General features: G+C 42.1%; 1 protein-coding gene across 2 annotated transcripts; it reads right to left on the bottom strand.

Annotated features, from left to right (window-relative positions):
* Window positions 1–30055: 30055 nt before the first annotated feature.
* BDNF (brain derived neurotrophic factor) lies at window positions 30056–42062 on the bottom strand. Of its 2 annotated transcripts, XM_057695861.1 has the most exons (3): window positions 41838–41895; window positions 32349–32434; window positions 30056–31097 (listed from the first exon to the last, which is right to left on the bottom strand). In XM_057695861.1, exons 2-3 carry the CDS (start codon window positions 32376–32378, stop codon window positions 30330–30332), a joined length of 798 nt encoding a protein of 265 aa, XP_057551844.1. In that variant the 5' UTR covers window positions 32379–32434; window positions 41838–41895; the 3' UTR covers window positions 30056–30329. The 2 variants fall into 2 exon arrangements, with proteins under 2 accessions (XP_057551844.1, XP_057551843.1); XM_057695860.1 differs by lacking the exon at window positions 32349–32434 and having other exon boundaries at window positions 41838–42062.
* Window positions 42063–72089: the final 30027 nt, after the last annotated feature.

Below are 72089 nucleotides of genomic sequence, written 5' to 3'. Positions count from 1 at the left end.
TGTAAATCAACCATACTCCAATCAAATTTTATAAAAGGGGTGGTGATGGTGGGGGGGACCAGCTTGTACAAAGACCTAGAGATGGGACCCATGCCCTTGAGAGAATCCATGGAGGGCAACAGCCTGACAGTTGGGAGGCTGTGCCATGGAGAGCAGTGGGTACTGAGACTGGATGGATTGTTGGGACTCAAAGGCTGATGTGTAAAAAGGTGCCTCTTCCTCTTCTTCCATGCGGGGGCTTAGATGGAATGGCTGCATTTTTCACAATGGAGTGGGTTTTTTCTGTAGTACCCCGACAGCAGCATCTACTTCAGACTGTCTGCAGCCGTCCCTGGCCATCAACACATCCTCTCTCCTTCCTATCTACCCCTAAAGGCATTTTCTCTTCCTAAGTGGAAAGCCCTCTAGAGAAATTGTAAAAGAATCTCATCGAGGAAATCTGGAGAATGAGTGTGAAGGTAAATTCACAACTTGATGAACATTGAGGGGAATACTTGAGTCAGGAGATGGATGAAGAGGTAGTAGAGACAGGTTCCTTTTCAAGAGAGCAGAGAAAGTCATAGTGCTGGAGAACAAGAAATTCAGGACCCAGGAGAGTGAGCATTTCTGTTGGTGCAAAAGTCACAGACCATTTGAGCAAATGGCTCCTTCAAGTGATGTTTAAATGAATAAACAGGACCCATGTCTCAGGGTCAGAAATGATGCTTGTACAATTGACTCTGTCCCCCAGGAGAGGTTGCCACCAGCCTGAGAGGGTAGGATGACTTCATGAACACTAACAATGGGTTTATTAGAAAAATACTGGGTGTTGCAGGGGGCAAAAAGGAAAAATCAGAACTATCCATAGTTCTATTACTTGGAAATGATGATGTAAGAGGTGGAGGTCTCCCCTCTGAATCTCCAGCCCTGTTTCTTATCGTGAACATGAATTTATTTTATAAACTCAGATGTACAAGAAATAGCACTTTATTTCTTTTATATAAATTAAATTCAATTCTGACCCTACAGTCACTCTCCTTATCCTATCAGGTTATTAGGAATTTGATGTCAGCCATTATTGTCACCCTCATGGAGTGGACAAGGGTCTCAGGATTTTATGTAGCGCCAAGTCCTGGGGAGGTCTCTTTAGCCATTGGATTTCGTCTATGATATTTATAGCTGGGGCATCCATGGTCTCAGACCGCATGATCTCTTCCAGTGCTGGCTCCTCTGCTGCCTCTTTTAAAGCCAGGAAAATCTTTGGCGAGGCTTTAGAATTCCCAGCTCCTTCGGCCAGTCCATCTGAGGTCTTCCTCCTCCAGGGAGTACTCCAGGACTCTCAGGTTTCCATTCCATTTCCATTTCAAAGGCCTTCCCTTCTTTCTCCTTCTCCTCCAGGATGCCAAAAGTAATCTCCTCAATGGGTTTATGTTTTATAAAATTCCAGACCAAGATCAGAAGTGTCTGGCAGACAATGTTGGCTTCTGGCCCTGCGACAAAAGTCTCCCTTGTGGCAAGAGGCCACAAAAAGGCCTGACCATCTGCTTATGGTGCAGGAAAGGAAGAAACACAGGGTGGGACAAACACAAGTTAATATTCCAAAAACTAAACCATCACACACTGTTGACAGTTTGGTGAGTATCTTTCCAGAATTTTTTTGTGTGCTTACAAAGCAAAATATCTATCTACACATAACTTTTTTTTTTTTTAACAAAAGGGGTATGGGACTATACGCATGCAGTCACAACTTCCTTTTTTCATTAGTATAGCAGGGAGACCTTCCTAGATTAACCTTACTTTAGTCAATGACACTGGGTATTGCTCCACTGATGGATATTCAGGGTGCTTCTATTATTTTGTTCTTATAAACAATGCTGAATTATGCATATATATGCATGTCTTTGTTTTATTATTTTTCTGCCATTGCTTCCTAGGAGTGAACAGACTGGATTGACCAAGTGGTTAATGAACCTTAAAACACTCAGATTTACTTGCAAACTGCAGTAGAGCTCTCTGCTTCCTGCACCCTAGTTTGCTCTGGTGAGTTGTTTTGCCACAAGCCGGTTTTAGAGAGACAGAGCCCCAAAGATGAGTTTCTCAAGCTTCTAATTTTTGTAAGTCTGATAAAGATGGTGCCGTTGGTGCAAATATTATTCCAAATAGCTCCTCAGTTTGCCTCCATGAGTAGGATCTCAACATTTGTGTTTAGGCAACAAGAACCTGGGCTTTACCACAAATCCGCTACATGACACAGGCAAGTCACTTCTCACTCTAGGTCTCAGGTGTACTGTTTGCAAAATGGGGATGAGAAAAACAAACGTCTCCTAGGGACTTCCTGCCGTGATATCGTATGTATCGTATGTTCTCTGAGTCCATAAACGCACATGGTCCTAGGGCACTAACCAGCACCCCTTGGTGGATGTACGGCTGTTTGGATGATGCTGTGCCTCTTCAGTCTCTTACCTGATACTTTAACAATACGAAATTTGTATTAGCTTATGTTTCTCCAGAATTAGACCCTGGGACAAAGATTCAAGTTTATAGAGTTTATATTTGGGAAGTTCAGGAAATACCTCTAAAGGGATAGGAATTATGCAGTGAAGGAAAGTGGCCCACGTAGGGCGTGCTATCAAGCCAGCCGTCACTGTGGGTGTCTGGAGCTTAATCCTGAAAGGAAGTGCTGGGAAATGGTGTGAAACACATGCCTTAGAGTAATCTTACCTGAAGGGCAAGGGAGCTGGCCACCTCGCGCCAGCATATCCTAACGTGCTAATTAATTAGCGGCACATCTAGCCTACCATGCACAGCAGCACTGCCCGCCTTGGGTGAAAGAAGAGGCATCAACAGTGCAAGAAGAGGGGCTTCCCTGATGGCACAGTGTTTAAGAATCTGCCTGCCAATACAGGGGACACAGGTTCGAAATAAGCCTGTGTGCCACAACTACTGAGCCTGCACTCTGCAGCCCACGAGCCACAACTACTGAGCCCATGCGCCTAGAGCCCGTGCTCTGCAACAAGAGAAGCCACCGCAATAAGAAGACCACGCACCACGATGAAAAGTAGCCCCCGCTCACCGCAACTAGAGAAAGCCTGCGTGCAGCAACAAAGACCCAACACAGCCAATAAATAAATAAATAAATAAATAAATAAATAAATAAATTTATGTTAAAAAAAAAAAAAGAGTGCAAGAAGAGTTCTCTGGAACACAACCTCGGGATATGGGCACAGCACCAACAGTGTCTGCTACATAACTCTTCTCTGCCTTTCCTCATGTTCTCCTTTCTCCTTTCTTTTTCTGATTAACTTACAACCCTGAGACTTCTTAGGTTTGCGTTCTGCCTCTGCTCCTTACTGCCTGTGTAACATTGGGCAAGTTACTTAAGCTCTCTGGTCTTTAGTTTCCTCATTTGTGTGGTAGGCAGAGTGATAATCCTTATAAAACAGTTTTCAGGATTAAATGGTAATGGATGGAAAACACTGAGAGCAGTGGGTCATGTAATGCTTCTTCAGCGTCAGTTATCACTTTTATTACCCTTCAAAAGCCTCTTCAAGTGAAAGTTCCTTGAAGAAAGTATTCCTGAGACCCCAGACTGAGTTAAGGGCTCAGGCACCTTCTTAACGCATTATGGTGGCATTTTCCATATATGAGTTTGTCTTCTCCTATGGACAGAGAGTTCTAGGAGGACACCACAGTAGCTTCCTCAGGCCTGCATCCCCTGCAGCTAGAGCAGGGCTTAGCCTGTGTTTCTGTAAACAGGTAATCTGTGATTCACTTATTCACAGATAAACCCTTTGCTTTAAGAATCCCTCTGGGTAAAAGGAAAATTTCCTTAAATTATAGTAATATGTTTCCTTTATCCTAACACACACACTCCCACCACTGCCCCCTTGAAAACACACACACACACACACAGACACACACACACACATACACACGTTGACATGCAAAACACTTTTTTTTTTTTTTATTTTTTTGGGGGTACACCAGGTTCAATCATCTGTTTCTATACACATATCCCCGTATTCCCTCCCTTTCTTGACTCCCCGCCCTCGAGTCAAAACACTTTTTAACGTTTCTGAAATCAGTTTGAATTAGTCTTAACACTGAAATATTTTATCACTCCATATGCCTTTCTTTCAGAATATCAGCTATTATTAAAGAAATGGTGGGCTCTCCCATTAAAATTGACAGTATTTGTTTTAGGCCTCAAAATGAAAGTTAACTTGGAACTGTCCGTTCTTCTTCCAGAAGAGAGCAGTTTCTGGCGTGCCTCACCCAGGCTGTGACCCTCACACCCCCATCCTCCCCCCAGCACCGCACCGGGAGCTGATCCGCCGAGCTCCCTGAGTTTCAGTCTCACCCGGGTCAAGGATGGGCAGGGCAGGCTTGGGGGCAGGGGGTGGGGGGTGGGAGGTCCTAAGAGTGGAACAGGCCTTGCTGGAGCCACGGCGGACAGCAGTCTGAGGGTCACGATGGAGAAGACAAATCACATGTCAGGATGTAGGAGCAAGCAGCATGGCGGACGGGGACAACGTTCAGGAATGGAGAGAGAGTAGCAAGAAAGGGGAGAGGAAGAACCCCTGTTGAGGGGCAGACCCATCCAGGAAGTGGTCCTGTGTGAGGGACGGCTGCATGGTGTGGAACTGACCTGGCCTGGGATGGACACGCCAGAACCAAGACCCAGGGCACGGGGGACACTGACAGTAGAGGGCCTGGCCCCAGGCGCCCAGTGGGTGAAACTGTTTGGGGTGGGGGAGGGGAAGCCATCAATGATGAACCAAGGCCTTGGGAAGGTTTAGTCAGGTGCTAAATGTTGCCTCATTCCATTTTGGTTGAAGAGGAAAATAACTCTGGCTAGAAAATCTTAGCAAATTGGCTTGTAATATCCCCAAACCAGAAAAAGAACTTTGTAGAAAAGAATATCAAAAGCAAACCTGAGTGAGGTGAGAGATAAATTAGGAGTTTGGGATTAACAAATACATATCACTATGTATAAAATAGATAAATAACAAGGACCTATAGAATAAACAACAAGGACAAAACAAGTTTGGGATTAACATATACACATTTCAACATATGAAACAGATAAACAAGGACGGTATAGCACAGGGAACTATATTCACTATCTTGTAATAACCTATAATGGAAAAGAATCTGAAAAAGAATATATATATTTGTATAACTCAGTCAGTTTGCTATGCACCAGAAACACTGTAAATCAACTATACTTCAATTAAAAAAAGCAAACTCGAATTTCAATCTTGGCTCCTTGACTTATTAGCTAAAAGAATTGGAGCAGGCAATTCAGACACATAATCTCTGCGCACTTAAGTTTCCATCTTGAAATGCAAATAATATCCCTGGGCTGTTGTGAGGACTCACTGAAGTAATAAGATAAGGATAGTGATGATTTATTGAATTCTTAGTATGAACCAGGCCCAGTACCAGGGGTTTTCATATACTTTGCCTTATTTCCTATCATAATCAAGAATAATAGTGTATCATAATCCTACAAGATAGATACACTATTATTCTTGTTTTACAGATACAAATTGAGTCTCAGTGTGGTTAAGTAACTTGTGTCACGTCCCATAGCTAGAGAATAGATATAACCATCATGCATGGAGTACAGTAGATGTTTAACATGTGAGTTCTCATCTTTCATTCTGCATGCAATGCTAGCCATAGATGATTTAAAAATCATCTGATTATTAAAGATAAAATTCTTGGAAGAGTGCTCCCCTTCTGCTGGGCTAGGATTTGTTTAACAATCACCACGTTCTTTGTGAATTTGATAGCTTCTTAATTTACAGAGGCCACGACCTTACTGCAACATATCTAATTCCTCTGCTACCAGAGTCTCTCAAGGGACCTCCATCTGCATTTGTTTGTGGCTGACTCTCTCAGTGACATTTCCTCCTCCACCTGATTCCCAAGATGATTTGTTTCTCATTTGAGTTTGAGCAGCCTGAGAGAGAATGTCAAAATCCATCAGTCCCTGACAAGCTTTGTAACATCCAATCCCTCAGGTTTGCGTAAAGGATAATCTCGACCACCAAATTCTCGTGGGAGTGGTGAGGCCACCCAGAAGAGAACCTGGAGGTTGGAACACTTCCTAGAGAGTGGAATCTCATGCATGGGGGAACTTGAGTTTCATGACATTTGAGTCCCAGTGCAGCAAGATGGGAGCTGAGGAGGTGTCATCCCCTGGGACTTCTGAAAGCTACAGTGGAACATGGGAGCCCTTGATCCAACGTGGGTAACCAAGAGCCCCTCTAGAGAGCCCCAGGAACAATCCCTGCATCTAGTCTTCACTCCTTGCTCAGTTTGGCCTTCTGTTTGGGGAAAGCCAATGGTGCCTGGGGGCTTTGAACTGATTTCTGAGGAGAGATTAAGGCTGGGATCTCATGGTTCCCTCTTCTCTCAAGACAAGCCAGCAGCCACAGGCTGAGTACAGCCTGTTGTGGATTTGCCTTATAATGTGTTTGTTAAAAAAAATTGAATTAGTTGCGACATTTAAAATGAGAGACTGCATATGAAACTCCACATTTCTGGCATCTCTTGAAAAATCACATCTGATGATCCCAAGCTGGCATTTCCACAGCGAGAGTAGGCTGGATCTAAGGAAGCCTCTTCAGATGGGACAGGCGCTCTCCTACAAACCCTGCTTCAGTCCCCATGGGGCCCTACACACCCTTAGGTTATTTGCCTGGTCCCCTGGGCATCTGGATTTTGAAAGAGCAAAAGAAAGTAACAATGGAGTCAGTTTATAACAGGAAAAGTAAAAGGCACTTTTTAATTATTGCCTTCATATATTGTTCTCCCAGTTTTGCAGAAAGAGAAACTGGAGATAGGAGAAGTTAATTCACATGCTCAACGTTACATGGCTGGTAGGTGGTAGAACTGTAATTTGAGTTTGTGTGACCACAGAATCCCACTCTGTCTTTTGACTGCAATGACCTCACCGGGAATCTTCTTCCCCCTATGAATAGAATACCCACACATTCCTGAATTCCCAAGGCACCTGTCAGGCCCCTCAGAGTTAATATTACACCAATCACCATCCTCAATACCAAGTGGAGTATTACTTGCCTCCTGCCCTGGTTGGCATCCTCTCTGCTCTCTGAATCCCTGATGAGGATGTGTGTAGTGATATTCAAACAGGAGAGGAGAAATTGCTTTGTAAATCACCGAGGTTACTATTTGCATTAAGGTTAAAAGGCTAAGGTTAAGAAGTTGGATGACTCTCACAGTCCCACAGCTCATCAGGCAACTGCACGCCACATAACTGGCCTGAATTTTCAGCCTCATTAAATTCTTTCAGGTCATCTGGTCCCAATCTCTGTGGTTGCCTGAGTGCATATTTATGTTCCAGGAGTGATTGTCACTTCGAACCTGTGCTTACTGCGGCCCACCTTCCTACCAGCCTTAACTGCTCTTGCAGTACTTCTGGTATTATTTTTAAAAGTCTTCTCTCTGTTAATTATTTCCGAGAGCCCACAGGGGCTGCTGTGTGTATATCAGACATTTGTCCTTTGGGTTTCTACATGGCATCTGCCTTGTGCTGTCAAAGCTCCCGGGGAGCTACTTTGGCTGGACACCACAGACTTCCACCTGACGTCAAGGCCAAGAGGTGTCAAGGTCACATAGTGTTCTGTGCAGTGGTGGTAAAACAAATGCCTCTTCTCATGTTCGGTGTTTTGGCTTGGCTACCAAACTGCCGGTAGTCTCTATTCTTAGAGAGTTTGAGCTTGTTGGTTTTTATCACAGCATCCCTCTGTCTCCCTAATATACCCTCACATTGTCTAATAGGATCCAGAGGAGATGCTCTGGGACACTGGGCAGGGAGGCACGATACTGAGCTTGGGTCTGCCCCTCTGCTTTGCTGACTAAGACTGTGTTACTGCACCAAGACTGTCAGCCTAATGCTGTCTTCCCTTTGACTGAGCTTTGTTTTTTTGTGCAAACCCTTACTATTATCTTGCCCACACTAGACAGGACGTCAGTGATGAATGTGGCCCAGAGTTCCGTTGGAACCCCTGAAATCTTAGGTGGCAGTATTTTATATTATCTCATGTCCTTAAAGCCCAAATCATCTGAAATAGGCTTATCATACAGCCTCAATCCAGACAGAGCTTGACTTAAGTGTTCCTCTGGGTGCTTGAGTGTGCAGTTTCACTGTCCTCTTTCCTAAAGAAGAAAGCCTCATGACTCAAAGGAGATTTGGGGTTTGGACTCCCACACTATGTGGGCTGAGTAACAGGGCCACAGGGCCCTAGTTGCTGCTGTAGCAGGTGGGACTCCTTGATAGAGCTGACGTGACACGGAGGACATGGACACGGATCCCAAAGACAGGGTCAGAGCTGGGCCTTAGGAGGGGGCTGAGGCAGGAAACCCTCTCACTACTGCCTTCCTCTGCCGACTGGCTTCACTCCCTCTCTCTGCAGAAGTCCTCCTCAGCTCACGGGAAGATGTATGGCCATCCCAGAGCTCTCACGTTTGCATGTAATAGTTCCAGAAATAGGCAAAACTTGTCATGTCTTTCCCAATCCCACTTTCAAATTTCCAGAGAGGAGAACCTGACTGTTTCCACTTAAATCCGTGTTGACCTCTGATCTAATCAGCTCTGTTTGTGTCTATGAATCAAAGACCGTCCATCGAGAGGGTCGGTGTGAGCTGGACAGCTATAAACACATCCATTCTACCCGATCATATTTTTTCCATCTCTTACATTCACTTGTATCTTCCTGGAGTGGTATTAAGGAGGGAAGGGATGGTACTTAAGAGAAGCAGTGAGGTCTAGCAAATAATCTTGGTAGCTAATAGTTACTGAACATTTCCTATATGCCAGATACCATACTGAGTGTGTCACAAGAATTATTTCACCTAATACATAAAACAAGATCTTATCAATGGTTACGATGAGCTTCTTTTCATAACGAAGACACCAGGCTTAAGGAGCTGGTGGGAACAAGATTTTTGTGGAGAGCAGCCCTCAAACCAAAACATATGCTTCCAGCCATTTTATTTAGAGTCAGGCACACGTGGGTTCAAACCTTGAGGTTGCCACTAGCTATGTGATTTTGAACGAATCTCTCTGAGTCTAGTTTCCCGACCAATAAATGAACATAAAAATACCTTTCCAATTTAAAATGTTTAAGAAACTAACAACCATCATTCTTTTCCTCCATGTATTGGAGTGGCCAAAAAGTTCATTCTGGTTTTCCCGTAACATGGTACAGAAAAACTCGAAAGAACTTTTTGGCCAACCCAATATTTGGGCTTCCCTGCCTCATCCAAGCACACCTGTTACTCAACCTGATGGTAACCAAAACCTCCAGAGCTTTCCAGCCACCCCTTGTTCTCCATGAAACCTCAGATTAAAAAAAAACAGTGACAAGACTATTTACAATAGCCAAGACATGGAAACAACCTAAATGTCCATCGACAGATGAATGGATAAAGAAGATGTGGCAGATACATATATATATATACATATGTATATATATATATGTTAGATAGATAGATAGGTCAATGGTTACTATTAGCTTCTTTCCATAATGAAGACACCAGGCTTAGGGAGCTGTCTGGACCAAAATCTCTGTGGATCTCTATATCTATCTATCTATCTATCTATCTATCTATCTATCTATCTATCATCTATCTATCAATGATGGAATATTACTCAGCCATCAAAAAAGAATGAAATAATGTCATTTGTGGCAATGTGGTTGGACCTAGAGATTATCATACTAAGCGAAGTAAGTCAGAAAGAGAACGACAAATACCATATATCACTTATATGTGGAATCCAAAATACAACACAAATCAACATATCTACAAAAAAAAAACAGACTCACAGATGTAGAAAACAGACTTGTGGTTGTCAAGGGGAAGGGGAGGTAGGGGAGGTAAGGATTGGGAGTATAGGATTAGCAGAAGCAAACTATTATATTGTATATAGGATGGAAAAACAATAAGGTCCTATTGTATAGCACAGGGAACTATATTCAATATCTTGTGACAAATCATAGCAGAAAAGAATATGAAAAAATATATACGTGTGTGTGTGCGCGCATAACTGAGTCACTTTGCTGTATAGAAGAAATTAATGACATTATAAGTCAACTATACTTCAATAAAATTTTTAAAAAACAGTGACAAGAAAGCAGTATTTGGACTCAGAAGCTATGGATTTGAATCTTGTGTCAGCATTATACTAATTTCTTGCCTTAAGGCAGGTCTTTTTATAGTGCTGAATCACAGTTTCCTCATCTGTAAAATTAGGAGAATAGGATTCTGCAAAGATATGGAATTGGTGGCAGTGATGGTGTGTGTGTCTGTTCTAAGGATTAAATGAAGAAATGCATGTGCAATGTTCTGGAAACTCTAAGGCACCACACACTTGGAAGAGAGATTATTAAGGCAGAAAAATCCCAGAATGACCTTTTGGCCTGTTGCTTAGTTGCTGGGATGTTTTAGGCAGGCTGTTGTTTGCCCAATACTTTCATGCTCTTAATTTGTAGTTGGATGTGTTTGCACGTCTTACCTCTTAGGTGGCATGAGTCTTGACTCTAGGGTGTGTTTTTCAAGTTTCTTTACAGAACTTAGATATGATGGAGGCCTAATAAATGCTAGATATACAGATGGAATTCAGGCTTTCTATGCATCTTTCATGTTTTTGTTACAATGTTTTTCAATAGTCTGGAGATCTCTTAACAATGAGGGTGAAAGCCTTTGAAAAATCTCAAAAAGCCCTGTTCAAATGCAAAGGTATTATTAAACTTGCAAGAGGTGCTATTATTACTAATACCATGCAAATTTATGAGTAGTAATGGAAATAATAACTGTATAAGCAAAAATGCTTTTATTTCTGTTCTGTTCTTTGCACTTGGCAAAGACATCCTATATAGGTCAAATTTCTCCATTTCTATATCATGTGTGCCTTAAGGCACATATTGAGGTATCAAAAGAAGAGAGAAGTATATAACAACACAGAATCATAAAATTTTAGAGCTTCAAGATCATTACGTACACCCCATCACTTTACAGATGAGAAGACTACGTCTAAGAGACATGCAATGACTCGCCTAAGGTCACATGGTGAAACATAACCTTTTATGTCACTATTCTTCCTTGGAAACATTTGGATGTCTTCAGAATATTGACATTTCTTTGGAAAGAAAACAATTTTTAAAATGGAAACTTTTCTTCCAAGAGCCAATGCCATGTATCTTAGACTCACCAATGGAGACGGTAGAAATGAGGCAGCAGGTGGAACACAGAAAAGCCTGCAGGCTCACCACTTGTTTCTCAGCTCACCACAAATACACCACTCAAGTATCCAATCCCATTCTGGCCATCAGGCACCTAACCAGGTGACTTTCTGGGCTCTTTAAGGAAATAAATACTACAGACAAAAATTGGGAACGTTTCTAGAACAGAGGCAATACAGCACAATGGCCAAGAGCTTGGGCCGTGCGGCCAAATGAGCTACTTACTAGCTGTGTGTCTTGGAGCAGGATCCTTAAGCTCTTTGCGTCTCAGCTTCCTCATGTGTAAAGTGGGGCTTAAAAATAGCTACTGTGTGTTTCCTGAGTTTAATGCACATCAGGTACTTACAGTGCTTGACATACAGTAAGTGCTATATTAAGTGTTATTTCACATATACTATCTCATCGAGTCTTCAGGCAACACTACGAAGTAGATACCGTCTACATTTTATAGAGTAAGCTGGAGCTGAGAGGTCAAGTAACCCCTCCAAGGTCACCCACAAACTAGTGGCAGAGCCAGGATTCAAATCCAGGCCTGTCTAACAGCTGGTCTTGGTCTCATAATCACTGTGCTGTGTGCTTCCCTAAGAAGAAAATCTTGCTCTCAAGAAAGCTGTGTTCAGTTCATACAACTCAACAACAAAAAACAAAAACCCAATTGAAAAATGGGCAGAAGACCTAAAGAGACATTTCTCCACAGAAGACAAGCAAATGACCAATAGGCAAATGAAAAGATATTCAACATCACTAATTATTAGAGAAATGCAAATCAAAACTTCAAGGAGGTACCACCTCACAGCTTTCAGAATGGCCATCATCAAAAATTCTACAAATAACAAAATGCTGAAGAGTGTGTGGAGATAAGGGAACCCTCCTACACCATTGGTGGGAATGTAAGTTGGTACTTCCACTATGGAAAACAGTATAGAGGTTCCTCAGAAAACTAAAAATAGAGTGGCCATGTGATCCAGCAATCCCACTCCTGGGCATATATCCAGACAAAATTACAATTCAAAAAGGTACACCCACTCCTACGTTCATAGAAGCACCATTTACAATAGCCAAGACAAGGAAGCAACCTAAATGTTCATTGACGGAAGAATAGCTAAAGAAGATATAGTGTATATATATATATATATACACACACAATGGAATACCACTCAGCCATAAAAAAGAATGAAATAATGCCATTTGTAGCAACATGGATGGACCTAGAGATTATCATGCTAAGTGAAGTAAGTCAGACAGAGAAAGACAAATATCATATGATATCACTTATATGTGGAATTTAAAATATAACATAAATGAACTTATCTACAAAACAGAAATGGACTCACAGTCATAGTGAACAGACCTGTGGTTGCCAAGGGGGAGGCAGGGTGGGGGAGGAATGGAGTGGGAGTTTGGGATTAGGAGATGCAAACTACTATATAGAGAATGAATAAGCAACAAGGTGCTACTGTATAGCACAGGGAACTTTATTCAATATCCTGTAATAAACCATAATGGAAAAGAATATGAAAAAGAATGTCTGTGTGTGTGTGTGTATATATATATATATATATACACATATATATATATTACTGAATCACTTTGCTGTGCAGTAGGAATTAACACAACATTGTCAATCAACTATACCTCAATAAAATAAATTGTTTTAAAAAGAAAGCAAGTTGTTCTAGGAGTGTTATGGCAGGTCGGAAAACGCCAAGGGTCTACTGAGAACTAGAACTAAAGTGGGTTGGGGATTTCAGGACACGGCCTGTGGAGATGGTTTCTCGCTTGGGAAATCAGGATCAGTGTCAAGGAGGATGTGGCATTGGAGTTGAGTCTTGAAGGATTTATTTATCTAGAGACAGGAGTGAGAAAGGACAACCAAAGGGCCAGGGGTGGGAGGATGAGGTATTGATGGGAAATAGGCAGTGGATGTTTCAGGAAAAGTGGATCCTGAGGCCTGTGCAGGAGAGCAGGGAGGCACGGGGTCTGAAACCCTAAGTGAGGCCAGATCACCAGGGGCCTCAAGTGCGAAGCTAAAAAGTACGCATCTAAAATTGAAGGTCCCTAAAATGGTTCTTAAAAAGACCAAATGAAAAAACGAACAAAAACAAAAAAATAAGACCCAAGACTTTGAGACACAGTTATTATCTATCAGTAAGAATTGGCAAAATATGGGCTTATTTATCTAGATAGCTCTCTTCTGAAAAAGTCACATCAGTTTACAGGAAAAAAAAAAAAAAAAGCTTTTTTAACCACAAAGGGAGATGAGTTTGCAAACAAATAGTTGTTCATTTGAAGAGCTTTCTTTCTGAAACGTGATATACTTTCCATATTTAAATGAAAATGCTATCGTGGGTATTTTTCCTTGACTGGATAAAATATACCTAGAACTTAAATTTTATTTCTGACTTCTTTCCCTTCCTCCTTTCCTCCTTCTCTCTCTCCCTTCCTTTGGCTTGTATTTGAGCTCGGCTCACTCCTTTGTCCTGGACAACTGGTATCTTCTCCATCTTTAATTCTGATCTTTCCTTCATGTTTTGAATGTTGTCTTATGTTTAAATGTTGCATGCATTGTGACATGAACTCTCAGCCACTAGCACACTCAACATCCCTTGGCATGGCCAAGCTGAAAGGGACAGTCAAGAGGATGTAGTCTAACATCAGATTACAGAGGAGAAGACTAAGGCCTGGAGAGGGAGCATGTCTTTCTCAAGAACATGGTGCCAGTTCAAGGCGGAGCTGGACCCTGAGCTTGTCCTCTGTTTCCCATTCTGTGCTCATTTTAGTGCATCTATCTGAGCACATGTGTACGCAGGGCTCAGGGGGAGAATTTCGTTTCTTAGGTGTGGTTGGTTCACAGAGTTTCAACAGACTTCTCACACACCATTTCAAGACTTATGATCCATGGAGTATTAAAGCTGGAGGGAACTTTAAGATCATCAAATCCAGTGTCCTTCTTTTGCAGAGGAGAGGACCAAGGCTGAGAGAAGTGAAGGAAGACTTACCCAGATCATGCAGCTGGAGAAGGGCAGCGCAAGGTCAGGGATTCCAATCCGCTGACTCTGAGGCCCACGTTTTCTGTCTGTACATGCTCATCCTTATTTTTCAGAGTCTCCACGTCAAGAATCCATTTCTTTACAGTCACATACATTGAAAGGAATTCTGCTGCACAAGGCCTGGAAGAGCTTCAAGTGGCATGTTTCCAAACCAGGAGGAAGCCATTCCTTTGGTTTTCCTCTGATGGTCAGTTCGGTTGGTGTGTGGTGGGGGTGGAGGTGTGGAAAGCTGGCCAGTTCTGCGTTAGCAAGTTCTTCATCCTTTCCTACTCCCAAATGTATCACAGTTATTGACGGCTTCATGAAACCAGAACCCAAATGAGTGAAAGTGGAATTGGGAACCGGTGAATGCCCAACCCAGTCAAAGCCAAGATTTCATATTTGCATAGCACGTCTGCAGCCACCTGGTCCTCACACCATGAAGGGAACACATGACGAAGGCTCAATGGCTAGACTGTGTCGTGGGTATGGTATGCGTATGTGTGTCCTCGCCTGTGTGGACTATATGTGGACTATAGTTTTCACACATGTGTAAACTATAAAACACAGTGTATGGAAAAAAATGAGAAGAAACCCACAACTTCCCTTACACCCCATTCTCACTCCTTTGTTATGGATTAGACCCAAAACAGAATGTCAGTCCAAATCTCTAGCAACCACCCATCTTTTTCAACCTTGCCTGCCAAGTAAAATCACCTAGGAGCTTTGAAATCAATATAGAGCTCCACCCCCAAAGATTCTGATTCACTTATTTGGGATGGTGTCTAGACCTCATGATTTTTCACAAAACTCCTCAGATGTCTAACGTGCAACCAGGATGGAGAATCACTTAGTCGGACTATCCGGTAGCTTCCCCTGACTGCTGGGACCCATTCCTTGTGCTGCTGTTAACTTTTTGTAGCCACCTGGGGCTAAATGCACTTAAAATGTGGTATGATACTGCCTCATTCAATTTCATAGATACTTGTTGACTGCTTGATGGCTAGATGGACTGCAATGGGTACGTAGATGAATGAAAATGCCCATGGCCCAGAAAAGCATAGTGTAGAACAAGGGGCTCAGTCACCTAGACACATAACTACTGCCTGGGAAGGTAGCAATTACTTTTTCCTGGGAAAACCCTGAAGGCCTCATAAAATTGAACCTTGAAGATTCTATAACATGTGGGAACAATTTCTATCTTCTTAGTAGATGATTCCTTTGTAGGAAGAGGCTGAATAATGAATGGAAATGTTGCTTTGATAAGTCTACTGTCATGTTCAAAAGTGCCCTGGGCCAGTGCCTGGTTTGGAAGATGGAAGTTTCCCTCCGTAATAGAGAGTGGGAGCCGGGAAGCAGGGCTGAATGTTGTGTAGGAAAGAGGTCAAAAGAACACTTGGCAACTTTTTCACCAAGAACAGAGGCTCAGGAGGCCATTTTAATACGATTTTAAAAAATGAAATGATAACTATTATGGAATGTAAACCCTACCTTTCATATTTACTAAGAAACCTTCAGTAAAATATACATTGTTCCCCAGTGATTTGGTAAGAGTGAATTCTGTATGGAAAATACAAAGAAGTGCTGAATCCGACTTTGAGATGGGCTAAGTAAAAGCAGAGGATGCATGTGGGTAGGGCAACATCTTATGGGTAAGGAGGCTGGATTTAGCAAATAAAAGTCTAAGACACTGAGTTCAATTTGAATTTGAATAAGTAAATATTGCTTTAAGTATGTCCCATGCAGTAGTTGGACATACTTATACTACGTATTATTCATTGTCTATTTGAAATTCAAATTTAACTGGGAATCCTGAATTTTCTCTGGCAGTGGGTTATACTTGGGTGGGGTTTTTACACGCATGGAATTGGGAAGTGGACAAAGGCATGGAGGAGGGAGAGTGTTAAGTGTATTCGGGAATAGGGAGGGGGATGTTGGGAGTTTTCTGGGCAATACAGCAGGAAAATAATCTACAACCACATCCTGGAAGGCTGTGAATGCCAGTCTGGCTGATTTATGCTCTGTTAGCAATGGAAACCCCTTCAGTATGTCAAAGGAAGGGAAATCATATGCTTTATTCATCCGTCCATCCATCCATCCATCCATCATCTACATCAATGTATTTGTACCAATATGGCACATTGGAAGGCACATGTCCTCTAAATTTACATAAGATTCTGCTATGTGCTCACTGAGTGATGTCTGGCAAATCACCCAGCCTCTCTCAGCCTCCATTCCTTGAGAAATGGGCATAATTAGGTCTTCATCCTACACGTCTCATCAGGATTATCACACTATCATATAATTGCTGAGCAGACAAGGCCAACTTGAATGCCTTCTTGAGGACGTTTTTGGAGGTTCCAATACTGTGTGTACCAACTGATACCCTTGTTACCCTAAAACATTCCACTCAGTCTGTCTGTTTCATCCTTTTTCAAAAGCCCGGGACTTTATCCCTGTGTCCATACCAGTGAGTAAGGACAGCATCCCTGTCTCCTGCCAAGTCAGTATATGGGCATTGCTATTTGTATACTGTGTTACAAAGCATTTTCACATGGTTTCCATTGCATCTTCAGGGAGATCCTTCTGCTATCATGAGAGGGTAGATTGTGGTGCGGGTAATAGATTGGAGGTAGAGAAGCCACCAGAAGACTATTAGGAGAGTCCAGGCAAGAAGTAATAGAGACCTGAGCTAGAGTAGAGGAAAGGGTGAGCTGAAAATGGAAGGAACAGATGAGAAGAAATGACACAGAAATAAAAACAAAGGGAAGTTCTGACACAGGTATTTGGTCTCTCTGACATTGCTTCCGTTTCCTCTAGGGACGCGTCCCAGATAAGGGTGAAATCGGATATTCCTTGGCAGTTTCAGAAAGCACCACCCTAACTTTCCACTGGATGAGAGAGGGCCCAAAATAGCCTCTGGTCCCACAGGCTAGTGATTCCTGGGACTCAGATTCCTGTTCTGAAAAACGTGGGGAAGAAGCCAGGCATTTGCCCACTCACCCTTTCACCAGCTGACCCTGTTGCCTGCTGAACGCAGAGCATTTGCCGATTCTGAGGAGCCCCGTGGCCTGGCAAAGCTGGGCATGTCCTGCACTGCTGCTCAAAGCAGCCCTCCAGTAAGGAGCCAAGAGATGTCGAGGTGTTTTTCCTAGTCAGTGTCAATCAAACTGATTGCCTGGCAGTTTGAGATAGGGGTTGGCGGGTGGGGGGAAGACAGAAATATTAGAAGGGGCAGAAAACAAAGCCAAATGTTAATCTGATGGTCACTCTGAAAACAAGAGAAGACACTCAAACAATCAAAACTTCTCTTTGCTGGAATTTTATAAAGTCCTTTGGAGTCCAGCAGAATAAGCCAAGCTTTAGTGAAATGACATGTAGGAGCTGGTCTCTGGCTCAGAGAGGGCTGCTTGGAGGTGGGATAGGTGATGACCCGCCTGCCTTCTGGCCAGTGGAGCTTTGTTCTCCGCCTTGCTGCCACTTGATCCTCATCGACAGGCTCAGCCCTCCTGCAGAGTTTGTGCCTCTCCTGTTCCTGATCACAGAGAATTTGAAGGAATTTGAGGATCTTAGTTCAAGATTCAGTGTTTAATTGAGCTTTCTGATCCTCCAATCCTGACTCTGAATGTTGATTTTCATATCTAGAATTGTTTTTCTTTTTCCCATGGTAAGCCTTCTACTTTATTTGATTGCCTCCTGGTCTAGGGTCTAGCTGGTTAATCCCCAGACATTAAACTCCCAGAGCCAAGTCCTAGCCACCAGGTTAGGACCAGAATTCTCTGATATTTCTGACTCATGCTTACGCAGAGGAAGAGGAGTCTAGGGCAGTGGTTCTACCCTGACTGGTCAACAGAACCACTGGATAATTTTAATACAGATGCCTGGGCCCCACTCCCAGAGGTTCTGATTGAGCTCATGAGGCTGAGGCCTGGGCATAGGTAATTTTTTAAACATTCCCTAAGTGATTCAAATGCATAGATCATGGTCAAGAGTCACTGGTCTGGTGATTAAGATTGGGGGCCTTGGCATTTGCAACCACGTGGGTGGACCATGAGGGTATTATGCCAAGTGAAATAAGTCAGACAGAGAAAGACAAACACGGTATGATCTCATTTATATGTAGAATCTAAAAAAGCTGAACCTTAAATCATATCAATGTTTTCTTAGGTCAGTCTCCCAAGGTAATAGAAATAAAAACAAAAATAAACAAATGGGACCTAATCAAACCTACAAGCTTTTGCACAGCAAAAGAAACCATAAACAGAATGAAAAGACAACCTACAGAATGGGAGAAAATATTTGCAAACAATGCAACAGACAAGGGCTTAATTTCCAAAATACACAAACAGCTCATACAACTCACCAACAAAAAAAACAAACAACCCAATCAAAAAATGGGCAGAAGACCTAAAGAGACATTTCTCCACAGAAGACATACAGAACACATAGCCAATAGGCACATGAAAAGATGCTCAACAGCTTTAATTATTAGAGAAATGCAAATGAAAACTACAACGAGGTGTCACCTCACCCCAGTCAGAATGGCCATCATTAAAAAGTCTACAAATAAGAAATGCTGGAGAGGTTGTGGAGAAAAGAGAACCCTCCTAGGCTGTTGGTGAGAATGTAACTTGGTGCAGCCACTATGGAAAACAGTATGGAGGTTCCTCAGAAAACTAAAAATAGAATTACCATATGATCCAGTAATTCCACTCCTGGGCATATATCCAGACAAAATTATAATTCAAAAAGATACATGTACCCCTATGTTCATAGAAGCACTATTTACAACAAGCAAGACATGGAAGCAACCTAAATGTCCAACGACAGATGAATCGATAAAGAAGATGTGGTACATATATACAATGGAATACTACTTGGCCATAAAAAACAATGAAATAATGCCATTTGCAGCAACATGGACGCAACTAGAGATTATCACACTAAGTGAAGTAAGTCAGAAAGACAAATACTATATGATATCACTTATATGTGGAATCTAAAAAATGACACAAATGAACCTATCTATGAAACAGGAACAGACTCATGGACGTAGAGAACAGACTTGTGGTTGCCACGGGGTGGGGGGGGAGAGGGGAGGGATGGAGTGGCAGGTTGGGGTTACAGATATAAGCTTTTATATAGAATGGATAAACAAGGTCCTACTGTATAGCACAGGAAACTATATTTAATATCCTATGATAAACCATAATAGAAAAGAATATAAAAATGAATATATATTTTACGTATATATATATAACTGAATCACTTTGCTGTACAGCAGAAATGAGCACAACACTGTAAATCAACTATACTTCAATCAAAAATTTAAAAAAAACTGAACTTATAGAAATAGAGACTAGAATGATGGCTGTCAGGTGCTGGGGGTGGGGCAAATGGGGAGATATTGGTCAAAGGATACAAACTTCAACTATAAGACAAATATGTTCGGGGATGGTGATTACAGTTAACAATACTGTATTGTACACTTGAAAGTTGCTAAGAGAATAGATCTTTAATGGTCTCACCACAAAATAGAACAGTAATTATGTGATGTGATGCAGGTGTTAGCTAACAGTTATGGTGGTAATCATTTTGCAATATATATCAAAGCAACACACTGTACTTAAACTTACACAATGTTATATGTCAATTACATCTTAATAAAGCTGGAGGGGGAGAAGAATGCCAGGGTTACAGTGAGAATGCCAAGAGGTTATTAACAGAGAGGCAGCAGCAAACTTACCAAGAATTGTAGGTAACATATGAACAATGGAAGGAAATGAAAGAACACTGATTTGAAAAAAATTGGGGGCCTTGAGATTTTACAGATGTGGCTTCAAATCTGACTTTATCATTTATTAACTGTGTGACCTTGGGGCAAGTTGCTTAGGCTGTTGTCAGTTTCCTTGTCTATAAAGTTATATGTATCACACAGTTGACATGTATTTTGGATAGCTTGCAAAGGATCTAGCATGGCATCTGGTACGAAATAGGGATGTAATATTATTGCCTATGCAAACTCTTCCCCGTGTTCAATCAGTTCCTAGGGTAATCCTTCCTTACCGGGCTTCTCACAGTGGATCATCTGTCTGAAGCCCATGGAATTCATTCTCCATGTTCATGTGTCTGTAGAACATGCTTTGCCCTTCCACCCCCAAATTCTGCTTCAACCTGATGGGCACATGCGGTCCTCCGCACCTTGCCTTTGCTATGGGATCTGTTCTCGAGAAACTGGGGAAATCAGGACGGCAAACTGAGTTCATCTCCTCGGTGAGTTCTGTTCCACTGGCAGTGACCATACAGAGCACAACCTTACAAAGGATTGTGAGGCTGCAACTAAACTCAGCTAGGACTTGTTAGTAATGTCTGCCCTACGTGGGAGAGTGAGGGCGGATGGTACACGTGTTTCCTCTCTCCTGATGCAACCCAGCAGGGCCTGCATTACGGCCTTTTCCCCCACCAAGCCGAAACACAAAACAACTTTGTACATTTTTGACCTAGGGAGGACTGGGCATTCCTGAGGTTAGCAAGTGGTCCAGAACACTCTGCCTGTCTACCTAATCCTGGCCACTCACAGGAAGCCCTTCTGAGCTGCTGTGAGGTAGAATGGGTGACAGCTGCCTTATTTCCAGGTATTGGAAACAGCTGGCACAAAGCTCTAGAAACCCTGCCCTCAGATTGCTCAGCACTGAGCAGGGTTGCGTTCACTTTTGGAAGGGCCCCCATGCAATATGAGCCTCTTGGCATGTCAACCCTTAAAAGAGCAAGCCAGTGTTCTCTCGAAAGCTAAAAACTGTAAGCACCACTAGTGCTCTACCTTTTTGATGGAGGCCCAACTCTTCTTAGATACGTAGCTCTTTCCTTTTCTTTTGTGTCCATATTTTCCTGATGCCTTTACACTGTTTCTATTCTGCAGGGGTTAACAGAGTGGCTCCAGAGGCAGGCTGCCTGGACTCCAGGCCCTGCTCTGCTACTCACTAGTGATCTTTGACAACTTAATAGAACTCTCTGTGCCCTAGCGTCCTCATCTCTGAAATGGGAGTCCTAACCCGACCACCGAGTCTATGGACACCCGTGAGGACTGAGTACGTCTGCACAAGGTGCCTGACAGTGCCTGCTCACAGTAAGCACTAGTCATTCTTATCGTATAAAGGGTGGATGGCACGCAGCTCAACGGGGAGGTGGGATCTTCCCGAGGGGCCGTGGCTGTTTTTAGAAGTGTGGCTGTGGTGACTTGTTTTTCTTTCTGACTCTGTGAGTTCATCCATTTCACCCTGACTTCAGTCTTTTCCATTCAGCTGGGATGGACACTTAAAGGATAATGGGCTTCATTTGGATTGTACAATCTAGAACGATGCCTTTGATTGTAGTGTATCTCCTTCTCCATTTACCTAAGTGTGTGTATTGGCCACAGCTTAACTGCCAAGGAGTATTGCTAGGGGATACACAAGCGTTACCTCCCTGAGTCTTCCAGAAAAGACAAAGTGGCCTTGTATGCTAACAAAACACCAATGAAATAGGATCCCCTCGAGGAGGCAGAGAATGTTAGAGAACAGTCTCTGGTCCTGGCTCTAAGTGAGCCCGGCTCATCTGCAGTCAGTAGAGTAAGAGTTGGACACGTTTCCCCGGGACCATCATTTTTCTAAGTGATTTGTGTGTATTGACCCATTTGATTTTCACAAAATCCTATGAGGTACAGGGTAGTATTTTTACCTGTCCTTTACAAGTGAGGAAATTGGGGCCCAGAGAAATAAGTAACTTGCTCACGGATACACAGCTCTAGTCAGAGCTGAAACTCTGACCCCAACCCTCAGACTCCAAAATCTATGGTCCTGTGCTCTGAGGCGTGAGTTGGATCCCAGAATAAATAGAATCCTGAGGTCACCAGGAAGGGAAGATCAGCATGAACCGGGAGCAGACACAGATGGAACTAGAAAGAGACTATGTAGGTTTTCAGAGATTCAGGCCAGGAATAAGCCAAAGTTGGGTGGCTGGAACGAGGAATTCCAGACTCTGCCTAACCGGTGAGGTTTGTCTCCTAAGCTGGCCAAAGTTCTGCTCAGAATGACCTTCCCTGAAGGTTTGCTGTGAAGAAGTCTATTGGGTGTGGTGTTGCCATGATTTATCATGTGACACCCTTGTCTTCAAGGCCATTGTCTCTAGAAAGAGGCTACACCTAGAGTGCTGGGGGTAGCAGAGAAGCAGGCTGAGAGTTGCATGACCCCAGTGAAGCTATAAACCCAAAGGAACTGAGAGGCAAGTCCCTTCTGTTTCAGGGGGTTCTATAAACAGTGACTTTACAGGATGCAAATCCTGCAGTTTGATCGAAGATTTCCTGACCTTGACTCAGCAAAATACACCAGATCTCTCTCTGCTGGGCACCATTTCCATCATGGAATGACATAAAACATAGGCAAACATCATTGCCTGGCTTTGAAAGCAAGTGAAGAGCCGGGTAGAAAATGTTTGCACCTTGAAGAATATTTGGGCACCTTTTCCAAGGCATTTTCTGCCTGATTATTAAACAGTTGGTAACGTTTTCCTTTTACATGTGAAGTGAAAACCTTCCCTGAGGCATTTTTCCCCCTTCCTCCACTCCTGTTTTGATCCAAGTGCCTCCTGATTTCAATCTTGTGATAAGTGCCAAGCAGTAAGCGTATCAATGATGGAGGGACCCAGGAAATGGACAGTGAACTCTCAGAATGTTCCCCAACCTTTAAGTGCTTCAGAAACTGCTTTAATCTCTTTTTATCAAAAATGATGAAGTAGGAAGAATGGAATGATAGACTCTTAGGCCTGGAATTTACCTCCAAACCCATCCAATTCCGTCTCTCCCTAGGACAGAGGAGGACTTCGAGGTCCAGAGACCAGAAATGGCTTTGGTCATTCTAGTTAAAGACTGAATGACTAGGACTCCTGTCTCCTAAGCTAAGCTCGTCAGAATTCAGGTTTCCATGTTGCCTAATAGATGGGTAACATATCTGGACACCCTCCACCGCAGCCCGTAAACAGAGAATCTTCAAATGCAGTCTGCAGTATCTAAAATGTGCAGGAATAGCACGCGCGCACACGCACGCACACACACACATACACACACAGACGGGGTGGGGGTGTGAATAGTCTCCCTTCTCCTCTCCAGAAATAGTTCCTACAGTCAGGAAAAGGTTTGCCACCGAGACTGGAGAAGCCCTTTGCGTTTGTAATCTGGTCATTCTGGAGGGGTGAACCTGGGACTCCTCAGCTGGACGTGAATAGCTGATTAATTCAGGAAGCTTATTTAATTTGTGACCAATATAGCTCTGCTTCACAAAGAGGGGGCCGTGTTGGCAGATGCAGAGACCAGCTCCCCAGATGGAATAATCTTTTTCTTATTAATTTGCTGCATGTCGCTTCTCATTTCTCGCCGTCATTCCAAATGTGTTACAAACGACTACATGCTCTGGGTCCCGAATCCACTACTGCTATAGCTTTGAAAAAAAAGAAAAAAAAAATATTGACTATCAACGGCAGTGAGCTTTCCCAGCACACATTTTCACGCTTGCTTTTTGAATCATCATTGCCGTCTCCCCACACTGGGCACCGCTCCACCTGGGAGCACCCTTTGCTCTTGTGTTTTTTAGGAAATGAAAATCTAGAGGGTTTGAATGATGTTTTCAGGGCCCTGGAAAGAGGTAGTGGCACGGCTGGGATCGGAACTCACAGATCCAATTTCTCGGGCTGTGCCGTCTTCCTGTTGTCTAGGAGAACATGCGGCAGGCTGTTTACTCCCCTTAATCCAGGGCTTTACTCCCCTTAATCACCTGGAGGGCTTGTTAAAAACACTGATTGCTGGCCCCTCCTGCAGAGCATCTGATCCAGTAAGTCTAGGGTGGGGCCAGAGAGTGTGCATTTCTAACAAGTTCCTAGAGATGCTGCTGTTGCTGCTGATTGGAGAGCACACCTTGAGGACCACTGCTTAGTGCAATTAGAGGCGTGTATGGGTAGTACGATCTCCAAGTAAACGCTACTTGGTACCTTTTGGAGAAGGTCTCTCATGTTTCGAAGGTTTCTATTTTGTTTTGTGTCTTTTTCCTCTCCCCCCTCCCCTTGATATGTACCAAATTCGGGTTTAGAAATTATGATGATTATTTTTTAATGTTAAGGCTCAATGGAGAATGTAGACTAAATTAATTTGAATGTGTACCTCAGTACTTGATATGGATTTTTCCAAAATGTGAGCACTTAAGCTAGACAAAAATATTTCCCCTGGGTTCAGCCATTCTATGCAGACCAGCTCCTGGTTTCTAAGGAACCACTTGAACAGCACACAGTACCAAAGTGCAGTGCTGCAGAAGCATCCTTGTGATGATTTCTAAATGCAGAACATACACCCCAAGCTCAGTCTTTAAACCAACATTTTCTCTTGTCACTTATGATTGTTAATATCCTGTCATCAACTACAGTGTTCTGTGTGGGGTGTTTTAGGACAGAAGGGCTTATTTTTGCAAAGGAAAAATACTTTTGTTTTGCCACATATAAAAAATTAGCAGCTCACACTTAAGTATACAATGAATGCAAAGGTCCTATTTGTTTATTTTGCATGTGTATTAGGGGTGGGCTAAGATTTAATGAATTGGAAGGCCAGCTTTTACAAGTCCATGCTACTGACATTACCCAGCATACAGGGTTGTTGTCTTTCAGAAAAGCAAATCTCAGGCTGGGGAGCTCCTGATCTAGTATTTTGTGCCTAGCAAATAATTTGAGGGGTTGAAGTAAAGGCCTGTGGAAATTCTGTAGACAGTGCCACATACATGGCTCTTTTTCTTAATGAGGAATATCATGGGTAAGGCCACAATATTTTTCTAATGTTTAAACATATTCTTCAGGCAATTTACTGCATCTACTCACATATCAAAGAGCAAGGAGGGTGCCTTTTTTTTTCCCTACGAAGAAGTAAAGGGTGGCTAGAAGTAGACGAATAGAGAATAGAGGTGTGGGCTGGGTATTTATCAGCTGGAATGTACATAAAGGCTGGCTGGTTTGGAGTGGCTGCACCTGCTCTAGCCACTGAGTTTGGCTCTTAGGTGGGGAGTTCACAGCACCAACCACCCGTTGGCTTATTGTAACCAACGACAGTCAGATTCCCAATTGCTTCTCCCCCCAAACCAATTACCCAGCCTTTAAAACACGTTAGAACAACCTACCGCTAAAAAAAGAAAAGAAAAGAAAAAAAAGCCCAGATTCCATTACTAATTTTGCTGTTCAACATTTTAAGGTTGGATCAAATCTGTGGATCACTCTTTCCAAGCTAAATAATTTATCTACCTACGTTAGGTAGATAAGTTCTTATCCCAATTATCGACATCCTTTACTTAACAAATGGCTTACCAAAACCTGCAGCCACTTCCACCTTAACTGACTTATAGAACAGGCTTAACGTAAGAACACGGAGAAGATGTGTATGTTTTGATTACGCCTAAGCCCTAACTCTGCTGGGGTGCTGGCTGAGCTGAGGCCAGGCATGAAGGCGTCTGCTGCAGTTCACAAGGTATCTGATATTTTTTCCGGAGTCTCGTAACCACTTAAATGAATCAAGGAAAATTTAACACTGTTCCATTCTAGCAATTCAGATTCTCACTCAGAACTGTGACAGTATTCATAGAATAAGCATAGCTAATAAAAAAGACTTCATAGCCACTGGTAATGACCACAGAGGCTTATCAATAAGGTGAAAAGCGACAGCAGTGATTTGGGTTATTTCCAGGCACCTTCATGATGAAAAGAGGTTTAACTGCTTACCCAATGACTAGAGTAAAAATGGACTACTCCTGTTAAGTTCAAGTTGGTTAACTTAGGAGATGTCTCCATCTTTTGTCTGCTTGTTTCTCTGACCTCATCTGATGAAAACCTCTTGTCATGTTTACCACACTCCTGTAACTCTGAGGAGTTTGAATGTCACATTGAATTCTCACTTCTTTTTACTCAAGATTCAAAAATCTTTTAGTCTTCCTCAACTGTGAAAATTGGTTAAGCCTGAATTTTCCCAGAGTTCTAATTCCACTGGGGGGCTCATGCCTTGACTGGCCGTCGGGACTTCTCCTAGAGTTTAGAGTACTTTGCAACCTCACTGGACAGATTTAGGATCGAGGAATTCCTCTCATTCGATCTGCTCTTCCATATCCACAAGTCTGTGTTTGTTATGACTTTCTTGATCCTTATTTATAAGACAATACAAGAGGAAACCATGTGTGTGTATGTTAGAAATAGAAATGATACATTGCACAGATATAGTTCACCACGTTCTGGGATGGGTTGTCAGTGTTCAAATGGGGAGTCTAAAGAGTAGGAACAGATGCTTTTTTTCCTTAATGGCCCTTTCTCTCATTTAAAATCCTTCCATTTATTTCCCTAAGATTTAGCGATAACTTTAAACACTTTAACTAAATTACCCAGCGGCTTGGCAGCCATGAAAGAGGCAAATCTTTTTAGAAATCCTAGCAATCTGTTAGATCGTGGGTACTGTGATATAAAATCTGCGTGTTCCACGTACAAAAATTAAATCAGTGCAATGGATACAAGCACATAATGCAAATGGCACCATTTCCAAACCCAGGGTATATGACCTGCCTCTAAATATTGAATTTCTGTGTTTTTTTTCAGTCATTGACTTTCTAAATTTGGGCCAATTTATCCTCATTATCCCTAAGTAAACCTACTTTGATTTTTTTTAACAGTTATTTTATAATCAAATAGAGCCAGCCAGCACTGATTCATGGATCCTGATGTTGCTAGGATACATGGCTTGGTATTTGATGAAAGTATATCACTTCAAAGGGGAAAACTTTCAAGTGTCCTAGAAAATGACACTCCCGTCTTCCACTGTGGAAGACAGGCCCAATCCTAGAGCTTCTTGAAAGCTCACAGACTGAAGGATTGGCCTCCCATGCTTTGAAATAAGCATCCTCTCTGGAGGGCTGTGCAGTTGCTAAAACTAGTCAGGTTGGTCTTAAAGCAAGGAACACACGTATTTATAACAAAACACGTTTTCTTGTTTGTTTTACAGTGAAAAGAAAAAAACCCAGAACCCCCAGATTTTATGTACTTTGAAAATATATTTAAAAACATTAAAAATTCTATATTTAAAACATATATTATATGTTAATTAGTACACTTAAATAGAACTTGTATTTACAATAGGCTTCTGATGCGATTAAGTTTTAATGCCAATTTTTTCAAGAACATAATTATATAAATATACTAAAATACAATAAATATTTTTTGTTTGTTTGTTTTACATGGTGAATAATATCTTTACCATAGAGAGAACAAGGCCACAGACATTTACTTACATTGGTCAATGGGAATCACCATAAAAAAGCAACAGGCCTGCTGCCATGCATGAAACACTTCTGCCACAGAGACCACAGCAAGACTTTAAAAAAAAAAACCAAACAAAACGGAACAAAAATGAACAGCAACAGAGAAAGATTTTAACAAAATCAACCTTAGGTCAACATAAACCACCAAGCGTGTGACTGTGATATAGCTTATTGAGTAAGAGACTGCCACTGACCACACGATTGCTGGATGTCTCCTACTCGGCCACAGATCCAGCCTCTGCAGTACACTTTGAGACTGTGATGGAGACTTTTTTGTTTTGTTTTAGAATTTGTCCCTAGAAAGGAGGCTGTGAAAAATTAACAGACAGCAGATGTTCCAAGTATTCATTACACGTTAAGGAGAATTACAAAGATAATTAGTTTCAAAGAGCACAAAACAAACCTATACTACATAAAGTTATTCCTTCTTTTAAAGACAGGTATTCGGATGGTACCGTAAAAGATAGGCTCGTTCTAAATGAAAGACTGAACAAGTAGACATTATTTGCTGATGGTATCTTCATTTCCTGGGTCGTGGTGGACAGCCTCTTTTGCTCACCCCTCACCTACTAAGATGCAGCATATTTCTTGAGGCTTTCTGATACTCAAGGACCTGGTCCAGGACATTTTCAGATTTACGCCATGGGCTAAATGGGCCTTAGCACTAATTTCCACTGGGATCCATTTTGCCCAGGACCACTATTCCAGGCTCCCAACTCAACTTCTCCTAACCCAAGATGGCAGAGGTAAGGCAGGGACCCTCTCCATGAACAGACAGGATGGTCAGGAGGTGGCCGTGGCCTTCATCTGGGAGCAAAACTTTGTCAGCTCTGTCCTGGCCTCGTCCATCGAGCAAGGCACCGTCAAGCCTTTGGTGTCCTGGATGGGCAGACACCGTCCCAAAGTCTTGTCTCTGGGCAAGATTTTCTATTGGTAGCAGTGGTATCCAACCTGAGTTTTGGGGAGCTTTTCCTGTTCCCTTCCCCTTTACCAAAAGTTCTTAAAAGACAAAACCCTGGTTTCCTCAAGTCTAATTTCAAAGCAGTAAGTGTTCATGTGGCAAAATCTCCAATCTCATCAAATCCATTTCATGATCACAATGCCACACATACGGTTCCAAAAATGCTCCAGGCTAATCCAGCTTTATGCAAAATTATTCAGGCATGGAGGGTGTAAATCGGCTTGAGCGTGGTCCTCCAGCGAGAACCTCTTAGCACAGTTAGATAATGTAGGCACTTAAAGCACAAGGTCCAAGCAAACTGACATGTCATTCCAGAGCCACCCCTGAAGGGTCCTCCAGAGGTCTCCATTCTGGAATGTCTCAAGTACCCTTCCCCACCCCCACCTAGACCTCAGCATGGCCACCCAGAAATTCCTCCTGCACCACCCGGAAATGATCCGTCAGCTCCACACAACCTCCAGATGGCTGTTCAGTCTCATTTCACTGGCAGTGTGGACTCCTGTTCTGATCTAGGTGTTTCTGGGTCTGTACAGAACTCCACCTTTTGCTTGCAAGACAGTTTTAGGCCTTACCATGATTTTTTTTTTAAGCCTTACAATGACTGACCCAAATGTTTACCCCTCATCTACAAGAATCTTTATTTTTGAGTTATTTTTTGTTTTTCTCTTGTCTTGAAAAGAAAAGAAAAAAGAAAAGAAATCACTGTTCTCCATGCTTATGAGTGCCACGATGTGACAAAACGTGTCTACTCATTTGCAGCAGTGGTAAAATATTTCAGAGCGCCCAACTGGTTTTTCTGCCATAAGAGAAAACAAAACAAGGAGGGGACCAGAGGGAGTGGGGGGGAAAGAATGTGCTCAGAGCAAATGGAGATCTTTCCAACCAAAGAAGCTTCCCCCACCAAGGCCCAGAGGGTGAGCAGGTGCCTAGGAGGTGCGTCATGGGAAGTGGAGTGAGCATTCATGCGTTTGCCTTAATTTTTATTCACTTTCCAGTCATCTGATTGATACTGCCAACTTCTCTGCAACATACAAGTGAATCTTTTATCAACCAGAATATAGATGGAAGGAATTCTTTCCCCATCCCTACACCCTGTGGGAACTAAAAAAAACAAAACAAAACAAACAGAAAAGAAACACAAAACAAACAAAAATATATCCCACCATCCCCCATCCCCTAAACCAGTAAAGCGATGACAACAGCACCTTGACATTGTTTTAATTCCAACGCTATCAGAAGTTAAAAGCAGTAAAACAGAGTACTAACAAGAACGAAGATACTTACTGTCTAAAATGTAAACGGAATGTTTTGGTTCAAATTTTTGTTAGGCTTTTTTTTTTCTTTCTTTTTTTTTTTTTGTCTGTTTTCTGAAAGAGGACAGTTTGTTATCAATTCACAATTAAAGCAGCATGCAATTTATTAGTAGTATTTTTTAAACTTTTTTTTTAAACGTTTTTCAATTCTTGGCAACGGCAACAAACCACAACATTATCGAGGAATGTAATGCAGACTTTTTTTAAAGTTGTGCGCAAAAAAATGACTGTTTCCCTTCTGGTCATGGAAGTGTCCAATAAATAGATCGTAGAACCACTGTACTGTATAAACTTCATTTATACATGCAGTTCATAAAATTATTTTTTTCTTAACTGAATAATTTACCCTGTTATGTATATATACAAATAGATCCTTTTTGTCTCAATATAATCTATACAACATAAAGCCACTATCTTCCCCTCTTAATGGTCAATGTACATACACAGGAAGTGTCTATCCGTATGAACCGCCAGCCAATGCGCTTTTTGCTATCCATGGTGAGGGCCCGCACGTACGACTGGGTAGTTCGGCACTGGGAGTTCCAATGCCTCTTGTCTATGCCCCTGCAGCCCTCCTTTGTGTAACCCATGGGATTGCACTTGGTCTCGTAGAAGTACTGCTTCAGCTGGCCTTTCGAGACGGGGACCTTTTCGAGGACCGTTACCGTCCCGCCCGACATGTCCACTGCAGTCTTTTTATCCGCCGCCGTCACCCACTCACTGATGCTGTCGCACACGCTCAGCTCCCCGCGGCGGGCGGGGTCCGAGTGGCGCCGGACCCTCATGGACATGTTCGCAGCATCCAGGTAATTTTTGTATTCCTCGAGCAGGAAGAGGAGAGGAGGCTCCAAAGGCACTTGACTGCTGAGCATCACCCGGGACGTGTACATGTCCGCGTCCTTATTGTTTTCCTCACTGGGCCGAATGTTCTGGTCCTCGTCCAACAGCTCTTCGATCACATGTTCAAAAGTGTCAGCCAACGACGACGTCAGGCCTCTTGAACCCGCCTTGGGCCCGTTCATGCTCTCCAGAGTCCCATGGGTCCGCACACCTGGGTAGGCCAAGCTGCCTTGTCCTCGGACGTTGGCTTCTTTCATGGGGGCAGCTTTCATGCAACCGAAGTATGAAATAACCATAGTAAGGAAAAGGATGGTCATCACTCTTCTCACCTGGTGGAACTGTAGGGAGAAAGCAGAAACAGGACACAAGACCGTTTAGGGCTTTCTTTCGCTGGCATACAATGCAGCCATCTGATTGCAATTCCAGGCCATTCTGCAGGGTCAAGGTTTCTGATGTATTGGTGATAAACTCCAGCTGCACCAGACACAGGTTAATGTCAGTCGTGTGCTCCACGGGCTTTAACAGAAACCAGAGCTGTGCAGCCTTGGCCCCGAGGTTTAGCCTGTAAACCCGAGATTACATGGCTTCCAAGCAAGCGAAAGAACCGTGGCTTCGAGTTTGCCTCCTTCCTCCCACTTGAGCAGCTTTGTAAGTTTAATTGTTAATGATCTCTGCTCAGGCTGTCACCAGAAACACAACATCAGAAATGTTACCAAGCAACAACTCTGAGGATAATAGTAATGTTTTTTCCCCGCAAGTCAGCACCGAGGTCCTACGGCAGGAACGTGTGACAGCACAGGTAGTGGCTCGTGAGGCTTTCTAGCTATGGGCTTTCCAGGCATGAACCATAAAACAGGTCAGGCAGCTACAAGGAGCCTCCCGATCGACCTTCTTTCCTCCCATGGAGATAATCCAATAGAAGAAAGGGGGGAATTCCCTGATGGTCTAGTGCTTAGGATTCGGCACTTTTAACTGCTGTGGCCCGGGTTTGATCCCTGGTCAGGTAACTGAGATCCTGCAAGCTGTGTGGTGTAGCCAAAAAAAAAAAACCAAAAGAAACCCAAATAAACCCCACAAAACAAAACAGATCAAAACAAAAAAACCAAAGGAGAAAGATCATTTCATCAAGCCATCCAGCTTTACTGATAAGAAAACCAAAGGCCATGGAGGACTTACCCCCCACCCTCCATCATGGAGAAAGTTTCTATTAGAACTCGGGGCTCCCAAGCCCAGCTTCAATGTGTTTCTACATTCCTTGGGGGGTCGTAATGAAGATACGTTTTGCTTATTCACAAACAGAAATCATTTTCTACATGTTGATGTTAATGACGTGTCTTATGCCTGGGGCTGATATCATGAAAGCAACATGTCTGCTTAAGAGAACTGAAGAGGGCAGCATCAGAAAGCTCCAAGGTAGTTTCAGGTGCCTGCCACACGCACATCCACGTGTATCTCCCCCAACGGCCCAAGCCCCTCACCCCTCGGCTTTTCTGGCTCTTACGCAGACCCACCTGAGAGAGCTCAGCCTCGCTTTTTATTGGCATGTGGCCTGTGTGCACGTGCGTGCGTGAGCTCTGAGTTGGTCGTACCTTTAAAAAGCCGAGTGGCACTGTGCACATTTTGGTACAGGCAGCTGGCGCTCCTTTCCAGGCTTTTGAAGTTTTCTGGGAAGTCCCTTCACAGCACACCACAAAATTAATCTTTTCCTGGTTGCCAGAGGGTAGCTATACTCTAAATTTGGCTCCCCATCTACAAGCATGCTCTGGGAAGCCAGTTAGAATGAGTGAACAGCGAAATGAAAACATACCTACAGACACAAGGTTACCGTGAGACGGTGAAGGACTTCAGAGTCACTTACCTGAGGCATTGCGTCCCTGGGTAGTAACGAGAAGCATCCCCCCACCACTGCCCCGACACTCTAACTTTACTCCTACTTCTCAAGCCTGGAGCAAGGACTTAGAAAAAGACACACACGTGACATAGCTGTTATGCTGTGATAATCAGTAGGAAAGGGGACCGCTTTTCTGTCCATGAAGTGTCACTCGCCAGGAAGGTAACCTACCTGCAGGCAGTAGGTCATACCGCAGGAAGAGCTGAAACTCTGGGAAAGGGAAGCCAGTGTTTCCGTCCTCCACTTTTATCAGAGATCACCTTTTCTACCAATACAAGACTTTACTACCATGCCCAGACACCAGCCAGTTTCCTCGTAGATTCACTCTTGCTTTGCGCAAATAGCAAGCATGCTCAGAACTGCTTGGAGCGCACGATCTCAGATTAGGATGCACACGCTGGTTTGAATAAAACACAGGGGTCCATTCTGCTAATACCTGAACTTTTGTGAAGGTTCTGGATTCTGCACTATCAAAGAAATGGATCCTCCAAGCAGATTTCTATTCCGGGCAGGCTGTATTTACACCACTAAATGAAAACCCTTTCTCCTAGTGTTCTCGGTCCAACTTCAAACAACCCAAGGGACACCTCAAATGCAGGCCGACGAAAAAAAAGGCAAATTTAGAATATGTTACTCCTGCTCTCTAGCAGAGATTTGCTGTGATGAGCTGTCTTTTAATACCACATTTCATAAAATCTAAGATACCATCCTTATAAAGCATACCACTTTAGGTACCACTAGGATATAAAAAATGCAGCCCCTTAAAGTATTGCTTTCTTTATCACTTAGAACGGAAAAGAGTTCTTTGAGACTCATTTGGACATATTTTATGATAGATAACTTTTGTGCAAAACCCATAAAAAAGAAAATTAAGCAAAATACATTGGTTAAGGCAATGACAGCTATGTCGTAACTGCTGCATAGCCAACGACAATAAAGTGACATGAACCGTAAGACAACCCAGCTTCAGAGATGTCAAAAAAATAAGTAAGAAAATGTACATCTTAGAATTAATGAAACAGGTAAGTTTAGTAAGTATTTACAAAGTGCCCACACTCACTGCTTAAAATGGCCCAAGGTACTGAGGAATCTTAAACTACAGAATTGGAAAACTATTTTATTATCACTATTATAGTAATGAGTCTTTTCATGATCCTTTTTTCTATACTTGGCTTAAAGAAGCTGACCCTGTAAAGTTACTGCTTTTCACTTGTCTCACTTATCTTTTTATTAATAACTTTTTAGTTATAAAACTAGTTCGCACTTTACGTATCATTTTCTCATCAGTGCCACAAGCAAATATTTCAGAGGAACACATGGCATCTGAGTAAATATTACTTGGCTTTCATTCTGAAACCCAAACATGGGCATCCCTCAAAGCAGAACATCTGCAGACATTCAGTAGTTAAACTACCTGGTGATAAAGCCCAGCCCCCATCCCCAGCTCCACCGCCCTGAGGGACATTTCTACAATGCTAACTGCTTATTGGCTTATAAGCCACTACTTTCTGTTGGAACAATGTTACTTCCTAACTATTCTGTTAATGGCAATGGTTTCTTGATGCTTTGGACCACCCAGGCTGCTGGCTAGAAATCTTGGAATCAATTCTGACAAGATATTTCTTGTAGAGCCTTTAAATCCAGTCAGTGAAGAAGTTCTGCTCATTCTTCCTTTCAAATATTCCTGCCGTCCATCCTGTTTCTCCATCGCACCGCCACTGTCTTGGCCCAGCCCTCGCCATCTCATTATGAGTATAACGCCCACCCCCACCATGGACATGACATCCTTTCTGCTCCATTTAACGCTGACGACTACTGCCTGACTAACCTCATCCCTTATGCTCTTATACAAAGACTTGCAATGACTTTTTTATTCCACCAGATCAGATCTAATCTGGTATTCAAAACCCTCCAAAACCTGGCATCACCTTACTTCACTAACTTTCTCACGTTCCTCGGGGCTTCCTCTCCTCTGCTCTGATCAGGCCAGAGTCTGTGGAGCCCCATATACATTACTGCCTGGAAGTGACTTGTTCCTTTCTTCTGGAAAATTCTTTTTTCTCTACCTGACTAAATCTTGCTTATCCTTCATGACCCAGTTCAAGCATCCGATCACACATGCCACCTTCTCTAATTACTCCAGCACACACGGCCCTCCTTCGCCTCTAAAATTCCACATGGCACCTCATGTAGTACTTCATTCCCTACTCACTTGTTAATTGTTACCAGTGGCTGCTAATTATGGTCAGTCTTCAGTTGGATCATAGGTGGTTCCCCCACAATGCTTCACACAGAATAATAGAGTTGTAGACACAGTCCGAGCTTACTGATGGCTTTACTGCACCATGAGGAGACACAGTGTTGACCTCATTTTCATAGGAAGCCTTTCCATATGGCAAGCGCCAGTGAATGTGCTGAAATTATTAGGTCAAGTAGAGGCTGTGATAAACTCAAATCATAAGCTCTAAGTATGTGATAGATGGTAATTATCAGCCATGAGGAATCTCTTGAGTTTCTCTAGTAGGGTAAAACTTTACTTGAGAAATAATTTTTTAAAAGCAAACAACACTGCAACACGCTAACTGCCTCTACTACTTCTTGTGTAGCTCCGTCTCTAACAGAAGACTTGGAAAGGGGGCAGTAATAATAATTACAGCAAAATTTGGAACTTGCAGTCTTTAATGTCCTTTCTTCCTATTTACCTCTTCAGTGAGTAATTTTATATGCTGTATTAGGAAATCATAAAAGGTTAAATAAGCGCTTCCCTGACAGTTTCTTATCTGACAGTTTCTTCAGATGCGTCTTTATTACACAAGAGATAAAGAGGCTATGCAAAATTGCTAAGTAGACTCTCAGCCTATATATCTATTTATACGTAACAAAATTCACTGTGGCTAATTCTGTTTCAAGCCTTACAACAATCAACCCAACCACATTGATAAAATGCTAGGAAAGAAAAGAAAATCAACAAAACAGAAATAAGGTTTACTTTTAAGCATGACTCACAAGTCTTAAACATTCAGCCAGATGAATATCCGTGACAGTATGCTGTAGTAATAACTTACATTTGTCTAAAAGACTACAGAACATTCACAAGCATCATCTAATTTGATTGTCACAAGGAGACAGGACAGGTATTATTATCTACCTTATACAGATGAGACAATTTCTATTCAGAGGTTAAGTAACCCATCAGGTAGCATAAAACTAAAAGGTTACCCATCTCCTTGTCCATGTTATCACCATCAGGACATGTTCAAAATATTTTTTTTTATTTAAAATATTTAACCACAGGAAAGGCGCTTATAACGTATGGACACAATTTTCTGCAGCTGTGTGTATCCTGGAGCCCAGCTTTCTAAAGGCAGCGCCATTGAGATGATATTTTGACCTTCAAGACCCTTCAACTTTATGGCTTGATTGCTTCAGCAGATGGAATTTCAGACAATTCAGTCCTCCTCTAAAAGGAAGCTTTGCAAAAACTGAGGCATGTTGGAGCCAAGTTTCCACGGCCAGAGCTAAGAAGGGGAACAAAACAATAATACGGATAATTTGGGCATACAGGGGAAAAATACAAAGCTTTGTTTGTTCCCAGTCCCTCTGGGTTTTGTCTATGAGCATGTAGTCAAACAAAACACAGTTCAAAGATATAGTTGCTCATGTTAGACAGTCCTATGAGCAACAAGGATAATGGAATGTTGGCAAAATTATCAATTAATATTTAGTTCCTAACATATACGATGCAAATCTATTAAGGGGTTACCTTAATGAAATCTTGCAAGTCAATATAAATAATCTTTAATTTGTATCTAGTTTCACTACAGGCATAGATTAGGCTTACTTTCATGTATTCATTTATCAGACATGAATCTGTTCTCAGGCCTTACAGTCTAGGAGGGAGTTAGGACATATATGTAAAGTACCTAGAATATAAAAGTAGAAATGACCCAGGAAAGTGCAGGTACAATTCTATAAAGAGAAAGAGGTTACTTCCAGCTAGAGAATGAAGAATGCTTTGGGAAGAAGATAGCAAAGCACAGAAAGGATTTAAATATATCCAGAAAAGACCCTGGTGGATGGACAGCAGCTTGGTTAAAGGCACGGAGCACATTTCTGGAGAGAAAAGTTCTGGAATAGCGAGGAATAAGAGTGAATGACTGTCAGGTTTTAGAAGGCTCTGAGGGTGATGCACAAGAGTTTGGACCCTGCTGCACAGGCACGCAAGAATCTGTGAGTGTTTCTGAGCGGGAGTAATGCTTCCAGAAGCCCAGCTTATCACCATGTATAGAAGAACCTGAGAGAATGATACACTGGAAGAGACAAGTCAATTAACTGATTTCATTCTCAGCAGATATTGAGCTTTGAAGATAAATATTAAGAAGTTACATAAGTGTGGGGTTGGGGTTAAGGGCCTGGACATATCTTTTAATTTATTCTATGTATATACGTATGCATGTGTGCGTGTATGTATTTTTCGGCTTGATTAAATTGCCAAAAGCAAAGGGGTTAGAGAGAAGTGCGCAGAGCTGGCTGGTAAGCATGGGCCATGTCTGTCTGGGCCGAAGGAGCAGGACGGAGGGAGGCAGAAGGCAGGCAGGAATATGGACTCTCATTCCAGTCATGATTACACTGAACCTGGATGCTACTGCTCAGCACTTTTAATTCAAAGATCTCCAAACGCTTTGCAAATATGAAGTAATTAAGACTCATAGGGCCCCAGAGGTGCAGGTGACTATAATGATCCCTATTTCGTACAGGAGGAAAGAGCATCAGAGTTTTTAATCAACTCATCCACTCCCCCTGGTTCCCCTGACAGAACAAGGTCAGGACCTCAGATTCCACAGGAAAACTAGGCCTTCACCTACAGGGACTAGTTTCTTCCATCCCTCTGCATTATTTCTGTATCGTTTTCCTATTAGGTATATGTCGCTTAGCCAAGAAGACTTACAAGAGAAACACCTCACATTCCTCAAAGAAAATAATGGGTAGTTGGAATCTACAAATAAAATGGAGGGAAGAAAGGTCGTGATCATTACAGGTGCTCACCTACTTACCTGAATGACCAGTCAAGGGAAACTAGTAAATGTGTTAGTAAACGATATCTGATGATGTATATGTGCCAAAGCTTTCAAGGAAGTTCCTTTGAAAGTGTAGTTTTTAACCTTAGCATAGTTTATGTCCAAGAGTACCTGATTACACTTGCTATAAAACACAGTCCTTCATACGACTCTGTGATCCCTGCGGACACGCATGGTGTTGAGTGATACTTGGAAACCTTACTTAGCCTCATTAAGAACGCCAGAGAAATTTCTGGTTCTTGGTTCAAACCCACAGTGAAACATATATGACAGTACCATGAAAAAAAAAGTGTTATTTCCCTGTATCATAAATGTGATAGATACATTTACATACATCTTTGATAGAAAGCCCTATAGCTCTGACCCTCTATTCACTCCTTCTATTCCCCACCCCATTTCTGAAAAAGAATTTTTCCTGTTGGTTGGAGGCCTACCTTATCCAGGAGTAAAACTAGACCGTAATCTCCACGAGGATAGGGACTGACCATTCTCTGAATTACCACAATTTGTACAGTACCTTGCACAAACTAGGTTCCCCCCCACACTTAATGACTCAGTCCCCTTTGTACTGGTAATATTTGCATAGTATTTAGGGAGATGCAATTAAAGTAAGAGCAGTAAGCCTTAAAGTGCACTATAATGAGGGATTGAATCTGGGAATGAGAAATTGAAAATGCCTGACACAAGGAACAGGTCTGGGCAAAGAACACCCCATCTGGCATTCCAACCCCAGGCATAGCCGCCACCATGCACAGGTCTCCAAATGCTTCCATCATTACTGCCTTGGGAAACCGACTGTTTTACCGGAACTAAGGGAGCATCATGGAAAGCCAGAGCCACCCAGAGCTGGCAGTCTTAACCATGCTCTGCCCCCTTCTCCACCTCCTCTACCCAGAGTAGAGGGCGTACATCTCTAGTCCCTATTAAAGAAGTCTCAAGCATACGCAAGTCACTTGCACATCCAATGAGTAGACTGTCTAAAAATGCTTTCTAAATTATTGTTTTAAACTGCCAATTGTTAGGTTACAAGAACCAAATGGCAGTTAATGTTCAATTACAAAGCCTAACCTCTTTAATTAGGATTCTGTTTTCTTCAGAATTTCAGGTGGAATTGGTCATAATGAACTGAAGTTCATATTTAACAATGTTCTGACTATTAAATTGCCAAAAAGCAAGGTATTATTTATTAAATTTCCACACAAGATAGACAGTAACATTAATTAAGAAGATACTGTCTACCTGGTTCCGTGAAGTTTCAGTGATCCACTGTGGAAGGAGGGACCTGGAAAAATTATCAAGTATCTATCACATTTATTGATAGGTGTTGATCTCTACAAGTCCTGTAAAATCATGCGCAAAATTTTCCTGTAAAGGGAAAATTACTCTGAAAATAGTGCATAAGGCAATACAGCGTCATTGTAACACAAGTTACATTTAAACATACGGACTTTGAGTTTATAGAAAAATTTAAGCACAAAATTCATTTCATGCAACCTAAATCTCCAACTTCAGGTAATTTTTTGAGTGTTACATTTATAAATTAAGTGTATTAATGCAATTCCAATCTGTTACTAAGAATACTACAACAGAAGTAGGAACTTGTGGGGCCTGAAGTAAGTTCTAGGAAATGTAGGTACAGGATAAACGTCCACGGGCTGAAATTAAATGAAGTCTTGCTTCTCAAAGTGGGATCCACGGGGCAGCAGCATCAGCAAAACCTGGGAGCGAATAAGAAAAGCAGAATCTCGGCTTCCCCTCCTCCATCCCACCTGCCACGTCCACTCAATCAGAATCTGCATTTCAACAAGGCTCATAAACTTCAAGGTGATTCATATACTTATTAAAGTTGAGAAGCAATGGACTAAGTGATAAAATCAAATGGCAGTTAGCATTCAATTAGAAAGTTGTGTCTACTTAAGACACGGAAATAGCAGGGTTAACATCAACGAAGGTAACCTCCTTCAACCTTTTATTGAGACATTTATTATGTGGGAAAATAGTTTTGCTTTTGTAATGTTAAGTAAAATCTGGGTTCCCTTTATGTCAACTGGCTTTTCCACTATTGTATTTATACCATAAAGGGCAGGATGCCTATAAACGTGACAGGATGAATGAGAATTTATAGAGTACTATTCATCTCAATCTGGACTTCCACTCAATCACTAATTTTTATCTCAATGCTACAAGGCAGGTGCAAGCATAACTGGCCCCCCTGATCCTTACAACCCTAACATCACTCCCTCGATCAGAATGATACTGGACATGATATGACCAGTTAGAGGAGCTAGTAGATTTCCAGGCACATTAATATCACTTTCAGCCAGATGTCTCTGATCCTACTGAGTTCCTTCTGTCTTCAAATGGTGAAACATAGAGGCAGAAAGAACACTCACCCACTCAATGGAGATTTTATTTCTAGACTTGTTCTAAAGCTAACCGATTCAGCTATGTCCTACCAAGCACTATGAAGTGAAAACAAAAAAACAAAAAACTCACAAAATAAAACAACAACAGGGAATTCCCTGGCAGTCCAGCAGTTAGGACTTGGCACTTTCACTGCTGAGGACCAGGGTTCAATCCCTGGTCGGGGAACTAAGATCCCACAAGCTGCATGGTGTGGCCAAAACAGACAAACAAAAACAAAAACAAACAAAAGGAACAAAAAAAAAGAACAGCAGCAGCAAAGAACCAAACCCTAAAGTATATTAGCCTAAAGTATCAAGCATCAAAATCCCCTCTCCAACCCAAATCTGTCTCTACTTCAGTAAGGTACCCAGCAGCAACCCAATTTCTCAGTTGGGTTCCAACATCTGGGATCGTTTTCTTCAAGACTGAAGCACCCAAAGTGGTTAAAAAAAAAAAAAAGTTAGATTTCCAAAGAAAAGTAAAAAATTTGAGTTGAAGAACATCATCGGGGAGTTGTTGGGGTAGGTAGGGTAATCCCATAAATAGAACTGCTGGAGACGGATCCACTGTTTAGGCTTTTGACAAAGGGCTAAAAAAGATGGCTAGTTTCCAAACCCCAAGAAGTCACCAAGTTCACCAGTACAAATGCAAATGACTCACACTGGGAACCCTGATATCGTGGCTGTTAAATCACTGGAAAATGGGTGGGGCTGAGATGCCACAGACCCTGTTTTCCCAGGCTGTACCCACCTTGAGCCGCACATAGTACAGATGTCAACACAGCTAAGGGACTGCCTCTCCAAATTACAAACAAGACGCACCTGCTAACTGGGGCTGTTGTGAAAGCACAGCAGAACACGGTCTTCCCAGTTCCTGGATCCAGAAAGGAGCACACTCTATCTAAAAAAAAACGCAAGGGCGACACAACTGCATTCTTTGTCCCTAAGGAGAGTACATGCAGTAACTCAAACCAGAGGATAAAGAAAATCCCCCTTTAAGAAGTTTGCCTCCATGTGGAGATTGGGAACATGCCAGAACAATTACAATCGGAGAAAAAAAAAAGGCAGAGGAAGAAAGTTAAGACACGTCTGTCCTATTTCAGTCTCTTTTTTTCAGAACTGGCAACGTCAAATCTACAGGTGGCTTTCAGGGTGCTGCTGGACAGTTGAGTTCCGGCCAGGAGATGCTGTGGGGATTTTGACAGCTGTGAGCCAACACCCACTAGACACCATCGCCACACACACACAGGCTCTTAATGGACCCCAGAGCTGTGGTAAAGGCATGCCCTTCTCAGTGTTTCCACAGATGCTGCTCCTGAAAATTTCCATAGCCAATGTATGCCTGTGGTTAATTAGTTATCTCAACAATTTCCATACAGAAAGAACATCTGCACATAATTAGACCTATCCTAGGTCCAAACTGGAAGGCTTCAATGTCATTAAGTCAGAAGGGCTAAAAAGAGAATGGGTGGATAATTCTCACCTACGATGAAAGCTCTCTTTAGATTAGACCCTATCCTCAGAAGCGTGCAGGACTTTAATCTTTAAAAAAGCAAGAGAGGTGAAAACAGGTGGGGGAAGAACCTGAATGGATAAGTTGCCTCTAGAATCAAAAGAATAACATTCCTTTCAAAGCTACTACCAAGAAATCCTAGGGGGAAGATAAAATCAGCAAGAGAAGGCTAGCAGCTCTCCGTCGCTCACCTTTATGAGACCATTTTCAGGAATCAGTTTGTGAAATTCCACTGAAGCACAAATGCACACACCACAGCCCTTCTTCTGGGATGCACAGTCATACCACACAGAAGCGTGTGGGTAGAGGCCAAAACATGTGTGGACACGCAACCCTTTCCGTAGCAACGCAGTGTTCTGTGCCTTCACTGGGATTAACCTTCTCCACACATAGAGAAAACTGGTGGTTCCACACATCGAGTTGTCCTTCGGGTTATTTTTGCATCCAACTCTATAATTTCTTTTAATTGCTTACGGTAAAGCACAGGAAAGTGCTCATTATTTGCAGCTTAATGCTGGAGGAAAAATAATTGCGTTCCCCCACCCACTGCCCTACCCCAGCCCCCAACTCTTCTATGGGTCATCGTTCACTTGAACAGCACAAGGAAGCCGGTTTCTGGGCCCTGAACATAACGATCCAGGTGGACCCTATTCCAGAAACTGGCCGTGCTCCAGAGCTACTATAAAATACACGAGAAATATTAACATTTCAAATGACAAAAGATCCATATGGCTAGTGAGAAAATACCCACATCATAGAATGTACCTACACGGAAACATTCAATTCTGTGGCTTCGTGAGTGTCAGGACTGTGAGAACATCTGTTTGTCTCCAACACTTGTCACTCCACATTGATTCCTGCAGGAGACACGCAAACTCTAACATCAGTGCATTTAATCTAAGCAAGGGGATGAGGGCTGTGTTTCTACATAGTACCATAAATAAATACAGTATCAGTAGTGGTGTATATGGTGGGGGCGGGTTGGAAGATGCTCTGGGGAGCTGGTTAAATAAGTAATATCACACTTGTCTTTGCATTAAAAAGTGATTTAAAATAATAGCTAACATTTATTAGCTATGAGGTAAATAATCAAATTATTGATAGTTTACTGCTGAGAAAACTGAGGCTCAGAGAGATTTCGTAAACTGCCTAAGACCATACGCCTGGCACGTGGTGGAAATGGAATTTGAACCCGGGCTAGCTTTCATGTGTCTTTCCATATGGGGTCAGATGTGGATGTGGATGCATCTTATATTTTGAGGGAGGTTTATTGCACTAACTTCTTATTTATTTAAGCAAAGCCCCATGTGATCATTCCTGATAAGCAGTTTGTTTACACGCTAATTCCACAGAGGCTGACTATAATCCTAATGCTTCTTCTTCACTACCCTCTTCCCAATATTGAATTATTCCCTCCAGGTACCAACTATACATGCATACTTAATAGGGCAGAGTGTCAAAACTCTGCAGGAAGGTAATTTGCTTGAAATGGCAGGACGCGTTCCCCTGAGATTTCTTCATGCACTGGAACAGGACCACATGCTTTTCAGACCAGGAACCACAACTGCCCAATGTGTGTGTGTCAGCTCCACTTGAGTAGGAATACAGTAAGTCCCCTACACACGAACCTTCAAGTTTGCAAACTTTCAAAGATGCGAATGTGCGTTTGCATGTCCAATCACGTAAGTCAGGTGAGGTGTCTGGCACACGCTGTCACGTGCATGCATCCTCTACAAGCGGTTGTGCTTTTGTGTACTTTACTGTACAGTACTGTTGCTATGCAACATGAGGAGCTTATTCATGAAGACCTGATGGAATTGGAGGCCCAGGGAAAGGACAAAGAGAGACAGGAGGAAGAAGAAGTGAAGAATCGAAGAGATTCACGATGCAGGAAATGGCAAGGGGATTTTCTTTATCTGAGGAGGCACTGTGAGTTTTTGAGGCACAGGACCCAAATGTAGAATGGTACACGAAGGTGGCAGCAGCCATTCAGAATTCAATCCAGTGCTACCGTGTCATTTATGACGAGAAAAAAAGAGCTACCACCCAGACATCACTGGATCATTGTTCCAAGAAGGTAGATAGAATTGAATCCAGCAAGGAACTGGAACGTGCGCCATCAACGTCAGGCGTGAGTGAAACTGCAGCGCGCCCTCCATCTCCTACTGCTGACGATCCTTCAGCTCTACCGTCTCCCACCTCCTCTCCCTCCTCCAGTCAGTAACTCTTCTTGCCTGGCACGCGATGCCAGCCCCTTATGCCAGCTGTTGTACTATACTGTAAGATTAAAAATGTTTTATATTTTGTACTTGTTTTTTATGTATTATTTCTGTAAAAAGTATTAAAACCTATTACAGTACAGTACTATATAGCCAAATGTGATAGTCAGATACCTAGGCTAACTTTGTTGGACTTACGAACAAATTGGACTTACGAACGTGCTCTCAGAACAGAACTCATTCATATGTAGCAGACTTACTATAATTTCAATCAAGACCCAAGTGTCCATGTGCCTTAAAAAAATATTTGCGACATGAAAAATCCTTCTTTTAAGTATCTCAACCTAATCCCCTCCAAGACTGGAGGCCCGGTAGCCTAGGTTACCCCACTTCTGACCCATGCAGTTTGTCCTGTTAGGAATAGAGCTGAGGGGCTGAGATGGACGTGAAAAGTATGGCAAGACAATGTCAAATATATTCTTGGGGAGCAGTTCAGACACCTAGTTAGGACCACAAAGAGAGGAGAGCAGATGGCTCAGCATGGACAGAGCCGCGGACTCAGGCTGTGCAAATAGGAGCCATGGAGTCAAAAAGCCAAAGGAACAAAGGTGGTGGAGTGCAGATCTCACGCGTGTTCTCTGCCACCAAACTGGTACCCAGAGGCCCTCCATGTGAACAACGAAGGCAAAATGGACCCCACAGCTACACGGAGTTGATGCAGAAAATATCCCTGGGATGACATCCTGAATGTGTGTGGAGGGTTAGGTGATGGCATAAAAGAACACCATGCTTCTGGCCACAGTCAGCCCTTGGAAGAGAGCAGGCTTCGAGAAGCAGCTGCAAGGAGCCTGAGAACAAAACTGGAAATGCCTGTTGTGAAGCCTTGACAGGTATTAACAAAAGAAAATGTGTACCTGCATTTGTCAGTGGTGTATCAGCTAGCCTCTGGCAGTCCACCCTTATGCCCAGGGTGTTTCTTGTGTAGGCCAGATACAGTCATCAGTCAACGCCCCCAGCACAACTAGTTCACCTAGGACAGAGGAGTGGCTTTCCCCTTTAAAGTGGCCCCGTCAAAAATTCTATGAAAAGGAAGAACGTTCATTTGGATCAAATAAGCATTCTGCCACGCTCATTTAGCACACTTCTCTGTGCAATGGGATTAAAGGGAGCTTTTTGTAAACGGAGCACAGTGTCCTCAGAGAAAAATAAGATGGAGAATCAGTCTTACCAGTGGGAATGGCAAAGAGCTGTGCGAGGATGACGTGGAATATATGCTCTTCAACATGTGGAGATGTTATCTAGGCTATAAATCTTATGTTTTCACAGGATGCCCTATTTGTATCATGCAGGAAACTACTGGACAACTTTAATGGAGAAGTCTGGCAATGTTGCAACATTGTATCCTGTAGTTTTAATTTATCTTATAAAGCACTAATTATTTGATTACAAATCTTGGGGGAAATGCAAAATTATTTCTCAAAAGAACATCCCCTTGGGTATGAAAGTTCCCAGCACAGCACGACTTCCTCTGTGATTTGGGATCTCTCTCTTGAACTCAATCCCTAGAAATAAGGTTAGCAGCTGGGAAACAAGCATTGAAAGCCTGGAATGCAGGGCGCTGAGGTGGAACAATTTCCTCTTCTGTTCCAGTAAACACTGTTGTGCTCTTTAGACCCAGTACTGCTAGTTGGGTGAATAATGAATGCATGCTCAACTTTCCACTGCAGCAAGTTCTGCACGCGGCAACGTGGGTCCATTCCATGTGTGTCACTAGAGCTGGCGTAAGCCCATGGCCATGGTGAGGCACTATTTCCATTGGAACTGACATCTGCACCAGCTCTCAGAACTGGGCAGTATTCCCACTGCAAAACCAGGGGACGAGGAAGAGACTGAGACCTCGCTTAGAAGGTCGCCTCCCGTTTCTCATCTTTCAGACTGACATGCATTCTGTTGGCGAGGCTGTAGTGAAAGAGGCACTCTCATTTACTGATGGTGGGCGTACAGACAGTTCAAGACCTTTCTGCAGGGCAATAAGGCAATACCTATCAAAATTTTAAGTGAATTTTCCTGCTGATCCAGCGATTCCACTTCTGAGAATAAATGTATAGTAATACCTGGGTGCCTACTTATAAAATGATGTATACACAAGGTTATTTATCGCAACAGGGCATAAAATCGCAAAAATACTAGAAGGAGCCCCATTTCTAGCTAACGGAAAGTAGATAAACTATAGTGCATCTTTACAATGACTTTGTGCAACCGTAAGGATCAAGTTAGCTCTCATATACTGAAATGGAAAGCTCTCTGCAATATATTGGTAAGTGATAAAAGCAAGATACAAATCAGCATATGTATACATATACATACTATCTTTTGCTTTAAAACTGGGGGAACATAATAATATTCATATTTACCTGTATTTCCATAAAACACACTGTATTCGCATGAGACGAATACAAATGACCACCCGCAGATGGTATGGGTTGGGTGGGGATATGGGTGAGCATGGCACAGGTAGGGCAAGACTTCTCAGTGTAGACTTTTAAATACTATTCTGATTTTTGAATCATGTAAATAAATAATCAAAAACTTAAATTAAAAATCACCAATTAAAAAAAAATGTTTACCCTAGTGGCTTCACTTTTGGCACCAAAGAATCTCCCACACTACTTTGATGTAACAGACACTCAAGAGATTTACACCAGTTCTGGGTCTTGATGGTGACTAAAATCAACAGTCTGGATGGGAATCATCTCAATTTCTGGGACATTTCTCTGGAAACCAATCCAAGGTGGGATAGTTGGGTACAGAGGATGGACGCTGAGGCTGGGGGCTGAAGACCTGAGTTCCGGTCCTGCCTTTCCCACTTGCTCTTATTAAATTGACCCTATGAAATGGCTGATAACTGGCCATTTTTCACCAACAAATTGGGCAAATTCAGGGGTGAGCCAATTCAAGGACTCTGCTATCTCCGCTCTGTGGCAGGAGAAGGGTTAGAGTTCTCACCCTGCCTGTCACAGCATCATACCAAGGGTCACCAACACATGGAAAAGGGTTCTATAAACTCTAAAGGGCAACCCTACAGACAACCTTTGTAAAGCGCAGCACCAAGCTGAGGGGTGACCGTGGCCAAACACAGGAGGAGAACAAGACCCATTCCCCAAAGTCTCTGAGACTCAGATGGTAGGGAGGAAAGAAAACTTCCAAAAGATGGATTCTAAATGTAAACAGAACGCAAGAGCAGGCTGACAAAGAAAAGACTTTGACGATTAAGACATGGGGTTAAATGACTCCATATGTGGTCATCTGCAATTGCACATGCTGCAAATTCCAGAAGCCTTAACAGGGAAATGAGGGAAACAGATATGGAGCAAACGTAAAGGGTACAGACCTGAATACAGATGCAAGATCAAGGTCAAGTGAATTATCCAAAAGGATGGCCCTTATCCCTGTGATCAGCGTAGCTGGTGGAGTCATGTGCCTGTCACATACAGGTAGGCCTCCAACCTTCCTCCAATATAAGATGCAAACTTAAAACGCTTTTGAAAATGCTCCCTAGAGGACTCTTTACCCCCAATTTAGAAACGGAATGAAAAAACACTCTTTAAAAAGGCAAAAAAGAAAAAAATTTCTCATCTCCATATGCAGGGTCATCTGGAAAGCAGATCTCCCATTAAGCGGATGGTCAAAGCTGCACCACAAGGTTAAACTTATTGTGAAAACCCAAGGTTGCTTTCCTTACCTTCTTGAAGGGAAACATGCCAAAAGGTAGGAAATAACCACAGGAGGAACTTCACTGGTGGTGCCCTAACTTGGTACTGCTATCTAGACACCTGGTCTGGAAACCAGAAGGCTCTTTGGAACTCAGAAGAAAGCGAAGAACTCCTTTCTACTTTAAGGAAGGTCCCTGTGCAAGGTGCCTGGTTCCAATTGGGTCTAAGTAATCTAAATGGTACAATGCATTCTGAGACCACCACTGAATGACTTTGATGGACCCTGCTGAGAATCCCCCAGGACACGTTGGGTCCAATGCAATGTCCTCTCACTTTCAGCTTCGTGTTTCACAGTTGACCGTGCTTCCTAACAGAAATTTCTCTAAGAGGCTTACTATTACATATTATTTCAAGTCAGAGTCTCCCCTTGCACAAGAGGCTTAAACTACCTCTGACTGAGATTCAGAATGTGTTCTATTTTAGTTAATGATTCATTTATTCATTGAGCACAGGTTATTAAGAACTTACCAAGTTTAGATGTACTTTGCTTTAGGAAAACCATTTTCAAGGAAGCTTCACGTAAAGCAGGAATAATTAACTTGGTAACTCTTAATAGATTCTTCAAGTGACTGAATCCCGAGTTTAAATCCTCACTGATTTTCAAATACAAAAAAAACTAAGTTGTAGCCCATGTTTATTCCACAAGGGGCAAAAAAAAACCCACAAACATTTTTAAAGCTGCATTTTGGCCTATTCTCCCTTCAGAGCTACAAAGGTCGCCCATCTTTCCATGGTTGGGTTAACTGCAAAGGCCTATTTGGATATCAACTTGTCAAACTTAAAGCTTATGATGACTATGACTTAGTGTTCTCCTAAAATTGACTTTTTAACTTTTTGTTCACTTACTAGACATACTCTGAGAACAGATACTGGAGACACCAAAATGAATGAGACAGAATCCCTGCCTTCGGGAACTTCGCTGTTTAAAGGGAGGATGCAGAATGGTTTAGAAACGTAAACAATTTTGGTTCAATGTAGAACACACTGTAATTGTCATATGCACATGGGGATTCCCCAAAGAGAGAACGAAAAGGGAGGGAAGGTGACAGAGGAGAGGAAGCTGTTGGCCCAGGTTTTTGTTCAAAATAGATCATATTTTATAGACTAAAAGATTATTATTACCTGATCTGATAACCTCTTGGCATCTACAACCAAGAAAGTAAAGTACTCATGAAGAGTTCAGAGCTGGTAAGTTTCTGGGGCATATAAGCTGGGAACCAAAAGACTCATTTATGAATACTTACCTAGAACTGATTTTGCATTTAGAGTGCTTTTTTAGTTGAACATCACAATGCTGGAATCTTTATCTTTTCCAGCAGGAAAGGACATGGTGAATTATTTAGCAAATAGCTGTGGTGCCACCTACGACGTATGTGCCCATCAGTCAGCTATGTGCTATGGGGACTAAAGACAGTGTAGGAGGCACAGTTTTTGCTTTCAAAGGGTTGACAATGTGAATTGTCAAGTTAAGACTAAAATAAACAAAAGAATAAAGCTAACGTATAAGACAGCTTTTTTGGGACAAGGACCATATATCTCATTCAACTATGAAAAAATTACCATTTTTTCAGCTTCCCACCAGTATATATTTGGGGTCACCATACCTCCTCCCCTTGGGATTTTGAATTGAGAACAGAATAGAAACAAGGTGTCAAATGGGAATCATAATACAGGAGCAGAGTCTTGTTAGCAAAGCTGCGTTAGAAAATGTGGTGGGGCCTATTTCCTACTACCTCGAACCAAGGCCTTGGGACCCACACAGAAAAATGAGAACCAAGTGCAGAGGTCTTGGCAGGGCACGCAGTAAGACAGCCCTGCATTTACTACTTACTGCATCATGGCTAGAATGCTAAGAACCTACACGTTTGGGCATGGTGGTCCCACGTAAGAGAGGGCTGGGCTCCGTTTTGGTGCACTGGTCGGCTGCTTTGGGAAGCGAGTCCCCTCATGGAAACAGAAGTTAGGGGGTGGATTTCCCTCCACATTTTCTAAGCACAAAGAATTTAAGTAACTTGCCCAAGATCACAGATCTGGTGAGTAGTGTGCCTGGAATGAGACTTGATCATCAGGTTCAGGGATGCAGGTCCTAGGCTGGGGCTGCCTCCTGACCTTTCTATTTGAGAAATGTTTCTTTCAAGTCAAAGACTATCCTAAGCAGGATATTCTAGAATGTTTTTCTAGACTAGAACATCACATCCACAGCTCCTATCAGAGAACCTGATACAGAGAAGACACACAACAGTTTTAAAAGTTGTGCAATTATTGCTTATATAATTAACGATTAAATTATGAGATAGAGACTGTGGGTGACTCAGGAATCCAGATAGGGCAGGTTTCTCTTGGGCAGGAGTCTTTCCAGAGACGAAGTCAAACTCGAGCTGGAGCTTAAAAATGAGTAGGATTTAGACGGATGAAAGGAAGAGAAATTCAATGAGGAAACAAATTAGCCTCCAAAGATTACAAGAAACGAGTTCTGGTCTTGTTACTGTTGGTACAAAGTGAGGCAGATTTAGGCACAAAGCATGCTAATGAAGTTTTTAATTGTCTTGATAATAAATCATAAAAGGTACTCTTTCAGGGCTGGAAAGTGCCGATAATAACAACAGTGGCTGAAATTCATTAAGCATTTACTATGCCAAGCACTGTCCTGAGGACTTCACATGTATGAACACATTTAGTCCCTACCACGACCCTGTTAGGGGGTTAAGGCACAGAGATTGGAAGTAGTTTGTACAAGGTCCCAGACCTTGTAAGTAAGTGGGGGCCCTGGAATTCAACTCCATCCTTGGGCCCAGGAATGTTGTCCCAGGCCTTCTGCTCTCACATGGAAGTTTGCAGTTAGGAAATACCTTTCAAGTCAGAAGACTATCTTCAACAGGCTTCCCACTCAAAGCTTCTGAATTTCCAATTATTTACAAGGCTGCAAACCCCTTCTAACCATGCTCAAATCCAAGTATTTGGACAATGAAGTAAATGAGAAGTCTTTTAAAATTTATTTGGTTTCTAGTTCAGCAATTCTTAAACCTTCCTGCACATCTGAACCGCCTGTGGAAGTTTCTAAACATAACATACGCGCAGGCTCCCTGTGAATCTCAGGGACTAGGACCTGATATCTGTATTTTTTTAAGTTTCAAAGGTAATTCTTATGATCACCATCTTTTAGAACCACTGCTCTGCGACTTCCTTGGTGGCACAGTGGTTAAGAATCGGCCTGCTGATGCAGGGGACATGGGTTCGATCCCTGGTTTGGGAAGATTCCCATATGCCGTGGAGCAACGAAGCCTGTGCACCACAACTACTGAGCCTGTGCTCTAGAGCCTGTGGGCCACAACTACTGAACCCATGTGCTACAACTACTGAAGCCCAGGCACCTAGAGCCCACGCTCCACAACGAGAAGGCTCCACAATGAGAAGCCCGCACACCACAATGAAGAATAGCCCCCACTTGCCACAACTAGAGAAAGCCCGTGCAGAGCAATGAAGTGAAGACCCAATGCAGCCAAAAATTTTAAAATAAATTAAAAAAAAAAAAAGAGCCACTGCTCCATATTATGCGCTCTAATAGTTCACATACAGGATCCTCAGCTTTAAGCAAAATCATAACTAACAAGCTCAAGGAACAAGACATATCCTTTTTCTCTCTTTTCAAGAGGTTTTTTTTTTTTTTCCTTAAAAAGGAAACTACGTTTAAAACTCCTTTGCGGCTTCCTAGGTGGCGCGGTGGTTGAGAACCCACCTGCTAATGCAGGGGACACGGGTTCGATCCTTGCTCCAGGAAGATCCCACATGCCGCGGAGCAACTAAGCCTGTGAGCTATAACTATTGAGCCTGTGCTTTAGAGCCCTTGAGCCACAACTATTGAGCTCATGTGCTGCAACTACTGAAGCCCACGCGCCTAGAGCCCGTGCTCTGCAACAAGAGAAGCCACAGCAATGAGCCCGTGCACCGCAACAAAGAGTAGCCCCCACTCACCACAACTAAAAAAAAGAAAGCCCGCGCACAGCAAAAAAAAAAACAAACAAAAACTCCTTAGAATAAACATTTTTTATCTTCCCATCATCACTTTCTTCCTTGGTACACAGAAGGTCACCAATCTCTTCTCTAGAGAGTGGACACTAGGCCAGGGTCACCACACTGGTCTCCATCCATGCCAGGCACTCACATTAATGCATCCAGGGTGAAATGTGGTTTCTTACTTGAATTCTGCAGTTCATGGTTGTAGACAGCCAGTGAGATGGTAAGAGGGCTGGATTAGGAGAAGTCATGGAGCTGTAATCCTTGCTCTGGTTCTATAGCTGTGCATCTTGGATCAAGCTATTTAACCACTCTAAGCTTCAGTTTCCTCAACTGTTATAATAATGGAATAATGTCTGCCCAATTTTTTTCAAAGGGTTATTTATAGAATCAAGTGGAATGAGACATGTGGATGCATTTTCTTGATGCATGGAGCACTACAGCTTTGGACAAGACTATTACCGAAGTGTGCAATCTTACCTACATATGACAATACAATCATGTAGGCACATTAGTGATGGCAAACCAACTGATTTTTGGTCCCAGTACCAACGTCAACTGGGGCACTGCACTAGGGCAAGTTGTCAAAACCTCTGATACCAACTGGAACAAGTGATGGTGAGGGTTCCCCTGAATTTTTACATGAGACTAACTCTGAAGAACAAGCAGATGCTCTGGAATAACAGACACGAGTTTTAAGAAAATCATTGCCAGGGATGTGAAAACCAGAAAAATATACTGGTATTTTAGGAAGAACATTTTAAAATAAATTTTATTAATGATAAATTTTAATAATTAATAAAATCTTTACGATACGATCATCGTGTTGCTTCTCAGCCATCATATGTCTATGATTACTCTTAAAAATTATGCCGTGGGAAGAATGTCACATACCCGATTCTATGTTACCAAGTTACCCTCTGTGAATAATGGAAACAAGTGGATGAACACCACTCTCAATGCGAGAGAACAGCCACAGGAATGGGCAGGAGGACAGACATTTTCATGAGGAAGGAAGGAAGATTTAGGACTTTGGGATTTCTGCTTACTGACTTTTCTCTAGAACAAGTTTCCCAACTGGGTTTTGCAGAGAAGAGTGTCCACAGGCTTCTTGCAAGGGGCAAAATCAAGGTCAAGGAGGCAGCACACTGCTGTTCCCACCTGTAGTTCAACTAACACAGCACTGCTTATTTTTGTTTTACACACTGGGGTTCTAAACAAGATTTTGCTGGAGGGGAAAAAAAACCAGTCCTACAATTTACTTATTTACATTTATACCACTAATTTGGAGGTTAGAGGACCTGTGTCTAACCCTCTGATTTTGTCTCAAAGAACAAAGAATGGAATGGTCTCTGGCACTATTTATTTATGGCTTATTCTCTTTTCTTTATGGATTTATGGTTTATTCTGATTGCTCTGCTCAGGATGAAGCAGAAGGTTAGAAACATAGCTATAGGTTTGGTATTACAAGGAAAATGGGATCTATTATCGCTTCCTGATCCAGTGATTTTTTTTTTTTTTTGGAGATTCACAAGAGAACATGTGAAAGTTTGCTTCCTTGTTGTATACGAAGAAGCTAAATATTTCTGAGTTGATGGTGCTAAACTGTGCTCTAGTTCCACTGACATATTTACATGACCCATGAACGCATACAAATTCTTATTTATTCCATATATTTGAGCAAAAACACCTCCTGACTTCACAGTGAAAGGAGACCACCCAATGGATTGAAAAGTGGTTTTAGTAAACTCTCAAAAAAATACCAGTACTAAATTTAAACATGTTATTGACTAACACGTAAAGGCAAAATAGTATTCACTACACTGATTTTTCCTTCTTTTTCTTACTCAGCATAATCACGAAACCAGCTTCTAGTAAATGGAAGCATTCTCACATTTTTAGTTTTTTTAGGGGGAAACACACAGGATTTATAAACACTGTCAAATAAAAGACACTTTCCTGAATACTGAGAGGCCCAAACATGTCCTTGTAAGTAAGGAAAGAAAAATCCATCATAACATCATTGGAAATGAACAGCATCTTTAGTCCAGAAGTTCTCCTCCTACTGTGGCTTCTACCAGCATCATTACAAGAGTTCCTCTTGAAATATCCTCAAAGAATAGCAAAATGTTTAAGACAATGTCTAACAAGCATTTTCGCTGCCTTCATTTGAAAATGAAATGATACCCGATTGTTATAAAAAGATCAATCTCTTGAAAGTGACGTAAGTTCTTCTAAACTATTACAATCCATAACTGAATATACAGGATGGGCAGGAAGTTCCGAAATGACTCAGAGAATTGGTAAAACAGCTTTTTAAAATACTCTTTTGAAGTGAGTGTATGAAGAGGTAATGGGAGACTCACCTGGCAGGATCAATGGAGTTCCTAGTCAAGGGGCACCTGAAGATGGATGGGTGCGTCTAGCCCAATGCCTGGCCCCCACTGGGCACTCAATTAATATTCAGTGAATGAAGACATAAAAGAATCATTCCCTGTGTATAATATCTTTACTTTTTTTCAAAGAAAAGCTTTGAAACAGGAGAAAACGTACATGCAGCAACATAAACTAAATATAAAATATGTGAAGCTCTAAAGGGGATGTAAACAGTAAACGTCTTGCTTTGCTGACCGACAATATGAATATTTGAAAGCAGTATGAGAGACCATGAAGAATAAGTATTCCTGAGCACTAGGAGTGGGCCATGCAACCTATGGTCTCAACTTGCATTTTGATGACATCTCCATGTTGGTTAATCTCCGACTGTTCTACAGAAGAGCAAAATAACTTATTAAAAAAAAAAGTTAACTCTATCCATGTTGAAGCCTGAAGGGGTTGGGGGAGGGGTCCATTACTTTGACAGGTTACCTTTACAAAAAGAAACTCTATGGAAAACTGTAATAGCTAAGGATTCTGCAGTTTCCAGAAGGGGAAGGGGAATGTTGAGGGTTTTTTCAGTTCAGTTGCTGAACTCTCTAAAAAAAATCTAATGTCAAAAGGTAATTTCTTAAGCAATTTGGGCATCTGAATCTGATCAGGACTCTTTTTTAAAAACACTCCATTCTGTCTAAGCCGAAGGAAACCTAAGAATAAAGTAAAAGTCCATCCAGCACTTTGCAAAGAAATGGGAAGGATTTCTGATGCTCAGTTCATGATGTGGCCCCTATCTCTGGGAGAGGACCCAAAGACAGAAATATATGATCACCGTTAGGATTGTACGTGAGCTCAAAATAAGGAGCACACTTATGATATGATCGATATATTTGAAAAACTTAGGAGTATAAAGGTACTTCAGAATATAACTCCAACCTCCCATGCTAATAGCTGTCCTTTCTAAATGGGTTTCAGCCTCTGCTTAAACATCTATAATAAGAAACTGATCATATTCCAAAGCAGCTTTCTTTTTTTCTTTGTTAGCTCATAAATTCCCTCAATACAGTGTTTTGTATGCAGTGAGCCTGCGATATTTGCTTAATTAAACAGAACTGAAAGTTCTTCTAGATACCACACACAGTGCCTAAATCTGTATCACTGGTCCTAGATCTGCTCTCTGGGACAACACAAAATAAACCCTCTCCCTCCTCCATGTGCCAGTTCTTTACGCTCGTGAAGACTGTCCTCTAAATTAGGTCAAAAACAAGTCACACATGCTGCCACCCTAATGCCCCAGCCATGGTGGGAACAGTCAGAACATTCTCTCTCATTGAGCCTGGACAGCTTCAGAATTCTTCTTAACCCAGCCTTCCAGGTACCTACCATCATGGGATTTAGACTATCTAAGGGAGAAAAAATACATTTGCCATTCCAGCCTAAGTTTTCTTGTCCCCAAGCCACCCATTCCAAGTTCCCTCAGCCATTCCTCACTTGCAATGGTTTCCAACTTCCTATGCATCCTGGTCACCATGATCTCAATATACACCAATTTGTCAATGTTGTACCTGAAGAAACCTATTTCAATTCCTTGAACTGAAGATAATATCCCATGTATAGTCTACTTTAGAAATGGGGGGAAATTATTAGTTTCTCCATTTGAGTGTTAGGCTTCTACTAGTACAGACCAAAACTGCAGTAGCTTCGTCTAAATCCGCCCCCCCCCCCACCCCAACAGACACACGCCACTGGCTCACACTGAACCTGCAGTTATTTAAAACATCTGAGTTTCCTTTGTACAGTCGAAGTCAGCCCCCCAAAACTTGTCCCAACTCCATATTCTCTCTATTTATACAGTTGACTTTTAACCTAATCATAGTATTTTACATTTAAGTAAATGTAAACGATTTCAGATTCGATCTTTCAACAGAATGTCTGCTGGCTTTAGGTTTCCAAATGATAAGCACATCATCTGTGCCTTCAGATACATTATCAGCCAACGTTGTGAATGCTGGATGTGCTTTCCCCATGTTGCATAAGAGAGAACACCTTCAACAGTTTGGTCTAGGAATGTGGCCTGGGACTCTGCCAAGCCTCTCTGCCAGCAGCATGAAGCAAATTTCTCGACCTTCAGATGCCGTGTGATGTAAAAGAAATTTATCTGTGTTTAAAAACACTCCCCATAATCCAAGAAAGAAATGAACATGTGAAAAGAGAGAGAAACTTGTTTCAATTTGGGCATAGGTTCAGTTTTCAAAAGCAGAAAGCAAATATCAGAAAAGGCAGCAAATGCTGACGGTAACAGCTCCAAACCAAGAGTAATGAGACTAAATCTCATGTGGCAAACACTTTATTCAATGAGTTTCCTTCTTTCTCTCTCTCTCCCTCTTCCTCTCCCACCCCACCCCCGCCCGGCTCTCTGTATGTGTGAGATATAGATATACAGATTTTTTTTAGTAATTTTTTTTTGCCGAAAAGTAAAGTTTTCTGCACTTGACTGCTTCTGTGCATGACACAATGTACAGACAATATAATGACTTTCTTTGGTTATCTGCTTACCAGAAATTGGAACAAACTTAACATATGCTGTTTTCCATTCCCTGAAGCATGACTGGCATCGCCACCAGTACCCCCAAAATCGGAAACATTTAAAAGAAAATCCACCAGTAGGTTTATAGTTGCTACTGTCTAAATCAGCTTTAACATTTCATGTGTTCCAAACATGACAACTTTACGAGTGAACCAAACTGTACATAAGAAGTTTTAGAATTAAGCCAACTAAAAGACATTTAAAATACGTACTAGAAAAACAAAAAAATTATTACACTTATTTCCTCCAATTTCTGCCTCTGCCAGCAAAACAAATACCCATTATTCCACAGTTATAAAGTTTCTTTACTGTCCACCTTGCTAGTTAGAATCGGAGGCAAATATTAATCCATCTAGTTGTTCATTCAACAATATGTGCCAAAGTGCCTCTTCTGCTACTAGAATCGTTTTGGATGCTATTGTGGAAACACACAAAAATGAATGAAATGCAGATTTTGTCATCAAAGAATTTTAAGCTAATCTGTAATTATCGGTTCCTGGTTCCCTTACTGTTTTTTGGTGCTGGCTCAGATATATATCTTCATTTATTCTCAGGTTGAGGCAACACTTACAATTGCCTTCTCCTTGTCCTTCCTCCCCTCACCCCTTACTTTTTCTGGTATTTAAAGTCTGGCTACATATATGACCCTTTATTTTATTCTTAATTCTTCCCAAATCATGAAAGTTAAAATTAGATCATAGATCAAAGACATTCTTAAGGTCACTCTACTCAATTTATTTGGTGTTATTATATTTCAGGAAGAACAATGAACTGCCTGTAGCAAGTAAATAAAATCAGAAGCTTTGAACTCAATGCTTCGGCATATATCCTTGAAAATAATAAATGTTAAAAAAGAGGCCATCCCTTATTCCCAGCAGGTTATTCTACATTTGGCTAATATTAAAATGCTAAAAGGACTTAGTATAGTATTAAGGTATGGGTCTGCCTGTTTTAAAATCTCACCTACGATTCCAAGTGTATCCTAAGCCATTCCCCCCCCCCCCGCCCCGCCCCCAAGATATACACTCACCAAATCTGAGTAGAGTTGCAAGGCAATCCTAGTAACTGTGGCCTTGGAAAAAAGCTCATATGGCAAATAAGCTGTTTGGCTGGTAAAGCTGGTGATTTTGTTCTCTAGGTGGCGCTATTACTTCAACTTTTGATGAGTTGCTTAAATTCCTTGAAACTGTCCGTTTATTTTCTTTCCATTTCCATCAAATAAATCTTAATTTTATACATACTAGTTGTAATTAAGTGACAGATTGTCTTCTAGTTTGAATTTAATAAGTCATTTTGAAGCTAAGTGATTTTTTTTTTACCACATGATTTTACACACTGGTTATGCTGTCTTAGAGTTAAGGAATCTTCCTTTGCCTGCCCTCCTCCCTTTAAAATGCAGAGGCATGTCAAAAACAGAGGTTGTTGTAAAGCTTCAGTCAGACCAAAGGAACCAAGATGAAAGCACACTTAAGAGCTACTAGGTTCTGCGAGCTTTCAAAATCAGGACATTACTACCATGACAACCAATGAAAAGTTCTTTCAAGTGAACCTTTGGGGAAAACTGCATAACATTTGTTATTCTCTGGGGTCTTTGGAAATAAACTTTTATAATGTCACTGAAGCTTGTGAATTGACTTTGCTTCCCCCAAGTTACTCTCCTGTCCTACACCCAGCTCCCAATTCATCTAATGGAACCCATGCTCAAACTTTAGGCAATGTACAGATGAGACATCAGGTCAATGAGTCACTTCTCAGCATCCAGTATTATTGGGTCATATTTGTTTCACCAAGAGCATAAGTGTCCCAGAGTTTGTACCTGAATTTGAGTACTTTCATTTAAAATGAAAGCTCCCACACTTCTTATTCATGTTTTTCTTAGAGAAACGAGAATACCTTCCAGTTCACTTAGAAAACATGCCCATTTACCACCTCTGCACCCCAAAAGTTTCCAAAGTCCATATATTAGCGAGCTCCATTGTTTCATGTCTATCATCAATAATGATTCTATATATTTAATAACTGGGTCCATGACTTTTCTAAGGTTTTAGTATAAGTATTCTGGAAAGTCAGAGATGCATTTAAAGTATAAAATTATTTAGGATTAAGCAATTCTATGCCTTAAGTGTAAGTTTAAGGAGACTTTGAGGATACATATGCCTAAGCTTAAAAATACCAAAGCCTTCTTCCTCTGTTTCCTAGGGTTAAACTCCACATACAAATGACATACAGATTTCATTTGCCAAGATCATTTACTGCTTAACATGACTCCATCCTAGACAGAGAGTAAATGGATGCAGAGTGTAACCAAGAAGTTCACTTATTCACTTTTGAAGCCCATCTGGGCATGTTATTCATTCTAATAAAGAAAATGTACCACAACCCAACTTCAAATGATTTCTTCCTCCATTGAACAACAGCCAGCTGTTTTAAACCTAGTATTCCCCTGGAATTCTCTCATCCATTCCCCTATTAAAATGCAATTCACAGCTTGAGATTACAGAGCCTGCCAGTGGCTGAATGGCTGCAGCTAGATGGTTGAGAGTCCTTCAATTAAGCAGCAATTTTGCAATTAGTGGAAACTGAGTGCTCCATAACAATCATTTGACAACAAGTTGAGACAAGTTAGCAACTACCCTATTAAAGGGATATATTCACATGCTTTGGGCTAGGCTAGGCTAGCCCCCTCACACAAACTGAAATCTTCTACACAGGGAAAGCTGAAAATTATGTTTCAGCCATGAAAATAAATTCAGTATAATGGACATCTGAAATGCAGTGCTTTTCATTTTAAAAGATATTCATATATATTCTTCTCCATGCGGTTTTCACTCAAGCAGTCTAATAATCGTTCTTCTGGCTACCCTGGGACTAACCTCCTAAACCTAAAATGTTAATGAACTACTTACTTGTAAATGACCTTTCCATTCTGTACATCTTCAATATTCTTGAAGCTTAGTAGAAGATTAAGTCTATGGTTGAGACCCAAAGCTGCTAGCTGTTACATTCCACAAATTCACGACCTGCATATAGGGCTGTGGATGTATATGTGTGACCCAGATGGGGGGGTGGGGGTGGGGGAGGAGTTGGATATTTACAGAAGGTTCTAAAGACAAAGGTACAAAAATATAAGCAAGCTCTTTGCTGTACTATCAGGTGGGCGGGCTCATCTTGCTGTGTGTGTTAAGCTACAAACCAGAGCTATTTATGTTGAAAAGAAATGAGATTATCAATCATCTGCCTTCTGACTATTGTAAAGCTGGGACTCAACCATTCCAGGAAGACGAGAGTAACTTACATTCTAATGGTGCCCCTATTAAACAGGAAACTCAAGGACTTTGAGCCAGGATTTTAGAAATGTGCATTATTTACAGGATTTCCCTCTCTCCTGGTGAATCAAAATGAACCAGCAATATTCCAGCACCTCCGCACCCCTCTATGGTCATTTTGAGATTTAGGCAATTAACTCACATAATGTTAATGAATCATTTGAGGAGATGACTGCATTTTAGGAAAATGATCACTTTCTTGGTTCCTTCTGTTTGCAAGTAAAAGTTACACTTATTGAAAAGACATCCTAAAACAGAGTTCCTAAATGCTTTATTTTCTGGATACTCAAATGTTGACCTGCTATAACTCTTAAATGACCTTAAATATTATCTTAAAATAAACAAGATTTCCAGTTACTAATTCAGCTCTGAATAGGCAATGAAAGGCTCCAAAGGTATGTGAAAAATTACTCTGTTATTTTTCTTTCAAAAAAATGTGATGTCTAAGTGTGTCTGCAATGTTCTAATGCTTCAAAACATGTACGTAAGTCTTGTTTATCTGGAAATCATTTCTTTCTGCTTATATCATTTATAAATAGAAAACGTTCTGTAATGACTTAAAATAGCCCTACATACATAATGCTTCTCCTGTCATAATACTTAGTACTGGTCTATATTTACCAACATTTATCACATTTTACAAAATAAAGTGGAAGAAAAAAAGACAACGACTTTATGGCCCTGGAATTCCAGTAATGGTGACCAACGTGTTTTAAATTCCAGTAAAGGTTATGGTTACATTTCAACAAGTGTCTCTTTCCTTTCTCTTACCTCCACTGCTACTCCAGCAGTAAACTTAGAAAAGAAGAATCCTAAGCAAGGTATTTGCAAAATCAAGGAACAGGAGTTAGTGACTGTTTTAAAGAGGTGTGGTTCCCAGGGTCAAAACTTTGTGATCTATTACTTAATTTGAAGTGCTGCATGCCATAATCTCAGAAATCTTCAACCTGAAAATAATGAAGCATGAGGTGAACACTGAGGGGTCCCATGTTTAGACGCATTAAATCTGTAATTACACCTCAATAAATTAAAATGCAAAAAATATAAGTATATGCAAATAAATTTTAAGGCCAAAATGGCCTCTGATTTTATAACAAACTCATATAAAAGCAGATTTTTTTTTGGATAAAATTAAAGGAGAGGGGGTATTTTCCCAAAAGTCAAGCCAATGTGAACGTCTCATTTAAAAACATTATATCCTATTAAAAATCAATATGCAATTTCATATGCAGTGAAAAATCAACGTTCCCAATTACATACGGCTTTTCTTTAAAAGATTACTGTACTCGGAATTAATAAACACTCAGAAACATGCTTCTCTTTGCTTCTGGCCAAGAACATTCCTGCATTCTTGTCAGAAAATGTTCGCTGTTTACTGCTGACACTGAGGAGTAAGTGTGAGATCCCTGAAGGACCCTAAAATGAGATCCAGGGAGCCCTAAGACACCACCAACCGTAGCCTGTCCAAGCGCCCCCAGCTCAAGGAAAACTTTCTGCACTGGAGCCAAAGAGGCGCGACGAGTCGAAATTCATCCGAGTCGGGAGTCAGAAAGCGTCATTCAACAAGTCCCTCCTACTAGCTACCGAAGGGATCCCGCAAAGCCATCTCTTACCGCTTCCCCACCCCCAGCCTCCCGCCCCCAGCAGCTGCTCTGGGCAGCTTGGCCGGCAGAGGGCACCCTCTACCTTTCCTAGCGCCGCGCTTCCCACCCCTCCCCCTCCCCCTCCGGGCCCCTCCAACCGCGTCCAACCACCCCGCTCCACCCCCAACACACAAACACAGCATCCTCCGACGGTGACTCTAGGTCACCCCAGCAGCCCCAAGGCTTTCCTTTCCTAGGGGTGCCACTGGTCTGCAATTCACCTTCTCTGCCCGTCGAGTAAAAAGCCTCCAACCCTCAGCTATTTCTTTCCAGGCACGGCTCACCCACCCATTTCCTCTTCCCGGCTCTGCATCCCCAGAGACCTACCGAGTCAGAACATCCCCCCTCGGTCCTCCCCCCCCGCCCCACATCCCTCCCAACCCCCGAAAGTCAAAACTTTTTACTTTCCTGGAAGGTGCCTCAAGGGAGCGGCACGGGATGGGGAGAGGTGCGGGTACAACTAGCCCCGGAGGTCCCGCAGCCCCTTTCTGGTCCGAGCTGCAGGAGTGTCTCAAGTTTCCCAAGATAAACTGGTATTGGACCTGGATATGGATAAGTCGGCTTTGATCTCAGCTCTTGGGGAGCAGGTGACAGTGTGCAGTCCGGCTGGAGCCCCGCGGACGGGGATGCGGGCTGAGGGAGCAAGGAGCCCCCCAAATTCTGCCCCGGGACCGCTCAGCCGGTGGGAAAGATTCATATCTCAGCCTCAACCCCGTCACCACAGTCGGGGCCCCCGACAGCCGGCGCCCTAAATCGCTCTCACTACCCCTCCTCTGCTGGAGGAGGGTTTCGGGGGACCCCGAAGCGCCGTCTTCTCCCAGCGCGCAGCTCTGCGTCTCCTCTTGGCTTTCTCTCCCCCACTTCAGGGCTTCCCGGGGTCCCTCTCCCTCGGGGGTCCTGGCTGCCCCTCTGGATTGTGGGGTGGGAGGAGAAAGCTCCTCAGAAGCAACTAAGGTCCCCCCTTCCCGTGGAGGGGAGGAAAGGAGTTCTGGCCTCTTCCCATAACTTCGTCCCCCCCCCACCCCCCCAGCCAACTTTCCCCGGCGTAGCGGCGGCTCCCGCGCCGAGCCCCACGCCAGATGCTCGCCTACCTCGGGGTCCACACAAAGCTCAAGGGTCCCCGGCGGCGGAGTCACATCGTCGTCCCGTTCCTGGCCCCTGCGCCCAGCCCCGGTCCCCGTCGCGGAGCCGCTCGCCGCCGGCCCCACAGTAGCGGTGGCAGCTGCAGCTCAAGCGTCTCATGAAAGCTTCACGAGGAGGAGGTGGGGGGCGCGCGGGGCCGCTTGGTCAGCCCCGCCCCGGAGCCCGCGACGCCACTGGGTGCGCGGGACAGCGAGCGGGCGGGTGCGCCCCGGAGCGGCGGCGACGGGGACCCGGAGCTCCAGCCTGCGCTTGGAGCTCGGGTCAGACATTATTTAGCTCTTCGGTTGCGCTTCGATTGGTCCAACGGCGCCGCCCCCCGCCCCCCCTCTCCAGCTCGCCCGCGCCGCCGAGACCCGTGCGGGGCTGACGCTTAAAGGGAACGCCGCGCCTTTTCCTCGCCCCCGCTCGGCCCCCGGGACTCCCCGGGCTGCCGGAGCTCCCCAGGCCCGCGCGCCCCGTCCCGCAAGTCCCCGGGGCCCCGCGACGTGGCCCCTCAAGCCCCGCGCCCGTCCCTGGAGCGCCTCAACGGGACGCGCGCGCCACGCCCGCCGCTCCAAGAGGTGACCTAGCCCCCGGCGCGGGGCAGCCCCGCGTCCCGCGTCCCGCGCCCCGCGCCCTCCGCGGAAACCCAGGCTGTGCGCGCCGGGGCGGGAGCGAGCGAGCGCGCGCGAAGCGGGCGCCCCCGGGGTCTCGCTCCCCTCCCGGACAGCTCCGTCCGCCCCATCTCGGCACCCAAGTTCTGTGCTGGAGGGCGTGCGTTTCCCGGGCCACGGACACACCTTCCCGCACCTTCCCGCACGGCGGAGCTTGCAAACGCGAACACACAATGAAATGGCACGGAGCGCGGGGGCTATCGGTTTACTCCGGGGCCTTAAACACGCCGCGGCTTAAACAGAGTTGGTGCACTGACCTCTCCGGAGTTTGCCTAATAGGAATTCAATCAAGATAATAACGGCATTTCTTATTAATGAACCACCCCCGGATAACGTGACACCAAGTTCCCTGCTCCAGCCGGGAAGCCGAGGCAAGGACAGAACGCACTCCAGCCACACGCTTTTGCAGCCGACCAAACAGAGAAAAACGGAAAGAGAAAGAAAGAAAAAAAAGACACCCACCTTTTTCAGTCACTACTTGTCAAAGTAAACATCAAGGCAGCTGGCTCTGGGGAAGATTTCGGCCCCGAAACTCCCAGACTCTATTCTTTTTTTTTTTTTTTTACGTTCCCTTTGGTTAAAAAGAAGGAAGTAGGGGGGAGTCTTTGGTGCCCGGTAGGTACTCCTTCTGTGCTGCGGCAAAGAAGTTAAATTATTGATAGTGGAAATTGCATGGCGGAGGTAATACTCGCACCCCCTGAGCGGAGAGCTCCATTTGATCTGGGCAGAGGCAGGGAGATTTCATGCTAGCTCGCCGGGGGGAGCGGCTGCGCGAGCAGCCCTCTCCGGGTGAATGGGAAAGTGGGTGGGAGTCCACGAGAGGGCTCCACGGTGCCTTGACGCGCGCTGTCATATGATACCTCCGCTGCCTCGAAATAGACACTCTAGTGCACGAATTACCAGAATCAAAATTCAGCGCATTTAAAATGATACATCTTTTATTAGAAGAGTTCCGTTCCAGGGCATCGCATGGTTCTGCAGATGTTTCTACTTCCCTCCCTAGCAAACTTACACACATCCACCAACCCTTTTAATAAAGGACCTGGGCAGCAAAGATAAATAAAAAGCCTTCTGTTTTAACTTGTGTGTGTGTGTGTGTGTGTGTGTGTGTGTGTGTGTGTGTGTGTGTGTGTGTAGGGGGTGGGCAGTTGGCTCAATGAATGCTCCCCCCGCAGCAGAAGAGCAGTCTTTCGGATTCTTAGTTGTAGGTAGCCGAGACCCTTGCAGAGAACTTAAGTGGCTAGGGTCCAGATGACCATTTTCAATTTGCCACTGAACGAACGCTTTCAACCGTCTACCTAGGTTCCTGCTTTAAAGCTGAATTTTCTTCCCATTAGTTCGACCGATTCGTAAGCACTAGTACAGACCTTAAAATTTAGAATAAGGAACGGAGCAAGACCCCGGCATTTAACTTGGGAGTCCTTGGACCCCCTCCGAGCGTAAAAACCACCTGGGTTGCCTGTTAAAATGCAGATTTCTCCTCCTGAAATTGTGATTTAGTAAGGGTGGGACAGCGTCCAGAAATTAGCATTTTTACAAGCATCTCTAGCTATTGGGAAGCAGAAAATCTGAGGTAACACATTGAGAAACATCTTTCTTAAGGGATGCATAAATGGGTGTCATAGGAATCTCTCATTCCCCCCAAATTTGGTAGGCAGCTTTATGTGTATGCGCATTTTTTCTGTAATCTCAAAGGGGTTTGACCTAATAATTGCTAAGACTCATTGCTTTAAGAATTTCTCTAAACACTCCAACATTAATTTGGGGAAAGGGAAAGATTTATAAACAGTTTCCTTTCCTGGACCCTCTTGTGGTTATCAAGAATGTGCTGTTGAACTGAATATATAATATCATTATACACTCAGTTCAGTTTATCTAAGGGTTTACAATTTTTTAAAAAAAATGAGTGCATTTATGTTAGCTGTTTTAGAGCTTCTAAAGACCAGTCATAGAAATTACTATTCTTATTTTACAAATGAAAATCCAAGGCTCAGTGCCACGAAATAATTTGCCCAATTCACACAGCTAAATGCCAGAGACAAGACTTTAATAAATCAGGAACTCCGGCTAGAAATATCCCTGCCTCTCCCCACCCCCAATAAAGGGAAGCTATCTGTTTCTTGGAAGTGTTATCAGGATGTGAGATCTTTCAGAGCCTCTTTGCAAATTTGACTCAATAGTCAAATTATTCAAATATATGCATATTCTTCGAGTGTCACACATTTAGCTTTGCACCTCTATCAACTTGACAGTATACATGACCAATACAAACTACCCTGCAGCACAGATGGTGAAGTATATTGTGGAATATTTAATGTATGTGAAATATACAGGAAGCAATGAAGGACAGAGGCCAAGAAGCCCGGCTTGGCCACCTCAAAAAACCTCTGAATTGATTCCCAAGGGTGTAGGCTGAATGCAATCACAATTTCTTTTAATACGGCAAAACAATTTGAGAGGTTGGGTTATAAATTAAAACTTGTACTGCTTTATAAAGTACTGGAGGAGCCCTACCCTAAGCTTTTTTTTTTAAATAATTTTATGCTAACTTCAAACCAATACTTACTTTCCAACTTTAAATTTGCTTGAAAATGAGGTTTTTAAGCTCATTTGTAATTTAGTTCCTTCCCGAAAAATACCTAGCCAGTGAATATCAAGAATCTTAGCATTCTCAGTGCTGCTGAGTGAGAAGTTATGGCAAATCTACCTGCTAAATTCACATTGCCACATCAGCATTTCTGCTGAAGGAAGCAGTGTTCTTATTTCTGAGACTCTGTATCTATGGCCAATCTTCTTATTCCTACTCCCTCTTGATGTTATACAGATGGATATATCTTTGCTTTCCAGTGTGTGGTGCAGTTTTACTAAGGAAAAGACAGATGAATCAGAAATGGCAGGAATATTTAGAAATAGAAGATCAAATGCCAGTTCAGATAAACCCTGTGCTGAATCAGACCTCTGGACACTTCCAAACTTTGTGATTTGTGATTATGGTGTTACCAAAACAATAAAAGCCCAAACTTAACCACTTGCCTATTTGCCTTAAAAATATATCTTACATTAAAAAACGACACCAAGATAAACTAAAGTTGAACCAGTGTCTTGAATGGAATTCTGAATAATTTTTTTATTTGTTTAATTCAGGTAGCATATAGAGTGTTGGAGGTCTAAGATCAAACTTTTCACAAATTTATTTTCCTACTGTAATCAAGGGTGATGCTGAAAATATAGATCACATATTTCTGATTCTTCTTAAAGATTGGTCTTTGACATGACTGCTATGTTAGGAGCAAAGATTCCAAGTTTATGATCTGATTATTTTCTCAATCCCACCAAAAGAAGGAAAAAACGTCAGTACTTGAAAAGAAAATGCTCCATATTTCACTTTCGTGGGACTTACAAAATTAATTTTGAGTTAGTCAAAATCTCTAATTTTGCTTATGGTCTAATACTATCCTAGCACAATGTTCTAAAAGGACAACGGTCAGGGAGAAATTCCCATCTATCCTTGTCAGGAAATATGAACTAATCCTCGTTACCCGAGTGGGAACAGAGGCAGTAAACTCAGATTTGACATTGACATTTTTTACTATTAATAATTTTAATTGGCTGAGGTCAATTCTACTATCACTGTAAGCATTTTATGTTTAATTATGTTTATTTAAGTTTCCTAGTTACCCCTGCCTTCAGTCTTCCTTGCAAAAAAAAAAAAGTTGTTTAGAATCAAATGAATTGACTTCAAAAACTGCTGAAAATTGGAGTAATTAGCATAGGGAAAATAATAAGTAAACAGAAAACTCTCCTGCTGAGCAGAGTGGCAAAGATGTTGTCAAATTCATGCTTCATGATTTCAAAGGCCCAATCTAACGCCAAACTGTTACTCACAATCCTCCAAATTATTGAGTAAGGCCCATCCTGAGAAAAATCTTAAGGGAGGAATAATATCCCTATTCTCTAGATGGTACCTTAACATGAGGTGTACTTCTTGTCCATAAACCATAAAAATAGCTGTGTGCGGTACTCAAACGTGTCCAAATTGGTCAACACCTGTTACAGGAATTATGTAACCAGGCATGGCCTTTAGTGGCAAACAAAAGAAAGGAACTGCAGTAAGAAAATGTTAGAAGGGCCAAGATTAGGAGCGTAGCACAGGAAGGTCAAAAACTGATCCCATCTGGGAATAATATTTAGTTGGATCAAAAAAAAAAAAAAGCATAAAAACCATTATGAAAGAGCTAACTCCCAAACATATGACAGTCATCAACTTGTATCCCTCTGAGTTTCCGGATTTTCCCTGAGAACATTTAAAAAATAATAGTGAAGAATACATTGGTTTATTTGTTATAACGTTTCTGTAAGCACAATCAGAAAGGATGCCATTGTGGGCTTAGGGCAAAAGTTAGAACAGACAATGGTAGCTGACTCTTTGCTGGTTTTGCTGGGAGAAGAGTCAGGAGGTTTAGCAAGTTTAAACCAAAGGGTTTCAAGACATTGAACCAGATTGTAAGGAGCAGATTATCTTATTTTTGAGATCCAACTATTTAGGCTGTATGATGATTGGGGTGAGAGATTTCTTACTGCTAAATTTTATATTCTTCATGGAGGAAGTTAGCAACATATGCAAAAAGATAATATAGAAAAAAATTTACTGAACTTCCTAAAGTCATATTTTAAAAATCACACTAAGAATTTGGCCTGTTTATCCATGATTCTGAATCTATTCAGTGTCTATGGTGGATGCTTTTTTGGAGGAAGGACCCAGGCAGCTTGTGCTGTCTTATCCAAGTCCTCTGGATAGCCCAGGCCTGGGGGCAATAAGGTCCTCAATGGCATACACATGGCAGCAAGGATTAGGCTTTAGATTTGTCTCACATACGGAATGATTTGGAAACCTCTGATATTCTTGACCTTCTCAACTTCAGTTTATTACCTTCACATCATAGTTCTGTTCACTTAATTGATGAAAACTTGCTGAGCACCTACTGCCAGACAATGCTCTGTGGACTAGGATCCAGGTAGATGAATAAAATACATTTCAGCCCTCCAGCTGTTCAAACTCTAGACATAAGATTTGTCTTTTAATCTATTGGGCCACTTGTGAGTTAGTTAAAAGTAGGAAATTATGCTTTGTTCGGTTTTGTTTTCCCTTGCCATGGGTTTAGTGTATAGAAAGATGAGCATCAGCATGACCCTAGTGGCCAAGGGGTAGCAGTGATGGACAAGAAACTTGTTCCCAAAGCTGGAGGGGCAGCTAGCAGCTGGGGAGGGGCCCTCATGATTTATCAGTGCCCTAGCCATCTCTGGTTAGCAGTGTTTTACAGAAGGCAGACAAAGGAAAAAGGATCAGGGGTGGAAGTAGTGGTAGGGAGAAAAGGAGACATAGTTTGGGAAAATAATTTTTTTAAATATGATTAGGTAGATGTATAAAAAGCTAGATCCAGAAGGGATCTTACGAGATTATCTCACCTTCCTCACTACTCATAGGCCTATCACCGCACACCAAGGAAATCAACAACACATCCTTCTTCTGAGGACCTTTCTAAGAATCCAGCCATTCTAGTACTTGGAAGTTCCCACTTGTAACACATTTTTGTTCTTGTTGCAATTTATATTTTATTTCATTTCATCCAACCTTAGTGAAGATGGAGAACAGCTGCTTCCTAACCTTCTTGTGTTATTAAGTCACCCCTCAGCCTTTTCTCGTAGCGAGAAATCAGATCTCACAACCTTTCTTCATAAACTCCAACTTCCAATCCATTAATCATGTCTCTTGGTCTACCCTGGACCTCCTCCAAGATCTCCATATTCTTCTGAAAATGTGGAGGCCCGTATTAGACATGTCTGTGAAATTATCCAGGGCTCAGGAAACATGGGAGTCATGAATTATCTGAACACAGCTGTTGGGAAAAACTAAAAGGACGATTCAATCAGATTGACAAATCCTTCCCTTGCAACTTGGAGACAGAAGTGGTTGTTTCATAAAAAAGATGAGCCTTTATGTCAAAGCTATATATTCTATCCTTAGTTTTCAGATGAAGCATTTTTCAAAAGAAACATATCTTTAATAGGACATTTTGTTTTTACTTCTCAACAAAATCATTTAAGAACAAGTAATTTTTCTGTTCTCCACTTAATGTCCCAAGTTGTGGACCTTTACCTGATAAATTAGGATAGTGCTTTCATATTCTCAAGTAATTTCTCTCAGAAGGTAAGGTCTACAAAACACTACACGACTTTTGAGATTTGAACTTTCTTCTAAAGTGAACCATTTCTTTTCATTCTGCCTGCATGCAAAACCTAATTAGATTACAGTAAAACTAAGTTGAAGTCCATAAAAGAGAATCGTGCTAACCTATGTGATTCCTAGAATCAAGTTTAACTGATGATTTCACTAGTCAGGTATATCTCCATTATGATCTCACAAGCCAATGTGACCAAATATTTTGGGCCTTCTAATTCTTGGTCACCCAGCTGAAGAGCAGGCAATCAGCAGAAATATCATTCCCACTCCTCAGGGTTGTCTGTTTAGGGCATGTTGAAGGAATTCAATGGTAACTGCAAAATCAATCCAGCAATCCCAAGAAGAAATTAAGCCAGACATGGAATGAAATCAATACTCTAAAAAGAAACTGAGTAGAAAAAGGGAACATTTACTTCCCCTTCATAATATCCTTTTGAGAAACTGTCAAGGGACTTTGTGACTAAATGTTTATTGAGTGTTTGCTGTTAAGTAGGGACTTCTGAAATCTTAGTCTACCAAGAAGAGTACCAAGAAGTGCAACGTCTAGTTGAACCTAAGAAAGGATGATGTTGATACAGATAGATAAGACAAAAACGTTCATAAAACGTGAGGACAGAAAGATGGGGGAGAATGGGAAATGCATGGGGGGAAGCAGAGCCACACGTTGAAATTCCAAGGCCCATTAATTAATTAATTAATTATCATTTTAGTTATTATTACGTATGTACTCAGGGAAATTCATTTTTCTCTGCTTAGACAGTAGTCATGACTTGGAAGAAGGGGTTATGTATGTGAGATGGGGAAAAAATATCCCATTTTTAGAAGTCAGATTTTGAGTCCATGATACAAGTTAAATATATTTCTGGGGTGCAAATTCAGCCCACAGTCAGCTTTCCTCAAGACAGGCTCCATACTGAATTAGAAAAATGAAGACTGAACACTTTCTTTATTATCAAATTTTCTGCTTCTCCCAAATGCAGTAAAATGTTTAGCGTTGAGAAGCTTTTATTTCATAGACGTGTTTACCAGGAGGCTTTGGGAAGAATGAGCCAATGCTATCATGTATTCTGGCCTTTTTAGCAAAAAAAAAAACAAAAAAGTTCCCAGGATAAATAACTGAAGTTAACTTGCATTGCTCATTGCTTTATGTCTATACTGAATGCTAACTTGAATTACCATTCTCACATAATAAACATATTTTTATGGTATTACAACCAGATTGTGAATGTAGATCATCTTAGAACTACTTTGCAAGCCAAATTTCCATTGCCTTCCATTTTATCTGCACACAAAAACTAATTAAAGTGAGTAAAAATAAGTTGAATTCCATAAAAAGGAATCATGCTAACCTACATGGTGCCAATTTATCTCAAAAAAATATGTCAAAGTTTGACATATTCTTGACTATTTGCTTGACTAATTAACATTTTTTTTCTAATTTTACTTTTTGTTATTGTGTTTTTGATAAGTCAGATTGTTATTTCTTGATATGATTTTGCCCTTCATTCCTAGGAAGAATTTACAAAGTGTCTAATCTACCCTTCAATGAATTGTTCAGAACTTCAGAACAATATTTAATAATAGAAATTAATCACAAAAGCAGAATTATATGTATAGATGTTATATGAAGAACAAAAAAACAGTTTTAAAGAGTATTTCTTTGGAAAATGATATGAATTAAAACTATAAGGTTTAAATTAGTAACCATTTCCTCATGTGTTTTTTTTTTTTTTTTGGGCACACGGGCTTAGTTGCTCTGCGGCATGTGGGATCTTCCTGGAGCTGGGATCGAACCCGTGACCTCTGCATTGACAGGCGGATTCTTAACCACTGCGCCACCTAGGAAGCCCTTTTTTTTTTTTTTTTTTTTCCTCATGTTTTTAAGACAAGGGTTTTTAAGAAATTTTAGAATTTATTCCTTATTTCTTGATCGTTTCAAGAAAAGCAAATCAAATTTTTGTTTTGTTTTGTTTTCCTAGGGTGAGGGAGGGAAGCTGCAAGAATAAATAAAGCTGTTGTCAAATCTCAGATAAAAATCTAGAACCAACTAAAAACACTGAGAATGATATAGGAATCAACGAAAACTTGAGATTTCAATTCATCTTGTCTTAGCGTCTCAATAATCATAAAGTTACTATAGAATGTCGAGGAAATTTAAAATACTATAATTAGTTTTGTGCTACCAATTTGAAATTAATGTCTTATTGGAATGCTGTTAACATTTTGTTAATTATGTTTATATTTGTTAGTCTTATACACAAAAAATCTTTATATTAAAAGTCAAGATAATTAAAACCTTGCACAGACTATTCGTTGCTTTCTTATGTTTTGATTATTGGGAAATAGAAGAAGTGTCATTGTCATATGATATGAGCATAAGACCCTCAGTAGTCAAGAGAATTTGGATTCTAGTTTGAACTATCGCTCTCTGGCTGTGTAACCTAGGCAAGTAACTTCAGTAGCCCAAGCTT

The sequence above is a fragment of the Hippopotamus amphibius genome, chromosome 9 (assembly GCF_030028045.1).
Source record: "Hippopotamus amphibius kiboko isolate mHipAmp2 chromosome 9, mHipAmp2.hap2, whole genome shotgun sequence".
Lineage (NCBI taxonomy): Eukaryota > Metazoa > Chordata > Mammalia > Artiodactyla > Hippopotamidae > Hippopotamus > Hippopotamus amphibius.
The sequence above is the reverse complement of the archived record's forward strand: the minus strand, read 5'-3'. Positions and strand labels throughout refer to the sequence as shown.

Bases quoted from the DNA above. Each gene is read 5' to 3' on its own strand.
- BDNF (XM_057695860.1), bottom strand. From the start codon at position 42,062: ATGTGTGGAACCACCAGTTTTCTCTATGTGTGGAGAAGGTTAATCCCA. The intron at 31,098-41,837 runs GTGAGCGACGGA...TTCTCCCTACAG, and splicing joins CTGAAAATGGTCTCATAAAG to TTCCACCAGGTGAGAAGAGT.